This window comes from Dryobates pubescens, chromosome 1 (genome assembly GCF_014839835.1).
Source record: "Dryobates pubescens isolate bDryPub1 chromosome 1, bDryPub1.pri, whole genome shotgun sequence".
In the NCBI taxonomy this organism is placed as follows: Eukaryota; Metazoa; Chordata; class Aves; order Piciformes; family Picidae; genus Dryobates; species Dryobates pubescens.
Window position 1 is genome coordinate 30,985,978 of NC_071612.1, and position 70,182 is coordinate 31,056,159.

The 70,182-nt window shown below is 49.7% G+C and overlaps 2 protein-coding genes across 2 annotated transcripts; both read right to left on the bottom strand.

The window, feature by feature from the left end:
- Positions 1-774: 774 nt before the first annotated feature.
- On the bottom strand, positions 775-14,299 carry TMEM165 (transmembrane protein 165). Its single transcript, XM_054163394.1, has 6 exons — positions 14,014-14,299; positions 11,824-12,049; positions 8,359-8,534; positions 5,424-5,606; positions 2,751-2,856; positions 775-1,083 (listed from the first exon to the last, which is right to left on the bottom strand). The coding sequence occupies exons 1-6, from the start codon at positions 14,170-14,172 to the stop codon at positions 1,007-1,009; spliced, it is 927 nt and encodes a 308-aa protein (XP_054019369.1). The 5' UTR covers positions 14,173-14,299; the 3' UTR covers positions 775-1,006.
- Positions 14,300-16,598: 2,299 nt separating this feature from the next.
- Positions 16,599-20,571, bottom strand: SRD5A3 (steroid 5 alpha-reductase 3). Its single transcript, XM_009899311.2, has 5 exons — positions 20,345-20,571; positions 19,539-19,690; positions 18,588-18,782; positions 17,586-17,708; positions 16,599-16,974 (listed from the first exon to the last, which is right to left on the bottom strand). Exons 1-5 carry the CDS (start codon positions 20,554-20,556, stop codon positions 16,715-16,717), a joined length of 942 nt encoding a protein of 313 aa, XP_009897613.2. The 5' UTR covers positions 20,557-20,571; the 3' UTR covers positions 16,599-16,714.
- Between the last annotated feature and the right edge of the window lie 49,611 nt (positions 20,572-70,182).

Genomic DNA, 70,182 nt, shown 5'->3' on the forward strand with positions numbered 1-70,182 from the left:
GCTGAGAGGTGTCCCTGGGCATGATGGGGAGGTCGGAGGAGAGGAGCTCTGAGCTCCTTTCCATCCTGAGCCATTCTGGGATTCTGTGATTCCAAGTCTTTGTGCTGCTGACATTTATCAGTATCCAGAGTACTTTTCCTCACCCGAAGGACATCATCACAGAGCAAACCTTTGCAGTAGGAATTAGGGGCCCCATCAGAAAGCACTGCTGAGGATAACCCCCATGGAGACACTGTTTTATTGATACTCTTCCCGATTACATTTCTACTCCTAAAAAAGAAAACCAGGAGCACATCTGAATCTAAGAATTCCATTATTGTTCAAACCTGGCACTCTTGGACCATTTTACCACTGCAGGTCAAATGACAGCAGCTGCAGCCACTGCCTCTGGGGCAGGGGGGTTGGTGATCACCACACATCCATTGCCTGATAAAAATCCCTGATTAGAAGCTTCCCCTCCCAGTTAAGCTGCTAACACTGTGGGTAGCTCAAGTGGTGCAGGAGCTGCTCCCAGGTTTCTTGTTGCTTCAATGATCCAGCCTCAGGCACACCCTGGAACTGAAGTCCTTGGAGGTGAAGGGCAGCAGCTTTCTCTTGAACACCTTCTGCTGAGCAACACAGAGGCAAGCCAGGGGCTGCTTTGAGAACCCTTCAGAATCAGCTTTTGAGGAAAGAGGAAAGGTGGCCATGGGTGACAGAGGAAGAAGAGCGCAATCCTCAATACTTCCAAGAACAGATCTTCAAAACTGAGCTGAACCAGGTGCTGCAAGAGGACCACACAGATCCCACCAAGGCAGCAGGCACCAAGGAATAAACCAAGCAGGCCAGAAGCAGCTCTGAGGGCAGCAGCTGTCCAGCGCTGTGCCAGTCCCATCGGTCACGGCTAGGAACAGTTCAGTGTCTCAGCTTCAGTGCTCCTCTCACTACAGTTCTGTACATTATATACAAAAATCCACAAGGACAGCTGCTGCTGGAGGCTTCCAATCCTTGCTTCTTATGCAAAATGTTAAAACCCAGAGTCTGGACTTATAAATAGTGCAGAAAATGCAAAGGCTAGGAAGACAATGCCTCCTATGATTGTCACTGCAAAGAAAGCACAAACCAGGAGGAGATTAGACACTGGCAGTTCAAACAGCTTCCATGGCACAGGACAGATGGTTTTAGGGATTTCTTTTTAGTGTCTGGTTCCTAAATCACCTCCCTGGGAATTGCTGCTGCAAACAGGTTGCCCAAGGAGGTGCTGGAAGCCTCATCCCTGGAGGCTTTAAAGGCCTGGCTGGATGTGGCTCTGGGCAACCTGCTCTAGTGTGAGGTGTCCCTGCCCATGGCAGGGGGGTTGGATGGAGCTGGATGATCCTTGGGGTCCCTTCTAACCCTGTAGCTCAGTGTCAGGATACCCATCCTGCTGTCCAACTGCATCCACAAGAATATATTCTGGTCCTCAGAAGGAAGCTTTCTGTCTCTTAGTACTTTAGCTTGCAAACAAACCTGAGACTGGCACCTGCTGAGTATTTGGCTCAGAGCACAGAGTGGCTCAGGTTGGAAGGGAACTCAGAGCTCATCTCCTCCAACCTCCCCACCATGCCCAGGGACACCTCTCAACTAGACTCAGCTGCTCAAGGCCTCATCCAGCCTGGGAGGAGGCCTTCACACCCTCCCTGGGCAGCCCATTCCAAAGCCATCAGATGTGAGTGGCAAACTAATTAGTATTTATGGCAGAGTTTAAGGAACTGCATTGAAAGAGACAGCACCAAACCCACCCAGCTCCTTGCAATGGCTACAGTCTGCTGGAGTCTGGGACAGCACTCCAAGAAAGCAGCACTCTAGGAGCTCTCCTGCTCTGCTCTAAACAAGCTAGATGGATCCTTGGACTAACCTGGGAAGGCTGCTCCTGTGGCCAGAGCCCTGCACTGAGCTTATTAGGAGCACATACAATCATTGTTCATGAGCATCCTGCCACCAACCTGCCTGGCCAACACACCCAACAGAATGCACATCTCACTTGCTGTGCTGAAGGTTGGGTTGGTTTTTCCACTCCCCCCCACCCCCCCAGCTTCTGCAACCACAGAACAAATGTTCTGAGTGAATGTTTGCAGGCAGTGGCTGCAGAGAATCCTTCTGGGAGCAGGAAATATCTTTCCATCACAGGGCTGAGAGCTGACCCAAGCTGCAACCTCACCTAAGGCAAAACAAGCAGCCCAGAGTAACCTCTCTGCTCCTTCCTGTTACTGATAGCAGGGATGATTAAAACCCAAACCAACCCATAAAATGATGCCACTCAGAGCAGCTTTTAAAGCTTCTGGGTGGCTGCCGTAACTTGCCAGTCTGCAGTCCTCTTGGTCACCTGCAGGCCTGCACTCAGAACTGTGACAGTTTCTCTTCTCCACTATTCAGCCTGCTGCACTGCCTTCCTCTGCTCTCCTTCAAGCCAGCTAAAATGTGCTTCACCCATGTCCAGCTTTCCACCTGGAGCTACAAACACCTATTAAAGCAGGCAGTACATTAAGCTGAATTAAGGCCAGGCCCCACCCTGAAGAGAATGGTGGCAGGAGGGACACACAGCCCTGGGAGCAGCCTGGCTTCAGCCCCTGACTACAGGGTGGTGGTTAGGGATGGAAGACCCCAAAACCAGACCCCCAAAGTTCTGGGGGTCCCCAGATGTTTTTAGAAAAGCTGTTCCCAAGGACATTTGCACCACAGCTGTTCCCAGCACTGCTGCAGTGTTTTGGCTGCAGGGAGTTTTCACTTACCAGTCCTAACTGAAATTTTTTGTGCTATCATCCTCCCTCCAATAACTGCTAAGCCAGTGCATAGGCAGTGCCCCACTGTGCCTCCTACTGCCACTCCATAGGGGTCCTGAGGGGGAAAAAAAACACAGAAGGGAAACATCAGAAGAGTTGAAAACCCACCAGGTCCTATGGTAACCTCCTGCTGTGGAGGAGCAAGGAGCAAGGCCTGGATTCCCTGGCTGCACACTGTCAAGCACGGGGGATACTCCCTGGTGTCTCCCCAGCTCTGCTTATCCACCACTGCCTTCAAGAGCAGTACCAGTGTACAGCAGGCAGTGCTCAGAGCTAAACCTGACTAAGAGCACAGGGCATGTTCCAACCAAGAAGCAGCTCCAAGTCCTTCAATACAGATCCAGGAATTGCTTTGCTGTACTTGAACTACTAAGCAAGCTCTCGAGGAAAGGTGGCAGCTGTTGAGGAACACAATATGCAGCAGCTGAAAGGACACCAACAGAATTAGAGAGATTAAAAATAGATCCATGAACTGCAAATGAAGGCTTGCAGCAGCCAGACCCTCCTGACTCTCCTGGCCAGCATCAGAGTGTAGGCTCTACACTCTGCCCCCGACCCCCTCAATCATCCAAAGAGGGAAGAGTGAAACAGTGTGCAGAGGATAATAAACTGTGCAGGATTTGAGTGCAGAGGACGATAAGCAATCCCACAGCAAGGCAGGAGCTGTATAAAGATGAATGAGGGAAAGGGGAGTTGAATCCTCTGCACACCTCAGAGTTTTAAGAGCTAAAACTCTCAGAGATGCACAGAGGAGGGGAAAAAAACAAAGGAGGGAGAGGAGAGGGGGAAAAGCTGCTGCCACCACACGAGGAATGCATGAAATCTCCAACAGGCAAACAGCAAAACTGTCTGAGAAATTATACAGCAGGAAGGAAAGACAACAGTGCCTGGCCAAAAGAACCAAAGCCACAAGCCAGTGAGGAAAAGTGGCAAGCACCAAGCAGAGGCCAGGCAGGAAACCACCAAGCTGGGAAGCAGGGCTGAGCCAGCAGAACACACTGCCCCAGGACCCAAAGCTCCTGCACCTCCCCTGTGCTCAGCAGTTACCTGCACAGCCTCTACTGGCAGAGTGGGGACTTTGCTTCCACCCCGTTCCCCAGAAGCTAACAAGTTCCAGTGGCTTCCCTTAGCATGCTGTGTCTCCAGGAGCTGGCAGCAGCTGAGGCAAAGCCAATCCAGGACACTCCTGAGCTTCCTTTTCCCTGTCCCTAAACAGACGGACAATTCCTACACAGAGAAAACTACTGAGGTGTAAATTCAGGCTCTTCAGGACTGCTGTCAGGCCTAGGTTCATGAAGACAGACTGAACTCATTCTGCAGGCAGTGAGAGCCTTTCTCCCCTGCCAAGGAGGCCTGCTTGTTTGTTGTGGCAGGATGGACACCACTCACCCAGTGTACAGGCACGTAGGGGGTTGTTTTCTTTGCTGTGAAGAATGCATGGCCACAGCTGCCTTACACTGCTCCAATCTCCACACAAAGGCAATTTCTTTCCTCAGAAGCATTTCTGTAATGCTCCTGCCATGTATCAGTACTTTACAGAGGAGGATTTATCTGTGTTGTGCAACAAAGGAGCATCAGAAGTACCCCTCAGATGAAATGAAAGAAGATCCAGGCTGTAACCCCTCCCTGACTTTGAAAACCAGAGCAAGGGATCGCCAACTCATTTTTGGTAGTCTCTGTTTGTGTAGCACTTAGACAAACACTTCATGTACTAAAGACAACATCCCACTGCCTTCAGCTGCCCAGTACTTCACAAACCAGGCCATAGAGTCTGATGGCAACTTCCTAATGGGACACAGCAAATGCAAACCACCAGGGAGAAGCTGGCCTTAAGTCCTACCACCAGATGAGAGCTTGGGAAGAGGCAGTAATGATTGATTCCTCCTTTTCCAAACCAGCATGCAGCTGCCTGAACAATGAGATCATCCTCTCCTCCTGCTGCTCTCTGCCTTGTTAGCTCTAAAAACCTTCCCCTGCACTGTCAGACAAGAGGTTCCTACAGGTTATAGCCTCACACAGCATCGATTTACTCCCAGGGCAGGTCTGAAAGTGCACTGAAAGAAGAAGGGGGGAATGTGAATTACCTCAGAGCATGACACAGCACAGACAAGCTACTGATGTTTATTAAAGGCTGACTATAAGCCTTAATTGGCCTTTAAATATAGCAGTTGTAGAGACTCCAGTCATGCTGATGAGCACTTCATTTACCTGATGTCTTACTGCAAAGCAGTTCAGAGGTGCTTTTAGTTTCCTACACTTTGAGGCACCTTCTTAACAGCTTCAAGTCTGCTGGGATGAAGATCTCCTTTTCAAGTGTTAAGACTATGACCACACAGATCAAAGGATCACCTGTTCTGTAACAGCTCTGAGCACTCCCAACAAAAACCCAGTGGTGTTCAGCTGCCTGACAGAAAAATCTCTACTTGCAGAAATGCCTCTGGACTCCCAAACACGGAGCAACAGTTTTAGCACCACGCAGAGCTTCGCTGTGTTTGTATTTGGGTTTTGGCACTCCGAGGCAGAGCAAGGCAGCAGCTGTGAAACTGATATATCCTGCAAGAGTGTTCTGTCTCTGCTGCTTCCTTGTGGGCAAGAGAGGAGCAGGCAGTGTGCAGCACTCACCTCTCTGGCAGCCAGGACGATGGTGGTTAGCTGGGAGCGGTCGCCCCACTCTGCTAAAAACGTTAAGGTGAAAGCCTGAACAAAGATGGGGGATATAAAATGCAGCCACTTCTTCTGAGGTATTGTGGTGCCTGGTCCTGATTCCACATCTCCTGGCCCATTTAACAGTTTGGTTCTCTGAAGCTGTGAAGGAGAAGGAAGAAAAAAAGCAACAAAACAACCAACCCTAAGATGAGTAAATGACAGCTAAACAAACTGAACAGAACAGTTCCAGCTTCTACTGCCTGCAATGTTATCTGCTGCATGGACAATGCTTTCCTCCTGGTTTTCAAGCAGAGATCCCTCTCCTCCCAGGGGCTGGCTCTCAAATTAGGATTTGATTAGAATAGAACAGTATAGAATAGAATGGAATAGAATTAAACAGGTTGGAAAAGACCTTCGAGATCACCGAGTTCAACCTATCACCCAGCACCATCTGATCAACTAAACCATGGCACCAAGTGCCTCAGCCAGGCTCTTCCTAAACACCTCCAGGGATGGTGACTCCACCAGCTCCCAGGACAGCACATTCCAATGGCCAATCTCTTTTGCTGGGAAGAATTTCTTCCTAACATTCAGCCTGAACCTCCCCTGGTGCAGCCTGAGACTCTGTCCTCTTGTTCTGGTGCTGCTTGCCTGGGAGCCACCTGGCTACAACCTCCCTTCAGGGAACATTGTAACAAAGGATGAGGAAAAGACAGAGGTACTTAACACCTTCTTTTCCTCAATTTTTACTAGCAGGACAGAATGTCTTCCAGACAGCTGGCCTGCAGAGCTGGCAGAAGGAGCCAGGGAGCTGCATGGTTTCCCTGTGTTCCATGAGCAAGTGATTGGAGCTCTCCTCAGCCACTTGGAGCCCGACAAGTCCATGGGACCGGATGGGATCCATCCTAGGGTGCTGAGAGAGCTGGCAGATGTGCTGGCCAAGCAGCTCTCCATCATTTTTCATCAGTCCTGGCTCACTGGAGAGATCCCAGAGGACTGGAAGCTGGCCAGCGTGGTACCCATCCACAAGAAGGGCCGGTTGGATGAGCCAGGGAATTACAGGCCTGTCAGCCTGACCTCAGTGCCAGGAAAGATTATGGAGCAGGTCATCCTGAGTGCAATCACACAACACTTAGAGGATAGCCAAGGGATCAGGCCCAGCCAGCATGGGTTTAGGAAGGGCAGGTCCTGCCTGACCAACCTGATCTCCTTCTATGCCCAGGTGGCTGCCTGGTGGATGTGGGAAGGCCTGTCAATGTGGTCTACCTGGACCTCAGCAAGGCCTTTGACACCGTCCCCCACAGCAAACTCCTGGCCAAGCTGTCAGCCCATGGCTTGGATGGGAGCACACTGCGATGGGTTAGGAACTGGCTGGAGGCTGAGCCCAGAGTGGTGGTGAATGGTGCCACATCCAGCTGGCAGCCAGGCACCAGTGGTGTGCCCCAGGGATCAGTGCTGGGCCCCTTGCTCTTTAACATCTTTATTGATGATCTGGACGAGGGCATCGAGTCCATCATCAGTAAATTTGCTGACGACACCAAGCTGGGGGCAGGAGTTGATCTGCTGGAGGGTAGAGAGGCTCTGCAGAGGGACCTCGACAGGCTGGGCAGATGGGCAGAGTCCAGCGGCATGAGATTTAACACATCCAAGTGCCAGGTTCTGCACATTGGCCACAGCAACCCCATGCAGAGCTACAGGCTGGGGTCAGAGTGGCTGGAGAGCAGCCAGGTAGAGAGGGACCTGGGGGTACTGGTTGAGGGTAGGCTGAACATGAGCCTGCAGTGTGCCCAGGCAGCCAAGAGGGCCAATGGCATCCTGGCCTGCATTAGGAACAGTGTGGCCAGCAGGAGCAGGGAGGTCATTCTGCCCCTGTACACTGCACTGGTTAGGCCACACCTTGAGTCCTGTGTCCAGTTCTGGGCCCCTCAGTTTAGGAAGGAGGTTGACTTGCTGGAATGTGTCCAGAGAAGGGCAATGAAGTTGGTGAGGGGCTTGGAACACAGCCCTATGAGGAGAGGCTGAGGGAGCTGGGGTTGCTTAGCCTGGAGAAGAGGAGGCTCAGGGGTGACCTTATTGCTCTCTACAACTACCTGAAGGGAGGTTGTAGACAGGCAGAGATTGGTCTCTTGTCCCAGGCAGCCAGCACCAGAACAAGAGGACACAGTCTCAAGCTGTGCCAGGGGAGGTTTAGGCTGGAGGTTAGGAAGAAGTTCTACACAGAGAGAGTGATTGCCCATTGGAATGTGCTGCCCAGGGAGGTGGTGGAGTCACCATCACTGGAGGTGTTCAGGAGGAGACTTGATGGGGTGCTTGGTGCCGTGGTTTAGTTGATTAGGTGGTGTTGGATTGGTTGATGGGTTGGACGTGATGATCTTGAAGGTCTCTTCCAAGCTGGTGTATTCTATGTATTCTATTCTAATACTTCACACACCATTGCTTAGAAAGGGATCAGCACCTTTAGGAAGTTATTGTTACAAGGATCTTTGCTGCAGGACTCCAAATCTCAGCATCAGTCAGCTGCAAAAGCAGAGGCCAGGCTGTTGTTGCAAGGGAGAAAACAACACACATCCCCACAAAAAAAAAGGGGGGAGAGGGGGAAATACCTCAGCAAATAAAAAACAACAACAACAAAAACCCAACCACAGGAAAAAAAACCAAACAACAAAATCAAACAAGAAGTGGCAGCAGCCTCTGGAGAAAGTCCCTTTTCTCTTGAGAAGCCAAGGCTGCCATGGAATTGGGAGTCACCTGCTTTAAAAAGCCTCCAGGGGCCACTTCTGTCCCATTTCCCACACCTGTGTGTGTCCCAGACCCAGCTGAACACCCCACAGGTGACACGTGCCACCCTGCAGCTTCCTGCCCCTGCCTCAGAGCTTCAGCAGCCAGGCTGTCTGGAAAGTTTATCACTTACTTCCTCATCCTTTTTTTTGATCTCTGCTTGAACTTCCTCCAGCTCTTCCTGGCCCTCATCTGGACTCATTTTCAAGCCTTCCCTCAGCATCCTGATGCCAAAGATGGCAAAGAGAGCTGTTGACACATAGTACGTGTAGACACGAGGGATCACAGTGGTGGCATAGCCAAACAGCACTGAAATGGAAAGCAAAGGGCTCAGTTAGAGACATAAACAGGAGGATCAGGACTGGTTGCTTTCCCCCCCCCCCCCCATCTAAGAAATGCTTGGTAGCAAAGTCTGCAATTCACCTATCCACTGATAAACACAGAAATGTTTTGCCATTGGTTTTACATATACCCACACACCAGCCAGATGTGTGTGAATCCATGTCACAGAAAGGCTCAGGTGGGAAGGGAGCTCAGAGCTCATCTCCTCCAACCTCCCCACCATGCCCAGGGACACCTCTCAACTACACTCAGCTGCTCAAGGCCTCATCCAGCCTGGCCTGAAACACCCCCAGGCAGGAGGCAGCCACAGCAGCCTCCTACTGAATAACTTCTTCCTCAGCTCCACTCTAACTCTGCTCTGCCTCAGCTTCAAACCATTCCCCCTTGGGAAACGGCCACATCTGTCTCCAGACTCCCTGATGAGAAGTCCCTCTGCAGCCTTCCTGCAGGATCCCTTCAGGTCCTGGCAGGCAGCTCTCAGGTCCCCCCAGAGTCTTCTCCTCTCCAGGCTGAACACCCCCAGCTCCCTCAGGCTGTGCTCACAGCAGAGCTGCTCCAGCCCTTGAAGCATCTTTGTGGCCTCCTCTGGACTCTCTCCAGCAGCTCTGTGTCCTTATTCTGCTGGGGACACCAGACCTGGAGGCAGGATTGGAGGTGAGGTCTCAGCAGAGCAGAGCCAAGGGGCAGAATCTTGCCCTGCTGCCCACACTCCTCTGGCTGCAGCCCAGCACAGGATTTGCCTGCTGGGCTGCATGAGGGCACTGCTGGCTCCTGGGGAGCTGCTCAGCAATCACTCTTCTCTCACCAAGTACAAATACCTGCACTTTACTCTTGCCCTCTCCCCCACGCTCCCCACAAGCACGTGTGACCAACTCTGATCCTTCAGTTTCAAAGCACTAATCCTACTCAAAGACCAAAAAGCTACCTCTATAGTGCAGCCACTTTTATGGGCATCTAGACAATCAAAATAAGCCAAAACTAGTTCTGAAATGAGAAATACTAAGTACCAGGAGAAAGTACTTCCTTTGTAAGTAAGACAAGCTGGTGGGTTTGGACCAAAAAATGGCCTGTGGAAATGAGAGGAAATTAAAACTCCACACCTAACCCTCAAGGCTGCTTGGGACCCACTCACAAGTGCCTGTAGGTTTATTTCCCATGCAACCAGCTAAAAGGAAGCATATTACCACGTGGGCTCTCTTGCACACACTTCCTTAGCTGAAAAATGCACTCAGCACTTACTATCTGGAAATTAATCCCCACTGCCACTACCAAAGGTTAGGCTCAGGCTAACATGAATCAGGCTGTGAACGTGGCACAGCCATGACTAACAGCATTAGGTGCACAGTTAAATCAAGCAAGAGGAGTCAAAAGTTTATGATGGCTGAAAATACTGAAGTGAAGCAATGCAAGCAGCTGCACAAGGGGAAAAAAAAACCCCAAGCAGTAATTATGTGGAGCTACTGAACTGAAGTGAGCATGTTTTCCTGAAACCAAGGTGAGCAGAAAGCCCAGGAATTGCCAGACACAGCCTGTACAGAGCAAGGACAGCAGAGAGAGGCAAGAAAAGGAAAAGAAAAAGCTCCTTTCTGAAAAGGAAGAAGGAATCGGGGAGCTCCAAGCCCAGGGGATAAAGCAGAAAAGAAAGCTCTCATTAAAAAGCATCAAGAAAGGCTGGAAGGGGGACCCAGCAGAGAAAGAGAGAGCCACAGTGGACAGGAGATCACAAGATTTACAGATGGTACTAAACAACATCAAATGAAGCAAGCAGTGCAGAAGACTGTCAAAGATTGTTACATGAAGTGAGCAACAGAAGAAACTTGGACAGTTACAGCAATGGGAACTGCTTTGAGCCTGCCATAACAATTGCAGCAGTGTCTGTACAGCAACAGCTACACCCCCCAAACCCATTCACACCAACTCTTGCTGAGATGCCTACAGCCAGTCCATCAGCTGTCTGCAGCACACACCACCCAACAAACACCATTTCAATTATTCCTGACCTGGGCATGGGTAGAAATGAGCCCAAATACAGCAAAGATTCTGCTGCACCTGATATACCTGAAGGTTGCTGCATTTGAGAGTTGGGGTTGTTCGGTTTGGAGAGGAGAAAGCTCCCAGGAGACCTTATTGTGGCCTTCCAGAATCTGAAGGGGGCCTACAGGAAAGCTGGGGAGGGACTTTTGAGGGTGTCAGGGAGTGATAGGACTGGGGGGGATGGAGCAAAACCAGAAATAGGTAGATTGAGATTGGATGTGAGGAAGAAGTTCTTCCCCATGAGGGTGGTGAGAGCTCCAAGTTTCCTCGAGTGCCACCTCATCTGCCTCCCCCCAGCTGCTGGTTCTGTCAGTACCACCCATCCCAAAGGGCTGTGGCAGAACTGCATTGTTCACTTCTGCAGCTCCCAGCACAAATCCAAGCAGCTGCACATACAGATACAGGTCAGATGAGGGAACTTTGTAATCATGCTAAGAATCTTTTGCCTTAGAGGGCAAACCAGCATTCCCTCCCACATTCCCTTCAGGCACGTAAACTTAAACAAGAGCTAAAAATAAAAAGGAAACCAGTGGCCCAAAAATCAAGGGAAGTGCTGAAGCTCACCACCTCATTCCTCTTCCTTCAACTCTTACTGAGGCCTATGGAGCACAAACACCCCATCAGTGGTAAGAGCCTAACTACTCAATCTTATAGAACCATAGAATTGTCAGGGTTGGAAGGGACCTCAAGGATCAGCCAGTTCCAACTCCCCTGCCATGGGCAGGGACACCTCACACTACAGCAGGTTGCTCACAGCCACATCCAGCCTGGCCTTCAAAACCTCCAGGGATGAGGCTGCCACCACCTCCCTGGGCAACCTGTGCCAGTCTCTCACCACCCTCATGGGGAACAACTTCTTCCTCACATCCAGTCTGGAATCTCCCCACTTCTAGTTTTCCTCCATCCCCCCCAGTCCTATCACTCCCTGACACCCTCAGAAGTCCCTCCCCAGCTTTCCTGTAGGCCCCCTGCAGATTTTGGAAGGCCACAATAAGGTCTCCTGGGAACCTTCTCCTCTCCAAACTGAACAACCCCAACTCTCTCATCCTGTCCTCAATAGGAGAGGAGCTATGATCCCCAGGAAAAAAGCCTTCACTCTCCTCTCCAACCATAAACCTCCACTACCACCTTCATTCCAATTGCAGCTAGGATTTATTGATGAGTAACACACCCAGCACATTTTCAGAGAGGAAACAAAGGATTAAAACCCCAGAGTGCTGACCTGACAAGCACGTCATGAGTCCCAAGGCAAGCATGGCCCCAGCCAGCACCGTCAGCCGGTTGTAGCGCATGGCCATGATGGCTGCGATGAAGAAGGTCTTGTCCCCCAGCTCTGAAACGATGATGACTGAGATAGCAGCCACAAAGGCATGAATGAAGCCCAGATTGGTCTTGTCAGCAGGCTCTTCATTGGCAACGGGAACTGGAGCAACCTGAGAGGACCCCTTCTGCAAAAGGTGAGGGGAACAACAACAACACCGCCCCCTGGGTTAATTAGGCTTGAGCAGTTAGATTAAAGGTGGTTTGGATGTGCTGCTTGGGGATATGGATTAGGGGTGACCCTTGCAGAGTAAGGTTTTGGGCTGGACTTGGTGATCCTGAGGGGCTTTTCCAGCCTGAATGCTTCTGTGGTAACTACTGAGCCTTGTATGCCTCCTGCCACAGCACCATGTGCAGGGTGACACTTGCAGGACACACCTCTCACACAGAGTTAATGATCATTAACTAGTTACTTGCTGCTGCCTACCTCAGAGCACTAGTTAGGCACTTAGCAAGCAGCTCAGATCATGCACTTGTTAGAGCAGGACTTCACCATGCACACTGCTGCCAGAACACGAGAGCCACTGCTGCAACAAAGCAAGAAGGGAAAAGCTGCTTTGTTACTGTCTTCACAATCCCTCTTCTTTAACCTTGATTTTTACCTATTATTTATTATTTGCTTTATTTTTACCTAGTGTTTACTGTTTAATTTTAACCTATTATTTACTTTTTATCTGTTTTCTTTACCATTTAGTTTTACCTTAGTCACTTTCTTATTCCCTTCATTTTTACCTGTTAGTCACTTCATTATTTACTTTATTACTTCATTTTTACCTGTTATTCACTTTATTATTTATTTTTACCTACTGTTTACTTCACAGCCTCGACCAAACAAGCAACTTCCTGACACAAGCATCCAGAATTAAAACTTAAAAGGATAGCTTAGAAGAAACACTTCCAAACACCACCAGGATCCCTTTCTACCCTTGCAAAAACCTTTGCATCAAAATGTTGGGCAAGTTTTTCCACCACTTGTCTTCTTGTTGTTTGTTTTTGCTTTCCTTCCTTTTGGTACCTGCACTTTGTTTGTGGAAAACCAGCCTCAAGCCTTCATTCCAGCGGTCAAACCGGACCAGCGCCCTCCAGACCTCACTCACCGGCGCACCGCAGTGTTTACTTCTGCACAGGTCAAGGTATCGACAGTCAGAAGCAAGACCCAGAAGAAGGAAGCTGACGTGCACCAGACCAGAAAAAGGCTTGAGCAAGCTTGTTTCAGCACATCCACCAGCAGAGAAAACACTTGGAACGTGTTTTAACACTTCCCAGCATTCCACTTCTAACAGTGCTGCAACTTTCTGGGGCTGATACTTTAGTTTCCAACGCTCTGCACGACACCAAGTTCCTCCAGCCTAAATTCTTGTGTTTTCTATGCAAAACTTGGCAGGCTCTATACCCTGCACCAAGCCACACGTTAGTAATTGTTTTTCAGGCCCTATCCCTGGAGGTTTTGAAGGCCAGGCTGGATGTGGCTGTGAGCAACCTGCTGGAGTGTGAGGTGTCCCTGCCCATAGCAGGGGGGTTGGAACTGGCTGAGCCTTGAGGTCCCTTCCAACCCTGACAGTTCTGTGATCCATCCTCCTGTGCGATCACTTGCCACCAGAATCTCCTAACCAGCGGCGCTATTTGAAAAGTTTTAACGCAAAGAAATTAATTCTCAGCACTACGGGGGAAGGGAAAGGGGGGAACGGTAGGCTGTGAGTCGCACCAAAACCTGCTTTCATCTGCTTGTGTGAGAGGAGCTGGAGAGGTCGACGCAAGCATCATGCAAGCAAGACAGGCACAAATATCTGGCGGGGAAAAAAAGCCCAACATGACCACCATCAGCCCATTTTCCCATGGCCGGCCTAAATCCCTGCGTTTCAGCAGAAAAAAAAATAAAATCACGAAAACCGCCGGTCTAGCTAAAGTCTTTTTTCCCTTGCTCTAAAGAGGGGATGTAGGAAGCCGATGGCCTCCCGCAGGCCGTGCCCGGCCCGCCGGATGGGAACGGCCGCGGGGGGCGACCGCGCCGCTTCCGCCCCCGCGGCCCGCCCGAGGGAGGCAGGGAGGGTTGTGCAGGCAGCCGGCGCGGCCCGTCCCCGCCTCGCCTCACCTCAGCCCGCGGGTCGGCTCCCTGAGCTGCCGCCGGCGGTGGCTCCTTCTTCCGGCCGGCCTCTTCCTCCGGTGCGGCTCGCAGCCCCGCCGGGGCCGCCAGCAGCAGCAGCGCCGCCGCCAGCAGCAGCGCGGCGGCCCGCGGGAGCGGCGAGCCCATGGCGGCCGAGCGCGGCGGTGAGGGCGGAGGGGAAGGGGGGAGCGCGCCGCACGAGGCTCCTCTTAAAGGCGCCGCGTCAGCGCCCCGGCCCAGCGGCCCCGCAACCGTCTCCCGGCCGCTTCCTGCAACGGGCCGGCCTGCGGGGCGGGGCCGCGCCAAGCCCATTGGCTGCGCCGGCCGCTGACGCCAGCTGCACCGCCCCCTGTCAGCATCGCCCCCTGTCAGCATCGCCCCCTGTCAGCATCGCCCCCTGTCAGCATCGCCCCCTGTCAGCATCGCCCCCTGTCAGCATCGCCCCCTGTCAGCATCGCCCCCTGTCAGCATCGCCCCCTGTCAGCATCGCCCCCTGTCAGCATCGCCCCCTGTCGCCCGGCCCCGCCCCCTGTCAGCCCTGGCCCGTCGCAACTCCGGCGCGCCGCGCTCTCCTGCGGGGCTATTCCCCGCCGCCCCGCAGGACTCGGGGTGAGATCCGGGAGTTGGTGTCGAGCCTCTTCTCCGTCTCCCGGCGTTGAGAAGGGGCGGGCGGGGCGGCTGTCCGGCTTTCCCGGGCGAGTCGAAACGCGTGCCTCCTGCGTTCGGAGTTGCCTGCGGGCAGGGAAAGGGCGGCGAGGGAGAGAAAGCAAAACTGCTGCGTGAGAAGGCAAAAAAAACACCACCAAAAAAATTGCATAGAAATGGCCCAGTCACGTCAAGGGTGCTGAAAGCCAAGTTCAAAGCCGCACTTTGGCTATGCGTGACCCGAGGAGGGGGCCGTGCGCCCCGGTGCCCTCCCCGTTAGTATTGCCTGCTGCACAACGACCCCACTTCCGGGATACCACCCGGGGCAAGGATAGGGATGTGCTGCTCCCTGGGAAGCAATGAACAGGCCAGGAAACAGGACGCCAGTAAGCCAGGAGGTACCTGGAGGCAGGCTCAAGGAGCTTCCCCAGTACCACAAAACCCCACAAATATGGAAAGATGAGGTCCCAGGACAGGGTGGTTCAAGTTCCATGGTGAATTGAAGCTGTGGAAGTGGTGATGGAGAGAGGGCTGCAAGATCCCACAGCAGCACAACGTTTTGTGGGATATAATTAATTCCTGTTAAGCAAATACATAGCTCAATTTTGGGGAAAAGGAATACACACCAAAAGAGAAGAGAAAGTGTAATAAAGTGTTTTAATTAGGTAAGTAGAAAACAGGCTGAAACCACCAGCATCCATATGCTACATCATGCAATCCTTAATCATTCCATTGTCATGAAAAGGACCAAAATATTCCGTGGTTAAGTATTAATAAAACCCACTGCTGAGTAACATCACCTCCCCAGTGAAGACTTGTCTTGCAACACTCATCAGCTACTGGTTTCCGTGTGTTCTCTGCCTTGATGTTCACTGCATGGGCCCTCAACAGGCTATTAAAACCCCAGCGTAGCCCTGGTTACAGGCACCCTGTCTACCTGCCCCCTCCAGCACATGAGGGGTTCCAACTGCCCTCATTACTGGATGACAGATGACTCACCCATAACCAGCATTCATTTTCTGCAAAGGTTCTTCTGCTATCCCCCTGGACACAGAACCTTCCATGACTTCCCACTTCTAGGGATAAGCAATGAGGTGTTCACCAATGAATGAAAACCACTTCAGTGCAAAAGAGATAATGCAGAGAATGGTTCTGTTTATCTCCACTGCTGAGCATGAGTCATTCCCTCCACCACAGCTTTCTCCACCAGTGTTCATGCTTGCACTTCTAAAGCAGTAGCTGGTTTGAATTCTCAACAGGGATGCACAGAAATTTGCCTCCCTCTGAAGTGATTTAAAGAAGAGAGACTAGAGGGATAAAAAATCCAACAAAACCCTCACTCACCCTTAAATATTAGGACAAGGTATGAAATACTGCAGTGCAAATTATTCCCTGCACACTATTTCACATGTGTGCATTTGAACTTGCTGCACAACAGCAAGTGCCTCATGCAGAAGATGTAAATAAACAGAAAAGAGCCAATTAGCAGCTCTTCAGTTTGAATTAAGGTCTCCAGGAAACCCTTTTTTAGCTTGTACGGTATCACAGAATCATCAGGGTTGGAAGGGACCTCAAGGATCATCCCCCTGCCATGGGCAGGGACACCTCACACTACAGCAGGTTGCTCACAGCCACATCCAGTCTGGCCTTCAAAACCTCCAGGGATGAGGCTTCCACCACCTCCCTGGGCAACCTGTGCCAGTGTCTCACCACCCCCATGGGGAAGAACTTCTTTCTAACATCCAAGCTGAATCTCTCCTCCTCTAGCTTGGATCCATTCCCCCCAGTCCTATCACTACCCAACACCCTAAAAGGTCCCTCCCCAGCTTTCTTGTAGCCCCCTTCCTTCAGCTATTGGAAGGCCACAATAAGGTCTCCCTAGAGAGACCTTATTTCCCCACAGGGGTAATGTGGATGGGATTACAATGATGAGCTTTAAAGCTAGAATCAGAGAGCCTGAGTGAGTTTTACCTTGGCTTTACCAGAGTGCAGATCTCTTATTCCTTTATAGAAAGCATTTCCTGGTTGGCAGTAAAGAACTGTTCTAGAAAACCAAGGGTATAAATGCTTTCCGATGCTTCGGGTAGGAGCTGAAGTGCTCCTGGTAGAACTCCTGGCACAAAGCAGCAGCCAGTGCCTGGTTAAAAAGAACACAGAGCACTACACACCACCAGGTCACGTTGTGGAATCCCAGCACGATGGCCAGGGACACATAGATGAGGAGCTCTGCAAAGTAATGAGGGCAAGAAACTCTCTCAAACCAGTCTCCAAAGGGTACACTGTGGCTCAGGCTTACAATGTCTCCTGCAAGGAAACAGAAATCATTCAGATGAGAATCACAGAATTGTTAGGGTTGGAAGCGACACCTCACACTACATCAGGGTGCTCACAGCCACATCCAGCATCAAACATTTTCACCCCCAATGACTGAACAACACGCTCCTTACAGTTGCCACCTCTCATTCACCTCTACCTGAGCTGGCAGCTTTGCACTTCTGAATGAAATAAAACAGAACTTCAGGAAAACAACTTCTATTTTATTTCATTCACTTCTGAATGGAGTAAGATGCCACCTGTGGCTGGTGGTGCAAACACAGAGCAAGAAAACCTATTTTTAGCCCACAAGGAGACAGAAGTGAGGTCCCCAGGGAGTGGCACAGGTTCTAAGCATTAGCATATAGCTGTCCTTGGGATGCTAGAGGCCAGACCTTCATTTTAAGTTCTATAAAGCCATTTATATATATATATAGAGAGAGACAGAATCCCTGTTTAATCATCTGGTCTCTTTTCAAGCAGCTTCATTTAATCTACTGAAAGTCTTACAGGAGCTGAAGATCATGTTCTGAGGTACTAGAAGCTATAGGAGCCTATAGAAACAAGCAGGAAAAAAAAATACTTCACTAAATTGCTGTTACCTGATTTACTTTTTCTAAGCTTAGCTAGAATCACAAGACATCTGTGCTGGTGAAGAGAGGCCCAAATGTACATCACAACTCCTACAATGTGGTACCAGCAGACATGGACAAGAAGCTCTTTTCCTGAAAAAAAAAAAAAGGTTTCATTAACATAGAAAATAACCATTAACATAGGAAATAATTTCCCAAGCATCACCCCAAATCCTTCTACACCTTTTTTAAACCTTGCTGTCTTACAAAATTCCTGTAGTGAGCCTCTAATTCCAGATGCTTTTATCTGTGGGGCAGCAGGGCAAGAGAGGGGATTCTGACCCTTGGCTCTGCTCTGCCCAGACCTCACCTCCAATCCTGCCTCCAGTTCTGGTGTCCCCAGCAGAAAAGGAGAGAGAGCTGCTGGAGAGAGTCCAGAGGAGGCCACAAAGATGCTCCAAGGGCTGGAGCAGCTCTGCTGTGATCACAGGCTGAGGGAGCTGGGGGTGTTCAGCCTGGAAAAGAGAAGGCTCCAGAGGGACCTGAGAGCTGCCTGCCAGGACCTGAAGGGATCCTGCAGGAAGGCTGCAGAGGGACTTCTCATCAGGGTGTCTGGAGACAGGCCAAGGGGGAATGGTTTGAAGCTGAGGCAGAGCAGGGTCAGAGTGGAGCTGAGGAAGAAGTTCTTCAGCAGGAGGCTGGTGAGACTCTGGCCAGGGAGGCTGTGGCTGCCTCCTGCCTGGGGGTGTTTCCGGCCAGGCTGGATGAGGCCTTGAGCAGCTGAGTCTAGCTGAGAGGTGTCCCTGGGCATGGTGGGGAGGTTGGAGAAGATGAGCTCTGAGCTCCCTTCCAACCTGAGCCATCCTAGGATTCTATGATTCTGTGATACACTTCAAACCATGCCAGTCAGTCCTTTCACAGCTCCTCAGTTAACACACCTCTCACACAAGCACCTTGCTACCAAACCCCTTGCCGTGATGGAAACAAATAGGAGCAAAACTGCATCTTTGGCTATAAATAGCAGACACTCACCTTTCCTGCTGTCGGTAGGCACTTGGCAGAGCAGAGTTGAGCCAAGGACAATGTAGTAGCCAAGCCCAAAGCAGTACTGCACGCCGTGAATGACGCCGTTGGAGAACACGCTGGTCCAGAGGCACTCTGCCAGCCTCCGACAGCTGTGCAGCCAAAGCAGCAGGAGAGCAAGGAGCACAGAGAAGTGCTCACTGTCTGCTTGCAGATAAAAAACAGGAACTTTGAGACAGGCAGCAGCAATTAAACCCCCTTCAAGAAGGTTATTTTTTTTTCCCCTCCTCATTTTAAGTTCACTGAGCGTATCTGTGGGGAAATATTTGTGCATGTGAGGCACTGCTGACCACAGCAAGATTGGGAGACCTCACTGCTCTCTACAACTACCTGAAAGGACGTGGTAGAGAGGCTGCTGTTGGTCTCTTCTCACAGGTAATTAGTGATAGAACAAAAGGGAATAGCCTCAAGCTGCAGCAGGGTAGGTTTAGACTGGACATTAGGAAACGTTTTTCCAAGCAAGAGCGGTCAGGGATTGGAATGTGCTGCCCAGGGCGGGTGGTGGAGTCACCAAGCCCGGATGTGTTTGAAGGTGGTTTGGATGTGGTGCTTGGGGCTATGGTTTAGGGGTGAGCCTTGTAGAGTAGGGTTAATGGTTGGACTTGATGATCCTAAGGGTCTGTTCCAACCTGAATGTTTCTGAGATGCTGTGAAGATTACTTCTGGAAGGTTCTAATGGCACTTTCTGCTAAAGGACTGCTGAAAGCCACCATATCCATAAAGCAGAATGATTTCTACCTTGAATAATGACAAAAGGACTTGATATTCCAGCAAAGTCACTTGGAGTCTAGTTTAGAAGCAGCTAGGGAATTTGCATGTGAAGAAGACAAATTCAGCGCAGGATGGTAGTGCAGCTTTCTGATATTTATATGGCTGCATCACTATAACCACAACACTTGCCTGTGTCCTCACTCTGAGAATCCCTGCCAAGAGCATGCTGCATGCGCTGGATCCACGACGGGAGCGACCTTCCGAGACACTCAGCTTGGAAAAGCCTGGCCAGCAGAAAGCCATTCCAGAGCACAGAAACCACATAGAAGTGAGTAAACCACCTGAGGGAACAAAAAGGGTCTTCATTAATGTGCTCATTGATCCTTACTTGGAAGGGTAGCTGCAGGACAGGTGTGCCTGATGGTGAGTACATTCCCTTTTGCTCCCCGTATCAGTAAGGACTCCAATGGGACCAACCTTACCTTACTAAGAGAACAAAGTGTAAAGCACACGTTGCAAAGGTATTTCTCAATACTTACAACAACCATGACTGTTGCAAAGGTATTTCTCAATACTTACAACAACCATGACTTTTTTACACCACTGAAAAGCACGTTCAGATTATTTGTCTTGGCATTTCCAGACTGCTGCACCTAGCAGCACTTCCAGTTTCCTCAGTTCTAGTGCCTCTTAAAGTTCATCAATGGGAGCCTCATCCCTTTCCCCTGCCCTGCACAGGGGAACTGCTACTCTGCATACCCTGCCTATGCTATTTATTTCCCACATCCTTCACTGCATTAATTGCAATCGCAGGGTAGTTACAGCTGCTAACTGCGATGCCAGTGTAGTTAGTTACAGCTGCTAATTGCGATGCCAGCGTAGTTAGTTACAGCTGCATAAGCTCCGGTGGCACAAGGCAGGCAGCCTCCCGAGCCCGGCATGGCGACCAGGACCCGCCCGGCAGGGCGATGCGCAGCCTCCAGCCGCCCCCTCACCTCTTGGGCACCTGCAGGCGGTGCAGCCAGGCCGGCTGCCTCCCCCCGCCGCGCTTCGTCTTCCCGTAGCGGATCAGATCCTGGAAGAAGCCGGAGACGACGTCGCCGTCACCACCGCCACCGGGCCGCCGCGCCGGGGCCCGAGACAGCAGCAGCGCCGCCAAGAAGGCGACAGCCAGCACGGCCCAGGCGGCGGCCAGCAGCGCCGGCATGGCCCTGGTCCCCGCCCGCTCCGCCCACTGCCGCGAAGGGCGGCCGGCACCCGGCGGCAGCGGCCACTGCGCTTCCTCTTCCCGTTCTCGGCCTTGGCGGGCTGGCGAGGCGCCGGGCTGCGAAGGGAGCCGGGTGAGGCCGGAGCTGTGGTGGGAGGGGGCCTCTGCAGCCGTGCCGGAGCAGTGTTTGTAAGGTTTACCTTCCCAGCTCCCAGCAGCCGCTCCGCTCCCTCGTGGCTTTTCGTTCAGACCCAGGGGCGGTGAGGAAGCTGCTGCAGGGTTAACAGCGCTGGAGAGAGACACAGAGGCGCTGCATCTGCCGCGGTCTCCTCCGGTAACCCAGAAGTACTTCAGCTGCGGCTGCCCGGGGTCGCACCGAGTTCCCGTCTCGGGCGCGGCTCAGTTCCGTGCTTATCGGCCAGCCACCTCCAGGCGCTGTTACACCTGTGTGAGGTCCCGAGTTCGGAGTTCTGCTCCGATCATGCTACAGGTTTTGTCATGGCGGGAAAGGAAAACCTTCCTTTGCCTTTCCTTTTCCACCGAGAAATCAGGAAGCCAATCCCACTCGGCACATAAAAGGGGGATGAAAAATGTCCTGTCCTCATTCCTCTTCAGGTGCATGCAGGGATGCAGCTCAAGCCCTTCCTTCATCAGAGAAACCAGAGTGTTGCTTGGCAGCTCTTGGTTTATCTGACCAAATATCATGCAGTCAGTTATCTGACTCTGCCTCCAAGGAGATACTGAAAGATATTTCAAACGTTTCACAATATAGGTAAGGAAACTAATGATGCTTAGCCTGGGCGTAGTTATGCTAGAACTTAGTAACCTGTGGTGGCTTGACCCTGGTTGGACACCAGGTGCCCACCAAAGGTGCTCTGTCACTCCCCTCCTCAGCTGGGCAGTGGTGGAGAAAATACAACAAAAAGCTGATGGGTCAAGACAAGGACAGGGAGAGATCACTCCCCAGGTACTGTCATGGGCAACACAGACTCTGACTTAGTTTCATTACCAGTCAAAAGCAAAATAAAATAATGAGAAGCAAACCAAAGTCTTGCAGACATCTTTCTCCTCCTTTCTTCCCAGGCTTAGTTCTCCTTCCCATTTCTTTACTTCTTGCCCCACAGCAGCTCAGGGGGAGAGGGAATGGAGGTTGTGGTCAATTTGGCACAGGTTGTCCCTGCTGCCTGAGGAGGAAAAGTTGTCCTCACTCTTCCCCTGTCCAGTATGGGGTCTCTCCCACGACAGACAATCCTCTGTGAACACCTCCAACATGAGTCCTTCTCATGGGCTACAGTTGTAATGAACTGCTCCAGTGTGGGGTGCAGTCCTTCAGGAAAAGACTGCTCCAGGAGGGCCAGAAGTCCTTCCAACAAACCTGTTCCAGCGTAGGCTTCTCTCTCCCTCAGGTCCTGCCAGGAGCCCACTCCAGCAGAGCCTTCCTTCATGGCCACAGCTTCCTTCAGGCATTAACCTTCTTTGGCATAGATGAGGTCCTCCGTGGGCTGCAGGTGGATGTCTGCTCCACCATTAACCTCCACAGGCTGCAGCTGAATAGCCTGCCTCACCAAGGTCTTCACCACAGGCTGCAGAAGAAATAGTTTCTCACGTCCAGCCTGAACCTCCTCTGGTGCAGCTTGAAACCATCTCCTCTGGTCCTGTCTCTTGCCACCAAGGAGCAGAGGCTGCCCCCTCCTCACTCCAATCTCCCTTCAGGGAGCTACAGAAAACAATGAGGTCTCCCTCAGCCTCTTCTCCAACCTGAACACGCCCAGCTCCCTCAGACATCCCTCCTTGTAGCCCAGGTGTTCCAGGCCCTTCTCCAGCCTCATTACCCTTCTCTGGACAGGCTTCACCCCCTCAATGTCCTTCCTGGTGTGAGGGGCCCAGAGCTGAGCACAGCACTCGAGGTGTGGCCTCAGCACATTCTTAAAGAACCTCACCACCACTCTTAAAGACATTGATGACTTTGTCCCATGTGGTACTGAATTGTGTCAAGTACTTTAGCTGCATCTCTACCAATTACCAAACCCACACAGTGCCTCCATCAGGCTTGACTGAAAGAAAATGTTTGATATTTACCAATTAGGGAGGGTACAGACCTCCTCTAAATTATTTTGACACATGTGGCAGGGCTAATCTCTCCTTTGAGTGAGCCCTGCAAAGCACACGTGCTGAGCTGAAGCACTCAGGACATCAAGAACATTGCTCTAGGGGGAAAAAAAACCCAAACATTGGAGTTCACATCTTCTGCTACAGTATCTGTTGATAGTTCTCCACTTGTGACTGCATAATGGATTCTAACACATATTTTAAAGTCAATGTAATGAACATCAAGTTTTGGAGCTCAGCCTAACTCTCCTGTCAGTTCTGTATAACTGAATCCTAACTCTGGCTCTGGGCTTTCATGGCTAATTGTTTTGGGTAGTTAGCAGGAGGTGAAGGTAGCAGGCAGGTGAGCGGACATGTGGGGAGGGTGGGAGGGAGGAACAGGTGATGTGCAGGTGACTGCACATCTGACTCTGACCCTGACCCTATCCCTGACCCTAACTAAATGCCTAACCTAACCCCTAACCCCAACTCTGATCCTGACCCTCACCTAATTACTAACCCTAACTCTGATCCTGACCCTAACCTAACCCTTGACCCTAACCCTAACTCTGATCCTGACTCTAACCTAGCCCTTGACCCTAACCCTAACTCTGATCTTGACCCTAACCTAACCCTTAATCCTAACCCTGACCTTAACCCGAACCTTGAGGTGGGTCTCAGTCTCTTTTCCCTAGTAAGAAGTGATAGAATGAGAGGAAATGGCCTCAAGTTGCACCGTGGGAGGTTTAGATTTGGAGATCTGAAGAAACTTCCCTGAAAGGGCTCTCAAACACTGGCACAGGCTGCCCGGGGAGGTGATTGAATCTCCATCCATGGAGGTGTCTAGAAGATGCAGAGATGTGGTACTGAGGGATATGGCTTAGCACCAGCCTCGGTAAAGCTGGAGAATGGTTGGACTCGATGATCTGAAGGATCCTGGAGCACATGACCTACAAGGAGGGGCTGAGGGAGCTGGGGGTGTTCAGGCTGGAGAAGATGAGGCTGAGGGAGACCTCATTGCTCTTTACAGCTCCCCGGAGGGAGGTTGAAGCTAGGAGGGGGCAGCCTTCTAGAGGGCAAGAGACAGGACCATAGAAAATGGTTCCAAGCTGCAGCAGGGTAGATTCAGGCTGAATGCTAGGAAATAGTTCTTCACAGAGAGGACTCTCAAACATTGGAATGGTCTACCCAGGGCAGTGCTGAAGTCACCATCACTGGGGTGTGGAGCTGGTGCTTGGGGTCATGGTTTAATGCTGACCCTTTAGTGCTGGGTCGAGGGTTGGACTGAGTGAGCTTGGAGGTCTCTTGCGACCGGGTGTTTTCTGTGATTCTGTGTAATTAGCGCAGACCATCTGTGGCACATCACACCCCGCACCTTGGGCAACCCTTTTCCTCCTGTTCAGGCAACCTCTCCCACTAGGTGGCGCCAGCGCTCTTCGGGTCCCTTCAGCCGCCCGCCCTGCGCCCAGCTCGGGCGCTGCTGCCCGGCAGAGCCTGGGGGCGATTCGGAGCATCCTGCCAGCATCCCTCCACCAGCAGCTCACTGTCTCTCCTGGCGTGAGCTGTTGGCACCAGCCGATAGCCGATCGCATTTGTAGGCTTTGACTACAATGTGACAGTTGCAGCGTTGGTGGCCGCCTGTTAGCCTTGGACGGCAAATACTTTTTCTCGTCCCTGTGACATTTCTTCCACCACGACGGGTTGAGTTCAGCTATCTGAACAATTAGGTAGCTAGTAGAAACTATTAGGTGGCTTCCTAAAATAGGTGCTTCCAGAGTGCCAGGTTTTTCCATCTCAGCCACAGATGTCTGAGCCGTTGAGCTGAAATGTCTTCCCTGGTGAGGACCTACCTGATGGAAAGAGAATCTTAGGGGATCCAGAATTAAAATGGGTATCAATTATTTATGCTTCTTTGTACTGCCTACAAGAAAGCTGGGGAGGATCTTTTTAGGGTGTTGGATAGTGATAGGACTGGGGAAGATGGATCCAAGCTAGAGGAGGGGATGATATGATTCTGTGAATACAGGAACTTCTTTAGCCTCCCATACCAAGGGACTGGTAGTCACTGTGGATGATGCCCAGCTGAGAAGGTGTTACAGCTGCTAGGTAACAGCATTGTCATAGCCCACAATAAATGTGGGTGATGTTCTTCAAGTGGCCTGGTATGGGATTTCAGGTGTATGAAGACTGGGTGTTTAAAATGAAATTGCAAGCACAGTTCTGTATGTTAACAATACTGCAATTCAACACAGATTCATAGGTTCACCGAGTGGTTTGGGTTGGAAGGGACCTTGAAGATTGTCTAGTTCCAAACCCCCTGCCAAGGACAGGCATACCTTCCACTAGCTCAGCTTGCTCAAGGCTCCATCCACCTTGGCCTTGAACACCCCCAGGGAGGGGACATCCACAGCCTCCCTGAGCAGCCTGGGCCAGAGTCTCACCACCCTCCTACTGAGGAACTTCTTCCTCAGCTCCACTCTATCCCTGCTCTGCCTCAGCTTCAAACTACTCCCCCTTGTCCTTCTCTAGACACCCTGATGAGAAGTCCCCCTGCAGCCTTCCTGCAGGATCCCTTCAGGTCCTGGCAGGCAGCTCTGAGGTAGATCAAGTATTTATCTTCAGAAAAAAAAATAAAATAAAAAATTAAGCAACTTGTATCCTCCTGGAATAACTTCTGGAGCCCCAGAGAACAGCAGTTGTCATCCAAAGTCCTTTCTGTTCTCCAGCTGACTCTTATGAGCCAGCTCTCAGCATTCAAATGCTCTCTGTTCACAGTCGCAGAGGCTGCAGGAAAGGGGCCGCCAATGCCAGCCCTTTCCACGGAGTGCACGAAGCAGCGTGCACATGGTCTTTGTTTCCTTGAGGAAATGTTGATCTTTCCCAGTTGTGAACTACAAATGTTGCTCTTACCTTTCTCACTGCCTGCCAAGTTCACTTAGAGCTTTCCCTCTGCAGCTGATAGCCCTGTTCAAACTAAGTGCCCTCCGTGGCTTTTATCAGCGTTGCTCTTTCTCCTCTGGCAGGCAGCCGGTGCCCCTGAACTCTTAATTCTCGTAGTTGAGTCTGAAAGCTTCAAGAGGGATCCCAGGGAAAAGCCTTTGTTTTTGAGCCCATGTCTGATTGCAGCCTGACTCTTCCAGGAAAGAAAAAACAAAACCCGACCCAATCCTTTTTGCAAGCAAATATCTTCTGGCATAGTTCTAAACTAACATAAAACAATCTCTGGAAAGCAGAGGCAGGTGAGCAAGCCCTCTGAGGATTCTGGCACAGAGTCAGACAATTATTTGCTACTATTAAGGGTCTGAGTTCTGCTTCTGCCAAGCCCTGGGGTTGTATCATGGACTGGTGCCCTTTGACAAAGAAAGCTTTTAACAGTTCACCCCTGAGAATTTCAAGTCATCTTCCCTGCTCTCATTTCTAACCATAACTTGCCTATAGTCTCAAGTGAAGGTGCATTTGGTTTTTCACTTAGCTATCCAGCAAATTGAAATAATTCAAGTGATAATTAGGGGCTTTAGGTAGTTTTCTCCCTTACAAATTTCCTTAGATAATGAGAGGGGAGGTTTATTTCCTTTGATTTTTCTTTTTTAATCCAAATGCAGGTTCACCTAGTAAACAGTTTGCTGTGCCCTGCAGTGAATGCCCTATCACACAAGCCCTCAGTTCAGGAAAGATGTTGAGATGCTGGAAGGTGTCCAGAGAAGGACAACAAAGCTGAGGAGGGGTCTGGAGCACAGCCCTGTGAGGAGAGGCTGAGGGAGCTGGGGTTGCTTAGCCTGGAGAAGAGGAGGCTCAGGGGAGACCTTCTTGCTCTCTACAACTCCCTGAAGGGAGGTTGTAGCCAGGTGGGGGTTGGTCTCTTCTCCCAGGCACCCAGCACCAGAACAAGAGGACACAGTCTGAAGCTGTGCCAGGGGAGGTTCAGGCTGGATGTTAGGAAGAAGTTCTTCCCAGCAAGAGAGATTTACCATTGGGATGTGCTGCCCAGGGAGGTGGTGGAGTCACCATCACTGGAGGTGTTTAGGAAGAGCCTGGATGAGGCACTTGGTGCCATGGTTTAGTTGATCAGATGGTGTTGGGTGGTAGGTTGGACTTGATGATCTCTGAGGTCTTTTCCAACCTGGTTAATTCTGTATTCTGTAAAGAAAGCTGCTTTTATTCCCAAGGTGAAACTCCAAACTCTCTCAGATTCCAAGTCAAGTGCATTGGCAAGATACTTCCTGGCTGTGATCAGTGGAAACTCAGGGAATAGTGCAGCTGAGCAGTGACTAAATCAAATATCTTAGCACCAAGGCTTCCAAGAGATGCAGAAGTCCCATCCTGAAGTCTGTGGATTCGTGTTTATGAGTTCTGCGCACACATGAGCTGTGCACACATAACCAAGTGTTTAGCCCAGGAGCACAGCCCCAGCCCTCCACAGGAGCTCTGCTCTCATCTTATCAGGGAGTCACTCCTGCTTTCCGTCAGTGACTTGGGAACGCTCACATTTGCTAATTGGAAAGCCAAGGGCAGGCAGTGATCCTTGAGTGGTGGGGACCTGCACTTCAGCAGGAGTTTCTCACATCCCTAAGCACTCCTTTTTGTCTGCTCTGTGATTTATGCTTTCTAGGCCCCAGTGTCTCAGGATTATCTTCCAGTGATTAAAACCAGTGCAGCACAGCTTTGTATTTCAGCCTTTCAAAAGGTAGCCTTCTGTTGGCTTTCTTGGTTTATTTTCCCACCAGTTCTGGAACTGGGTGGTTTTACCCCAAGAGGCTAATTGCCTGACTCAAGGAATGCTTTCACAATTAAATGTTTTAGCACAAGATCCACCTTGAAAGTACAAACAGACACCACAACCTTTCAGACCTTCATGAACATGCTTAAAGCCAGTGGGAGTGAGGACTCTAAAATCAGAGTCATAGAACTGTTAGGGTTGGAAGGGACCTCAAGCTTCATCCAGTTCCAACCCCACTGCCATGGGCAGGGACACCTCACACTACAGCAGGTTGCTCACAGCCACATCCAGCCTGGCTGCAAAAACCTCCAGGCATGAGGCTGCCACCACCTCCCTGGGCAACCTGTGCCAGTCTCTCACCACCCTCATCGGGAAGAACTTCTTCCTAATGTCTGACTGAAATCTCCCCTCCTCTAGCTTGGATCCATCCCCCCCAGTCCTATCACTCCCTGACCCCCTCAAAAGTCCCTCCCCAGCTTTCTTGTAGCCCTCTTCAGATACTGGAAGGCCACAATTAGGTTTCCTCAGAGTCTTCTCTTCTCCAGACTGAACAATCCCAGCTCCCTCAGTCTGTCCTCAGAGCAGAGCAGCTCCAGCCCTCTGCTCATCCCAATGGCTCTGCTCTGGAAGGTGTTCCAGAGATGCTGTCTGCTTCAGGACAAAAGCTAGGTTTGAACATGATAGGTTCCAGAGTGCAGAAGTGTCTTCCCCGACCCACCATGTTATCAGCGTTGTGCTGAGTTGTGCCATAACACCAAGACACAGGCTTCATTCATCTGTCTGCCCATCCTCACAGTGATCCTGCCTTGGGAAACATATAGCAGCTCAATGAACCCTTATTGCCCCTGACCTGTGACTAGGAAAGAAATTCAGGTTTTCAACTCCCAAGTACAGCCAACAGCTGTGAAAACAGCTGTAGAAAATAATCTGTATTGCTAAACTTAAGCATGTCTGGGGGGAAATGAGAGCTGTTTGTGAATATTCCATTGTTTTTCCATTTATCCTGATTGTATAAATGTTATTCTGGCAAATAAACTCTTCCTGATTAACTCAAGACAATATCAGAAAGGGCATGTAACAGCTTTGGGTTTTTCATTAGTAGAAGTATTCACACATTGCTGTGAGGGGGGCAAATGGAGGTGAAGGTTTGTGCTAGTAGAGTTTGTGCTTGTGGAGTGCTGGGGGACAGCAAATTTCCCATGGGACAGCAATGTGCCCTTGGGGCCAAGAGAACCAATGGCATGCTGGGGTGCAGCAAGAAAAATGTGGCCAGCAGGGCTGGGGAGGTTCTGCTCCCCCTCTGCCGTGCCCCATTGAGGCCACAGCTGCAATCCTGTGTCCAGTTCTGGGCTGCCCAGTTCAAGAGAGACAGAGACCTGCTGGAGAGAGTCCAAGGGAGAGCCAGGAGGATGCTTAGGGCACTTGTGCATCTCCCCTGGGAAGAGAGACTGAGAGCCCTGGGGCTGTTTAGTCTGGAGCAGAGAAGGCTGAGAGGGATCTGATCAATGTCTATCAATAGCTGAGGGCTGGGGGGCAAGTGGAGGGGGCCAAGCTCTTTTCAGAGGTGCACAGGAATAAGACAGGGAACAACAGGTTCCAGCTTGACCAGAGAAGGTTTCAGCTCAACATGAGGAGAAACTTCTTTAGAGTGAGAGTGCCAGGGCCCTGGAGCAGGCTGCCCAGAGAGGTTGTGGAGTCTCCTTCTCTGGAGCCTTTCCAACCCCACCTGGATGCATTCCTGTGCAGACTACCCTGGGTGATGCTGCTCTGGCAGGGGGGCTTGGACCCAATTAGTTCTTGAGGTCCCTTCCAACCTCTCATGTTCTGTGGTACTGTGATAAATACAGCCAAACTCAAGCTTTCAACTGATGTTGAAAAGTCATTTTACTACTCTTTTTTTTGTTGTTGTTGTTGCTTGTTTGGTGTTCAGTATTTCCAAAGGAAGGTAGAAGAAAATGTGCTTTAATTTAATTTAATAAATTTGAACTGCAGCTTTTGGTCACAAATCCCAGATCCCAGCCTAGTTCTGAATGACACCCGGAGTGGGAATGGTGTCAGCTCCACTTCAGCTCACACATCTTTTGTTCTGGCAAAGGCTTGCTGTGTTCTTCTCCCCTTGCTGGCATAAGCTTAATTTTCTACACTCCTTTTTGCCAGCTGTTTGATTAGTTTTGGTCTTGGCTTGCTTTTCTGACTGTTTTTTTTTTTTTGGTAGTAACAGATTGTTAAACGAAAATTCCCTCCCTGTGTACTTCCTGACCGAAAATCTCCCATAAGTATGGATCAGGAAAGGGCTGTAGTAGACATTTTCACCAATAAATCTTTATTAGAGGCTCTGCACTCCCAAACCCAGGAGAATTGTGATAAATATTGTGATCAATATTAAGAGAGAAAGAGTTCAGAGCATGTTCAGCTGCAGCTAATCAGTGATGAAGATTTGGTGAGGTCTAGGTTGGAGAGTTGAGCTTTGCTTACCTACCAGGCTGCCTTGTGCATAGAATCATAGAACTGCTAGGGTTGGAAGGGACCTCAAGGCTCAGCCAGTTCCAACCCCACTGCCATGGGCAGGGACACAGTATCACAGTATCACAGTATCACAGTAACTAAGGTTGGAAGAGACCCCAAGGATCATCAAGTCCAACCTGTTCCAACAGACCTCACAACTAGATCATAGCACCAAGCGCCACGTCCAATCTCCCCTTGAACACCTCCAGGGACGGCGACTCCACCACCTCCCTGGGCAGCACATTCCAATGACGAATGACTCGCTCAGTGAAGAACTTTTTCCTCACCTCGAGTCTAAACCTCCCCTGACACAACTTGAGACTGTGTCCCCTTGTTCTGGTGCTGGTTGCCTGGGAGAAGAGACCAACCCCCACCTGGCTACAACCACCCTTCAGGTAGTTGTAGAGGGCAATGAGGTCGCCTCTGATCCTTCTCTTCTCCAGGCTAAACAATCCCAGCTCCCTCAGCCTCTCCTCATAGGGCTTGTGCTCAAGGCCTCTCACCAGCCTTGTTGCCCTTCTCTGGACACGTTCAAGTGTCTCGATGTCCTTCCTAAACTGAGGGGCCCAGAACTGGACACAGTACTCAAGGTGTGGCCTAACCAATGCAGAGTACAGGGACACAATGACCTCCCTGCTCCTGCTGGCCACACTATTCCTAATACAGCCCAGGATGCCATTGGCCTTCTTGGCCACCTGGGCACACTGCTGGCTCATGTTTAGGCGGGTGTCAATCAGCACCCCCAGGTCCCTCTCCGTTTGGCAGCTCTCCAGCCACTCTGACCCCAGCCTGTAGCTCTGCATGGGGTTGCCGTGGCCAAAGTGCAGCACCCGGCACTTAGACTTATTAAATGCCATCCCATTGGACTCTGCCCATCTGTCCAGTCGGTCAAGGTCCCTCTGCAGAGCCTTTCTACCCTCTAACTGACTAACATCTGCTCCCAACTTGGTGTCATCTGCAAACTTGCTGATGACTGACTCAACCCCCTCATCCATATCATCAATGAAGATGTTAAAGAGGATGGGGCCCAGCACTGATCCCTGGGGGACGCCACTGGTGACTGGCCGCCAGCCGGATGTGGCACCATTCACCACCACTCTCTGGGCTCGGCCCTCCAGCCAGTTCCTAACCCAGCACAGAGTGTTGTGGTCCAAACCACGAGCTGACAGCTTAGCCAGCAGTTTACTGTGGGGGACGGTGTCAAAGGCCTTGCTGAAGTCCAGATAGACTACATCCACAGGCCTCCCCACATCCACCAGACGGGTCACCTGATCATAGAAGGAGATCAGGTTGGAGAGGCAGGACCTGCCCTTCCTAAATCCATGTTGGCTGGACCTGAGCCCTTGGCCATCCTTCAGGTGCGCAGTTATTGCCACCAGGATAATCTGCTCCATCACTTTCCCTGGCACTGAGGTCAGGCTGACTGGTCTGTAGTTTCCAGGTTCCTCCATCCGTCCCTTCTTGTGGATGGGGACCACATTGGCCAGTTTCCAGTCACCTGGGACCTCTCCAGTGAGCCAGGACTGGAGGAAAATGATGGAGAGCGGCTTGGCCAGCTCATCTGCCAGCTCTCTCAGCACCCTAGGATGGATCCCATCCGGTCCCACGGACTTATGGGTGTCCAAGTGGCTCAGCAGGTCCCGGACTAATTCCTCATGGATTTCTGGGGCATTACACTGCTCCTCACACTCCAGCAGGTTGCTCACAGCCACATACAGCCTGGCTGCAAAAACCTCCAGGGATGAGGCTGCCACCACCTCCCTGGGCAACCTGTGTCAGTCTCTCACCACCCTCATGGGGAACAACTTCTTCCTAATGTCTGACCGAAATCTCCCCTCCTCTAGCTTGGATCCATTCCCCCAAGTCCTATCACTCCCTGAGCCCCTCAAAACTCCCTCCCCAGCTTTCTTGTAGCTCTCTTCAGATACTGGAAGGCCACAATTAGGTCTCCTGGGAGCCTTTTCTTCTCCAGACTGAACAACCCCAGCTCCCTCAGTCTGTCCTCATAGCAGAGCAGCTCCAGCCCTCTACTCATCCTCCTGGCCCTTCTCTGCATACCTTCCAGCACCTCCAGATCCTTCCTGGAACAGAGGCTCCAGAACTGGACACAGAGCTCCAGGGGAGGTCTCAGCAGAGTGGAGCAGAGGGGGAGAATCACCTCCCTTGACCTGCTGGCCACACTTCTCTTGCTGCAGCCCAGGCTCTGCTTGGCTATCTGGGCTGCCTGTTGAGCTTCTCATCCACCAGCACCTTTCCTTCAGGGCTGCTCTCAAGCCAGTCCCTGCCCAGCCTGTGTCGGTGCCTGATGGCACAGGATTAACTCCTGAGTTGGGGTGGGGGGGGGGGGGGGGGGGGCACAGAATTGAGAGGCAAATATTTAATTTTTTATTAAATGTCAGGAAAGTAACTTAGGTTTAAAGCACTTTTAAAACTACCCAGCATCTTCTCCCAGTGGAAACATCCTTCTTTAGCTTTGGTAGACACCTGGGAAGCCAGAAGGGCTTGTTGTGCCACAGCTGGGCAAGCAGGCAGGTACCCACTTCACTGGCATCTGTCTGCATGCCTGGGCAAAATAAAAACCATTTGAAAAGGCTGGAAGTGGTAACAGCAAAGCCAACAAAAGGTCATCCACAAGTTAATTACTTGTAGTGCCTCACCTACAGCTTTGCACTGCCATGGGCTGCTCTGCTGCTGCCTGATCCAGAGGCTAGAAAAATAAACGGTTATGAGTGGGTAGATATGATTGAGGTGTGTGGGGGGTCCCTGGCAGTAAATAATCCCAGCCCTTGTGCTCAGGCACTGCAAGCTGCTTGGGCTAACGTCACAACTTGCTCACCAGATTCATTGTGTGCCATTCAGCAGCAGAGACAGCAGTTAATAAATGTCCTCATTGTCTGGGATCAAAACAAAGCTGAGGTCACGCAGGGCTGGCACTGTGACCTAGGAGGAGATGCAGCCTCTGCTCTCCAGACTGCTGACTTCTGGGCTCTTTTTATGCAGTCTTGCCCTCTTGGGCTTCAGAACTCTTGGGGTGAGAGCAACAGGGTGGCTGTTAGAGCAATAGGGATGTGTTGCTCTGCCCTTTGTGCCAGGAGCGTAGAGCAGTGTGCTGGATCTGAGATCCCCACAGCTCTGCTGTGCTTTCAGAGATTCATAGAGTGATTTGACTTGGAAGGGACCTTGAAGATCATCCAGTTCCAACCCCCCTGCATGGGCAGGAACACCTTCCACCAGCCCAGCTTGCTCAAAGCCTCATCTCACCTGGCCTTCAGCACTTCCAGGGAGGGGGCATCCACAAGCTATTTGGGCAGCCTGTTCCAGTGCCTCCCCACCCTCACTCTAATAAATTTCTTCCTCATCTGCAGTCTCAGTCTGCTTTACACATAGAATGTTTCTCCCACAGAAATAACTCACAGTCCTGAAGCAGTTAAAGAAAGAAAAAAGAAGAGATGAAAACGACAGCAACTTGGACTGGTGTGTAAACAACTTAGGTTTTTCTTTCCAACCACAAAGCCTGTAAGTTCAAAAGGAAATACAGCCAAAGTAGGATCACTAAACCTTCCAGGCTGGCTTGTCCAAGCCAATGATCAGTGTAGTAAGTGATAAACACTTCTCCTGGACTGCTATTTACCTCTTTTCAGAAGGACCTGAGTGGCCCTGCCTCCTGCTCTCATTGCCAGGGACGCAGGGAGAGAAGCCCTGGGCATCCTGAATGATGAGCTGCCAGGTGGGCTGGCTGGGTCAGGTGCATGAATGCCACTGGCCAAGCAGCAGAGCATGGCACAGCAGAGCTCTCACCCTCCCCGACCCTTCAGGTTTACTTATCTTGCAGCTAACTTAGCTCTTATTTCATGAGCTGCCCCCTATTCAGCAAAGGCTTAAACCCAAGCTTAAGTGGCTTTGCTGAGAGGAGATGAAGTTAAGCTCAGGACTTTCACACAGTCACAGAAACACTCAGGTTGGAAAAGCGCCTCAGGATCACCAAGTCCAGCTATTAACCCTACTCTACAAGGCTCACCCCTAAACCAGAGCCCCAAGTATCACATCCAAACCACCTTCAAACACAGCCAGGCTTGGGGATGCCACCACCTCCCTGCCCAGCACATTCCAATCCCTGACCACTCTTGCTGGGATAAACTTCTTCCTACTCTCCAGGCTAAACCTACCCAGTCACAGCTTGAGGCCATTCCCTCTTGTTCTGTCACTAATTACCTGGGAGAAGAGACCAGCAGCAGCCTCTCCACAAGGTCCTTTCAGGCAGTTGTAGACAGCCAGGAGGTCTCCCCTCAGCCTCCTCTTCTCCAAACTAACCATCCCCAGCTCCTTCAGTTGCTCTTCATCAGATTTCTTCTCCAGGCCCTTCCCAGCTTCCTTGCCCTCCTCTGCCCTGGCTCCAGCACCTCCACATCTCTCTTGTGTTGAGTTGCCCAGAACTGGACACAGCACTCCAGGTGTGGCCTGAGCAGAGCTGAGTGCCAGGAGACAATCCCCTCCTGCTCCTGCTGGACATAGCATTGCTGATCCCAGCCATGGGCAGGGACACCTCACACTACAGCAGGTTGCTCACAGCCACATCCAGCCTGGCTGAAAAAACCTCCAGGGATGAGGCTGCCACCACCTCCCTGGGCAACCTGTGCCAGTCTCTCACCACCCTCATGGGGAACAACTTCTTCCTGACATCCAATCTCAATCTCCCCATTTCTAGTTTTGCTCCATCCCCCCCAGTCCTATCACTCCCTGACACCCTCAGAAGTCCCTCCCCAGCTTTCTTGGAGCCCCCTTCAGATATTGGAAAGCCACAATTAGATCTCCTTGGAGCCTTCTCTTCTCCAGACTGAACAGCCCCAACTCCCTCAGTCTGTCCTCACAGCAGAGCAGCTCCAGCCCTCTGCTCATCCTCGTGGCCCTTCTCTGGACACCTTCCAGCACCTCCAGATCCTTCCTGTACTAGGGACTCCAGAACTGGACACAATGCTCCAGGTGTGGTCTCAGCAGAGTGGAGCAGATGGGGAGAATCACCTCCCTTGCCCTGCTGGCCACACTTCTCTTGCTGCAGCCCAGGCTCTGCTTGGTTCTCTGGGCTTCAAGTGCTCACTGCTGGCTCCTGTTGAGCTTCTCCTCCACCAGCCTCCCCAGGTCCTTTTGTTCAGGGCTGCTCCCAAGCCAGTTGCTGCCCAGCCTGTATTGGTGCCTGGGATTGCCCTGACCCAGCTGCAGGACCTTGCACTCCTCACAACTCCTGCTTGCTCCCAGAGAAATCAAAGAGAATTCTTTGTCCTTTCCACGTTGGGCTGGCATAAATCTGTGGCACTTCTTACTGTCCTCCATTCTTTCTGCTCTGGAAATAAAATGTAGTTGGTGGGTCCTGGCAGTGGGACTAGTCCAAACATGCTACTGCTGAGGATTCAATCAGCTCTGCTCTAAGGCTTTTAAAAGAAAAAATTAATTTGATTTTGTGTCTTTCCTGGACAAAAATCTCTCCCTCCTCCCTCTCTCTTTTTTTTTTCCCTCTTCAAACCATGGAGGAAATGTTTTGGAAGGGAGAGTCAAAAGACTTAAGTCTGGAATTTTTATGTACACCAGAAACTTCAATGTGTGGCTCAAGCTGATAAACTTACCACACCTCCTTCTGTTTTCTTTATAGACTTATTCCAAGTATCTGGCTTGGAACCTAGATTTATGGTGTGAACAAAAGAAATATAGGCCACAGAGACACAAAAGAGAAATCTCAGACAGAAAAAAAAGGGGTTGCTCAACTTTTAAACTGCTTCTGAATGACACAGAACAACAAAACACAATAGTGTTCCCTCTTGTTCTGTCACTAATTACCTGGGAGAAGAGACCAGCAGCAGCCTCTCCACAACCTCCTTTCAGATAGCTGTAGACAGCCAGGAGGTCTCCCCTCAGCCTCCTCTGTTTCACACCAACCATCCCCAGCTCCTTCAGTTGCTCTTCATCAGATTTATTCTCCAGGCCCTTCCCAGATTCCTTGCCCTCCTCTGCCCTGGCTCCAACACCTCCACATCTCTCTTGTGTTGAGGTGCCCAAAACTGGACACAGCACTCCAGGTGTGGCCTGAGCAGAGCTGAGTGCCAGGGGACAATCCCCACCCTGCTGCTGCTGGCCACAGCATTGCTGATCCCAGCCAGGATGCCTTTGGCTTTCTTGGCCACCTGGGCACACTGCTGGCTGCTCATCAGCTGCTTGTCCATCAGCACCCCCAGGGCCCTTTCAGCCAGACAGCTTTCCAGCCGTGCTGCCCCATTATGTAATGCTCAAGGCTGACCGCCACTCAGTGCAAACCCTCAGGAGCAGCCTCATCTTTATGGGGATTTACTCCCAGCTTGAAAGCAGCTATGGCTCTGTGGTTTTGTCATGAGCACATAGTAAATGTGTCTAAACACAGCTACTGCAAGTGTCTGGAAGCTACCATGGAAGGCAGAAGCAGCTAATTGGATACAGCACCAGGAAGGGTAATAAGCCTGCAGGGATTTTTAATGTCAATCTGGGAAGGTTTGATATTCCACTGAGGGGATTTGCTATGAATTGCTTTGTTCATTGGGAAAAGGCAAAGCATCCACAACTGCTCAAGCCTGGGGGTTAAGTCATAGAATCACTGAATGGTCAGGGTTGGAAGGGACCTCAAGGATCATCCAGTTCCAACCCCCCTGCCATGGGCAGGAACACCTCACACTACAGCAGGTTGCTCACAGCCACATTCAGCCTGGCTGCAAAAACCTCCAGGCATGAGGTTTCCACCACCTCCCTGGGCAACCTGTGCCAGTCTCTCACCACCCTCACGGGGAAGAATTCAGCTCTTAGGTGATCTTAGGTGGTGTTGGGTCACAGGCTGGACTTGACTATCTCAGAAGCCTTTCCCAGCCTCAGTAATTCTCTGATCAAAAGCAGGAGGAATCAAATGAAACCAAAACACTGCCAATTTATTTTCTCACTGTTTTATGGGTTGGTTTTGTGGTTGTTTTGGGGTTTTTTTTGAGGGGGCAAACAAGATGACCCTGAGCTCCAACTGGCAAAGCAGCCATGCTAGCGAGGATGTGTCGTGAGCCAAGCAAGCATTTTCCACTGGAACAATTATTTTTCACTTAGCACATTGATGTTGACAGAAAAAGACCAAAGGCACCTCTGTGGCTCTAGCAGCATGTCATAACAAAATGAAGGCTTAACCTGTCTCTGAAGGATTGACTTCCAAGCAGGAAACTGGGCTATTTTGGAACCTGAGCTAATGACACTGTTATTTTTTCTCCTGACTGATAAGGCTGATGGATACAGACCACTTGTATTTGCCTTAATCCTTTTTCTCCCATGCTCAGGACTATCACTTACAGCCCAGTTGTTGATCAATCAATGCATATTGGTATCTAGCTCTACTGACAAATGCTCTTGCTTCATCTTTCGCAGCTGTGAAGTTATTTTGACAGAATTATCTGCCTCACAATATCTTCTTTCTTTCTTTCTTTCCTTCTTTCTTTCTTTCTTTCTTTCTTTCTTTCTTTCTTTCTTTCTTTCTTTCTTCCTTTCTTCCTTTCTTCCTTCCTTTCTTCCTTCCTTTCTTCCTTCCTTTCTTTCTCTCTCTCTTTCTTTCAGAGAAGTGGAAAAACTAAAACTGTCAGAGGGACCTGCCTTTTGCCTTTGGAATAGGGAATTTTAGCAAGCAAAGATTCATCTAAGGCATGGACTCCAGAGAACTTATTTTTCTTTATTTTCTCTTTTTCTTTTCTTTTCTTTTCTTTTCTTTTTTTTTCTTTTCTTTTCTTTCCTCTCCGAACCTCTCCTCTCCTCTCCGAACCTCTCCTCTCCGAACCTCTCCTCTCCTCTCTGAACCTCCCCCCCCCTCCCTTCCCCTTCCCTCCCCTCCCCTTTCCTCCCCTCTCCTCCCCGAACCTCTCCTCTCCAAACCTCTCCTCTCCTCTCCTCTCCTCTCCTACCTTCCCTTCCCAAACCTTCCCAAACATTCCTTCCCAAACCTTCCAAACCTTCCCTCTTCTCTTTCCTTCCCTCCCCTTCCCTTCTCTTCTCCCCTCTTCTCTCTATAATTCAGTCATTTATTTGCAGCTGATACCCAGACGGATCTCTCCATAGCACACCATGGAGGCAACCCTCAGTGTGCTGGGCAGACACAGAGCTCTCCAGGCAGCCTTTGGCCTTTCTCTGTTCCAAGGACTGCTTGGACAGCAGCTGGGGATGGAATCCCATTTACACCTCTTGTACCAGCCAGATCCTCATCACAAGGAGCTTTGGCCCTCAAGAAGAGAAGCAAAGTTCCTTCTCATAGTGAAATGCCAAGAGCACCAAGTACCCATTTGCCCCAGGAGTCCTGAAAGCCCCAGCCAGGGGCTCATTAGGATCTCCCTCCTGTTCCAGAATGATGCCACAGCACACAGTGAGTTTCTATAAAGTGTGGGGATGTAAAGAGCAATAAACAGTCAGGAGCTTTAGAAGGAGCAGCAGCAGGAGTGGCTACCACAGGTGTGCAAACTTCATTTTCCTTCTCACCGAAGGGAGCATTGCCAAGCCAGCTCCCCCCAGATAAATTCTTCCAGTGAGCAGACTGTAAGTGGTGTCATTGGATTCGAGAGCTCTGCAATATCAGTGCTTGGCTTCCTTAGTATAGAATTTAAAGTGCTTTTGAACTGCTGGGGAAGAGTTTGCAGCTGAAGAGAGGGAGAGATGCTCAATAAAAGCCATGATTTTACCATCGCCTGACACTTCTGCAAGGTCAGGAGGGCAGATAAACAACTTCCTGCAGCTGTGGCTACATCTGGCACACGACTGAGGCAAGAGAGCGTGCTTCAGCAAAGATAAACAGATCAGGTTGGATCTCCATAGGGATCCTACACTCCTGCAGAAGGCCTGGGGAACTGAACTTGGCCCTGCGGTGCCCGCAGTAATTCATAGCTGAAAATGCTTTGCCGCTAATGAATCAAAGCAGTCCTGCAGTGAGTTTTAAGCCACCCAGCACCATTCATGTGTGGTGCTGAGCAGGGGTAAGTTGGTGCCACTGCACTGCCCCTGGTGGGTTTTTACACTTGGAGACTACATGCAGAGGAGAAATGGACTGAAAGGGTTCTCAAGCACTGGAATGGTCTGCCCAGGGCAGTACTGGAGTCACCATCCCCAGGGGTGCTCAAGCACTGAGTGCACCTGGAGGAGGGCAAGGAAGCTGGGAAGTGCCTGGAGAATAAATCTGATGAAGAGCAACTGAAGGAGCTGGGGATGGTTAGTGTGAAACAGAGGAGGCTGAGGGGAGACCTCCTGGCTGTCTACAACTGCCTGAAAGGACCTTGTGGAGAGGCTGCTGCTGGTCTCTTCTCCCAGGAAATTAGTGACAGAAGAAGAGGGAATGGCCTCAAGCTGTGACTGGGTAGGTTTAGACTGGACACTAGGAAACATTTTTCCCAGCAAGAGTGGTCAGGGATTGGAATGTGCTGGGCAGCGAGGTGGTGGCATCCCCAAGCCTGGCTGTGTTTGAAGGTGGTTTGGATGTGGTGCTTGGGGCTATGGTTTAGGAGTGACCCTTGTAGAGTAGGGTTATGGTTGGACTTGGTGATCCTGAGGGTCTGTTCCAACCTGTGTGATTCTGTGACCTGGCACTTAAGGACATGGTTCAGTGGTGACCCTTCAGTGCTGGGTTAGGGGTTTGGAAGGGATGATCTTGAAGGTGTCTTCCAACCAGATGTATATTCTGTGATTGTGTGAACTTGCACAAGGTCTGTAGGTAGGTGATGAGTGCTGAGAGCCAGGCTAGCAGACCTGCTGCCAAAATGCTCACAGCAGCACCTGGGCTAGGGAGTGGGGAATGGGCTCCTTGTGGCATGGGGTTAGGGGCTGCCTCTCTGCTCCTAAGACCCATTTGGTTTGCCATTTTGGAAGACAGCCCCTCTGTGGACAGCAGGCTTGGTTGGTGGCTGTTTATGGCATATTGCCACACAGGTGGTTGACTTCACCCTCAGAGGTGTTTGTGGATGCAGGGTGGGGCAGGTTTTCTTTGCTAACTGAGCAAACTGCAATCAAGAAATGATTTTCAGCTGGTCCCAGGTTGAAGGTTGGTTTGGTGTTAGGGTTTTTTTTGACACACAGTGAGACAAGCTGGGTTAGTCTGTGTGAATGGCAACAGCAAAAAGGAATCAAGTACATTTTGCATCACTTTTGTGTTTGGACAACACAATAGCATGGCATAGCTGGAGAGGCAGTTCCCTTGTAGCCCCCTGGGTGATTTGTAGGTGGGTGCCTCTGAATCATAGAACCATAGAATTGTTAAGGTTGGAAGGGACCTCAAAGATCATCCAGGTCCAACCCCCCTGCCATGGCCAGGGACACCTCACACTACAGCAGGTTGCTCACAGCCACATCCAGCCTGGCTGCAAAAACCTCCAGGGATGAGGCTGCCACCAGCTCCCTGGGCAGCCTGTGCCAGTCTCTCACCACCCTCATGGGGAAGGTTCCTGGAAGAAGATCCAGTCCTGAAAAAGTGCCTTCCTCTCTCCTGGACTATCCCAGGAACCCAGTTGCCCCCATAGGGCAACCCAGGCTTTCCTCTGAAGCTAGAGAGGAGCAGACATTCCTCTGCTGAGGTTGGGCACCTTGCAGAGGGGGGAAGGGCATCTGAAAGGGAAGAGCAGGCAGTGCCCAGCATTTGGGTTATCTTATATGTTACATTATCCATTGGATGTCGGTTCAATGGAGATTGTGTTGATCTGGTCAGAACATTTGTCCATAACAGGGAGCTGCAACCCACTGTGCTTGAGGCAGCACCTGAAAAGTGCCCCACAAGCTCTGCACAAGGAGGCCTCAGAGAGGCTGCCTCCCAGCTTATGCCCAGAGAGAGCTTTCATATCACACCACAGAGGCAGCCCTTGGGGGATGTGACATGGTGGAGGTGCTGGGCAGACACAGAGCTCTCCAGGCAGCCTTTGGCCTTTCTCTGTTCCAAGGACTGCTTGGACAGCAGCTGGGGATGGAATCCCGTTTACACCTCTTGTACCAGCCAGATCCTCATCACAAGGAGCTTTGGCCCTCAAGAGGAGAAGCAAAGTTCCTTCTCTGCCCTTAGCTTGGCAGTTTGCACTGAGGAGCAGCTGCCTGGCTGTGTTGTTAGGAGCACTGCTGCTCTGCTTGCTTGTGTGCTGAAAATTTACAGCCCCTGTTTGTTGCCTGCAGATGCCTACAACAACCTTCCATGAGAAAACTCACATTGCTAGGACCTTGGCCCCCAGTCTGTCCTTTCTGGGAACTTTTGACTGAGCTTTATTCAGTCTGGCAAACAAAGAAACACAATTCATGCATTCTAAACCACCTCTTTCCTTCGCAGAAGCCCCAGTTCTGCACCCAGCCCTGGCAGGTAAGGATTTGTCCACACTTCAACACATCACAGGGGGAACCGTTGGGGCTGACAACGCACAAACCATTTGATGTTGTGCTTCTCCCCTGCTTCCTGGCAGACACCTCTCAGAGATGACAGGGGAGTATCATTTTTACATGGCAGTGTTTCTACCAAACTGCTGATAGAGCCCTTCACAAGATCACAGAGAGGTCCATATCATCTGATTAGCATTTAGAGAAGCTGGTCGTCCGGGAGGGAACTGCGGGAGACCAGAGACTGCCACCCTCGAGGGCTGGGAGAGGAAAGACTCAATCAGTGCTTGATAAGGGCTCAGCAATGATAAATCACAAACAAGACTCCAGGCTTAGGAATTCACAGCACAATCTGTCATGAATTTCCTTCCCTTCCCTCCCTCCCCAATATCTGATGAGAATTTGCCTTTTATAATGGTCTCTGGCAGTACCAGAAACGAAGCCAAGGAGAACTGCTGAGCTGTGCCTGGATTGTGTTAGTTTTCCTTATTTCCTTTATTTTGCTCTATTTTCTTTTGTTTTGTAACTAGACCTCTGCATGGATGTATGTCTCTGGGTACATTGAAGCAGAGTTGGCTGCCAGTAGGTGACAGCAGAAGGAATTTTAAGGCTCGAGGATGTTTTGGTAATGTTAAACTGCATAAAACTCACGTGGGAAAAATACTTGGTACCAGACTAGCAGCTCTTTAGAAGATGGAGATTTGAAGCCTGCCTGGGAGTCCCAGCTCCACACTGCAAAAATCCTTAAAAAAAAAAATCACTCTAGAATCGACTTGAAATAAAAAAGACCTCTACAGAAGGTACTTCTGCCACGAAGAGTGCTCTCCACAGCACATTTCCCACTGCTTCTGAGAGGCTGTGACACCTTAGCCTGCTAGCTGCAGGCATGAACAGTGTGTAGAATGAGCACAGAATCACAGAAGCATTCAGGTTGGGAAAGCCCCTCAGGATCACCAAGTCCAACCATGAACCCTACTCTACAAGGCTCACCCCTAAACCAGAGCCCCAAGCACCAAATCCAAACCACCTTCAAACACATCCAGGCTTGGGGGGAACTCCACCACCTCCCTGCCCAGCACATCCCAATCCCTGGCCACTCTTGCTGGGAAAAATGTTTCGAAGTGTCCAGTCTAAACCTACCCAGTCACAGCTTGAGGCCATTCCCTGTTGTTCTGTCACTAATTGCCAGCAGCAGCCTCTCCACAACCTCCTTTCAGGGAGCTGTAGACAGCCAGGAGGTCTCCCCTCAGCCTCCTCTTCTCCAAACTAACCATCCCCAGCTCCTTCAGTTGCTCTTCATCAGATTTCTTCTCCAGGCCCTTCCCAGCTTCCTTGCCCTCCTCTGCCCTGGCTCCAGCACCTCAACATCTCTCTTGTGTTGAGGTGCCCAGAACTGGACACAGCACTCCAGGTGTGGCCTGAGCAGAGCTGAGTGCCAGGGGACGATCCCCTCCCTCCTTCTGCTGGATGCTGCAGGCCAGGGCATGGGCTGGAGATGCATCTTCCCATGCTGTGGCGATGGAGGAGAAGGAGCACTGTGGTGCTGGGGTGCTGGGACCACACCTTGGCACTCAGCTGCTGTGAATGATGGCATTGCTACAGGTCTGCCCAGGACACTTCTATTTTTTTCCCCTCTTCCCCTTGTTAATTAATTAATTGATGCAATGACAAGATGCAGAGATCTTTAGGTCTCCCTTTGCCTAAGAATGGTATAAAGAGGACTCAGCAGAGTGTTTCCCCTCATTATAGCACTTACAGTCATATGTGCGCATTCTCTCTCACTTTCACCACGCAGCGAGGAGGAGTGGAAGCAGGTCCTGGTTCCATCTGGGCACAGGAGCACCCCTGTGGGCTGTGAATGCCCTGCCCAGCACCTTTTCCATGCTACCTCTTAGCTGAGGGATGGAGGCAGGTGAGTGCTCTTAGCCACCTTTCATACAAACCATGAGGGTACAAGCTGGAACCCAGGAGGTTCCACCTCAACATGAGAAGACACTTCTCTGTGGTGAGGGTGGCAGAGCCCTGGAGGAGTCTCCTTCTGTGGAGTCTCCTTCTGTGGAGGCTTTCCAAACCCACCTGGATGTGTTCCTGTGTGACCTGCCCTGCCTCTGGTGGGGGAGTTGGACTGGATGAACTCTGGAGGTCCCCTCCAGCCCCTAACATTCTGTGATTCTGTGAAACCTGTTCCCTCCATCTCTTCAGAGAGATGCTGCATGAGCCAAGCATGCAGGAGCTAGGTGGCTCCCAGCTGCATCTCCACTGCCCCTCTCTTCTCAGAGACATGCACATCTGGGCTCAGAATGGGGTTAAACACTCCACACCTATCCAGTCAAGCAACTAAAAACAAGGAATAAAAATAGTGTTAGGATAGTCCTACAGTGGAGGGGAAAAAAAAACAAACATGAGGGGGGAGTGGCAAAAGGGACAAGAAAGCAGGAAATAAGGAAAGAAGGATCTTGGAGGGGAATCCGCTGTGCTAATCATACCAAAATTGCACATCACAGGCTCACAGGATGTCAGGGGTTGGAAGGGACCTCCAGAGATCATCCAGTCCAAGCCCCCTGCCAGAGCAGCACCATAGAATCCAGCACAGGTCACACAGGAACACATCCAGATGGGGCTGGAAAGGCTCCAGAGAAGGAGACTCCACAACCTCTCTGGGCAGCCTGCTCCAGGGCTCTGTGACCCTCACAGGGAAGAAGTTCCTCCTCCTGTTGAGGTGGAACCTCCTGTGCTGCAGCTTATATGCACATACACTGCTGCTCAGTTCGAGGGACAGGTGGTACCCACTGCATTGCTCTCACAGAGCTGTGCTTTAAAGACACAATAAAGTATGAGTTTTAACCCAAGCACCCCTCTGCCTCTCCTCTTCCTCGCTGGGCAGCTCCTGGGGCAGTGTTGCACTGCTTTGCTGTAGCAGCCGCTGGGCTGAGCTGAAAGAAAAACGCATGAAGGTTCTTTTTCAGACTAATGTGAGGGAGAAAACTGTTACCAGAGGGGAAGGCTGAGGATGTCTTTGTAATTTTTACCTTGTTACAAGTGTCTGTGTGATGGCCATAGCCTGCTTTTAACATCTGCCCCAGAAGAGCAGCAGGGTTCCTCCAAGGGATGGCCAAGCAGGCAGAAACGCTGAGGCTAGCCTGACACTGGCGCTAACAGCGTGCTCTGCTTGCTCTTATTAGACAATAACACATGCCCTGGGGTGTCCTCTGCCTTTTGATTAAGCTCCCTGGGATGCCAGCTTTGAGGACTGGCCATTGTAGAGGCAGAGGCAGGAGGAAGCTGCCATCGCCTCTGCTCCAAGGGTGGTACCAGCGCCGCTGGCGGCAGGAAGCCTTGGGATGCCCTTGCTGACAGTGGGCAAACAGAGAGTGTTTGTGTTTGCTTTCCTCATAAAGTGCTGATGAACAAATGAAGCAGAGGCATTAAGAAGCTCATGCTGTGAGGAGAGATTGGAGTTTGTCAGCTGCTTCTTGGCAGAGTAAATTTCACATACAGTGAGAACATAAAGTGGTCCCTCCCTGAGGGGTGACACTCCGCAGAGTTTTATGTCATGACTAAGAGGGGAGCAGTGCTTTCCTTGGACATTTGCTCTTTCCTTGAGTCAGGCTTGGGTAATAGCATGTATTTTCTCTGGCCTTTGGTGCAATGTGGTTAGAAAACACATCACAACGAGCTAGCCTGTAGTTGTGGGGCAGGAGATGCCCTATGAGGAGAGGCTGAGAGCCCTGGGGCTGTGCAGTCTGGAGAGGAGAAAACTGAGAGGGGATTTAATAAATTATTATCAATATCAGAGGGCTGGGGGTCAGGAGGGAGGGGACAGGCTCTGCTCAGCTGCACCCTGGGATAGGACAAGGAGCAATGGATAGAAACTCCAGCACAGGAGGTTCCACCTCAACATGAGGAACTTCTGCACTGTGAGGCTCACAGAGCCCTGGAGCAGGCTGCCCAGAGAGGTTGTGGAGTCTCCTTCTCTGGAGCCTTTCCAGCCCCATCTGGATGTGTTCCTGTGTGACCTGTGCTGGATTCTATGGTGCTGCTCTGGCAGGGAGGTTGGACTGGATGATCTCTGGAGGTCCCTTCCAACCCCTAACAACCTGTGAGCCTGTAATATGATGAGAGGAAGTGTCTATGGATAAAGCACAGCCTGGGAAGTACTGAGGAAGATCTAACAGGCTAACCTCTGCTATTCATTTGCTGGTCTAAGCCCTATGATAGCAGGTGGTGTTCAAAACTTTAGGCTGGCCTCTGGTCTCACTGAAGTTGTCCCAAATGCCTCTAAATACTATTTACAGAGCTCCTTGCCCACTGAAAAGAGGCAATAATGACCCTGAGCTATCACAGAGACCACATGCAGAGCTCAGTTCTGCCAAGTGGGGAGGGCTGAAGGTCCTGAACCTCATGGCTAACAAAAAGGTCTTCTTCTGCTACCCTTACCTAGGACACCTTTAGTTATTTCAGCAGAGACCTCGGAGCACATGGCAGATTTGGAAAACACTTTGGAGTTTAGGTTGTGGAACAAAGTGGGATCTTCCCTCCAGAGCATGCAGAGGCCACTGACAATGTCCACATGATCTCTTGTAAAGGAGGTGATGCCATATGGCAGGAAGCCATTTATCTGCCTTCATTGCGGTGGGGAGTGAGAATTGACAGGACAATGCTATCTACAGGGCTCATGGGGGGGCTGGGTCAAATCCTGCTTACCTTACTTATGTAAATAATTCCCCCCTGCTCCATAGCTCTGTGTTGTTACCGACTGTCCTGATTTGCACTTTGCAAACTGAGAGCAGGAATTGCTTCCAAACCTTCCACATGGAAGGGGTTTGGGTGGTTTTTGTTCCTCCCCTCAGACAGAATAAAAGCTTTGTCCTGCTCAACCCAGTGGTCTGCATGACCCAGGAGCCTTTCACAGGGGGGTTTGCTTTTGAAGTTTGGTTGTGTAAGATGGGAGGAAAAATTCCCCTTCCCTCCCTGCCCAAGCATAACCCTGTAGTTTAAAAACCTGTTTGTTTATTTTGACATTCAAGCCACTCTTTCTGCTGCATATGTATAAGCTCCTGGGGATTTAGGTCTTCATTGCTTGGTGACTGGTGCCCTGTACCTGGGACACTCCACAGCCTTGGCTTTGCTATCCCTTTAGAACTGTTGGGAAGGGAAGGGTGGGGGTGGGGTAGGCAGGGGGGGGCATTCAAACAGAATGTTCAAGGATGGATTTACAGACTCAGTTGACTACCTGACAAGGAACTCAAACATATCACAGTATCACAGTATAACTAAGGTTGGAAGAGACCCCAAGGATCATCAAGTCTAACCTGTCTCAACAGACCTCATGACTAGACCATGGCACCAAGTGCCACGTCCAACCTCCTCTTGAACACCTCCAGGGACGGTGACTCCACCACCTCCCTGGGCAGCACATCCCAATGATGAATGACTCTCAGTGAAGAACTTTCTCCTCACCTCGAGTCTAAACCTCCCCTGGCACAGCTTGAGACTGTGTCCCCTTGTTCTTGAATTATTGCCAAGTCCTCCTCTCAGATCCATCTGAAATGGAGGAGAAGCTCAACAGGAGCCAGCAGTGAGCACTTGAAGCCCAGAGAGCCAAGCAGAGCCTGGGCTGCAGCAAGAGAAGTGTGGCCAGCAGGGCCAGGGAGGTGATTCTCCCCCTCTGCTCCACTCTGCTGAGACCACAGCTGGAGCTCTGTGTGCAGTGCTGGAGCCTCTGTTCCAGGAAGGATCTGGAGGTGCTGGAAGGTGTCCAGAGAAGGGCCACGAGGATGAGCAGAGGGCTGGAGCTGCTCTGCTGTGAGGACAGACTGAGGGAGTTGGGGCTGTTCAAACTGGAGAAGAGAAGGCTTCAAGGAGACCTAATTGTGGCTTTCCAGTATCTGAAGGGGGCTCCAAGAAAGCTGGGGAGGGACTTTTGAGGGTGTCAGAGAGTGATAGGACCGGGGGGGGGATGGAGCAAAACTAGAAATGTGTAGATTCAGATTGGATGTGAGGAAGAAGTTGTTCCCCATGAGGGTGGTGAGACACTGGCCCAGGTTGCCCAGGGAGGTGGTGGCAGCCTCATCTCTGGAGGTTTTTTCAGCCAGGCTGGATGTGGCTGTGAGCAACCTGCTGTAGTGTGAGGTGTCCCTGCCCATGGCAGAGGGGTTGGGACTGGCTGATCCTTGAGGTCCCTTCCAACCCTAACAATTCTATGATTCTATGAAATGACTTAGGGCTGATGCAGGTCAGGTCTGAGCTTCAGCAAGAGCCATCCTGTGTTGCCCCTGGGGAGATCTCACCATGCTGCGCCTGCCTTTGAAAAATAGAAGTTCTGCATGGTGAAAAAGCACTAAAAGCAATAAAGGAGGTGCAATGTTTAGGAAGTCATCCTTGAGGACAGGCTGCATGTGTGCAATAACCTTCTCTGCTTCAGCCTTGCTGTGCAGCTGTGGCCAAGCCCCTGGGTCAGCAGTCCATAAATGATGGCAGCCTCCCTGACTTCATGGGCTCACCAGCCCCAGTGCTCCAGGGTGCCATGCTCAGCCCCTGCACCCCTGCACTTCCACTGATGCCTATGGCTGGAAGTGGCTGGAGGGGTCCCAGTCCTGGCAGCATTGTGATGCCTGCATCTCACCCATGAGTGACCTGCAGTCACTTTCTTCCACTTTCTGATGCTGTTGGAGACCACAGGCTCACAGGATGTCAGGGGTTGGAAGGGACCTCCAAAGATCATCCAGTCCAACATCCCTGCCAGAGCAGCACCATAGAATCCAGCACAGGTCACACAGGAACACATCCAGATGAGACTGGAAAGTCTCCATAGGAGACTCCACAACCTCTCTGGGTAGCCTGCTCCAGGGCTCTGAGAGCCTCACGGTGAAGAAGTTCCTCCTCATGTTGAGCTGGAACCTCTTGTGCTGGAGTTTCCATCCATTGCCCCTTGTCCTATCCCAGGGTGCAGCTGAGCAGAGCCTGTCCCCTCCCTCTTGAACCCCAGCTCTCACATATTGGCAGACATTGATAGATCCCCTCTCAGTCTTCTCCTCTCCAGACTGCACAGCCCCAGGGCTCTCAGCCTCTCCTCACTAGGCAGTGCTGCAGTTTCTTCAGCATACTCGTACCTCTCCCTTGGTCTGTCTCAACTAGATCCCTGTCCCCAGTTCATTATTTTCCCCTTCTACCCAGCAACATTGCCTGGGGAGAGAGGGAGAGGCCTGATGCATAGTCTTGTGAGCTAGGAACTGATTTTGAAATGTTTTTGCTTAGCTGTTTAAATATGCAAGCATTTCTTCTGAAGAAGATGCAAAATATTATCCTAAGATGGAGCAATTCAGATGTGCTCATCTGGAATTGAATGCAATCTTGATTTGTTAATTTTGGCATCTGTAAGCATGTGTGAAGCTGGAAGGAGAGGGATTCCTGCAGATCTGTGTACTGGCCTGGCAGGAGACTAAAGAATTCAAAACAGCACAAAGTCTGGGATAGGATTTGGTCTGCCTAAATCCCACAGGGATTATAGAATCACAGAATTGTTAGGGCTGGAAGGGCCCTCAAGGATCAGCCAGTTCCAACCCCCCTGCCATGGGCAGGGACACCTCACACTACATCATCTTGCTCAGAGCCACATCCAGCCTGGCCTTAAACACCTCCAAGGATGAGGCTTCCACCACTCTCCATGGCAACCTGTGCCAGTCTCTCACCACCCTCATGGGGAACAATTTCTCCCTGACATCCAATCTGAATCTACCCACTTCTAGTTTTGCTCCATTCTCACCAGTCCTATTGTTCCCTGACACCCTCTAAAGTCCCTCCCCAGTTTCCTTGATCCTACTTTCTTCATCTGATTAATCTCTCTGCTGAAGCCAGAGATTGTAAGCATAGTGTCAGCAGCCCACAGCCACACTTTCAGCCTGTGTCCCTTTCTGCAATAATCAAATTGCTAGAGAATCTCCCAGAATGGACTCTGTGTTTGGCTCAGCCTGAAGGAATTCCTCTGCCTGCATCTGACCAGGACATGCTGCCATCCATTTGCCTGCTGAGCAGCTGGTGCAGCCCATAGCAGCCCTTAAGGCCAGGTCCTCTTCCTCTGGGCAGGGGAATCCCCTGGCTCATGCTTCATGTTCCTCTGCAACAACCCAGCAGAGGAATGGAGACACCAAAGGTGGCCTGAGAAAGGTCACAGCTTGAGCTAGCATGCTCTCCCTGTACAAGTGAGGGGTCCAGTGCACTGAGCAAGATCTGCTTCAGGGGGGGTTTCAAAGACACCTTCCTCCTTCCATGGTCTTCTTAGGGAGACTCTGGAATAGGCTCCTCTGGTCCAGACTAACCACCCCCAGCTCCTTCAGTCACAGTGTCACAGTATCACAGTATAACTAAGGTTGGAAGAGACCCCAAGGATCATCAAGTCCAACCTGTCTCCACAGACCCCATGACTAAACCATGGCACCAAGTGCCATGTCCAGTCTCCTCTTGAACACCTCCAGGGACAGTGACTCCACCACCTCCCTGGGCAGCACATTCCAATGGCGAATGACTCTCAGTGAAGAACTTTCTCCTCACTTCGAGTCTAAACCTCCCCTGGCGCAGCTTGAGACTGTGTCCTGTTGTTCTGGTGCTGGTTCGCTCTGCATCAGATGTATTCTCCCAAGAATGAAGGCAAAATGCCCTCAGGAGGATGAAATTTCCAAGTGATAATTCATGTCATTTCCATGATGCTTTGCAACTGTCTGAAAGAAAAAAAAAACCAAGAGAAGAAGTCCCATTGTTTGGTGTTATCAGGAACTCCAGTGGGAACTCCCTGGAGAAAGGTGCAGTTGGCTGGCTAAAAAGCTTTTCATTTATAGCCCTGCTGTTGATGGGCCTGGACATGAGATAAGGAGGAGGGGGCAGTTAAGAGGAAACAATAAACCATGCCAAAATGTTCTGAACTGATGCTGCTGAGCTGATATTAGTTTTCATTTCCTTTTTATTCCCCCTCCTCCCCCATTTCCCCCCCCCCCCCCGGCTTCATTGTCACATGAAGAGCAGAGCTCATATTTTTTAGCACTTTCATCAAGAGGACGATGCAGCTTCAAAGCCCTGGAAGGAAAAGGAAGCTTTGCTTCCCAGCTTTTCAAAACCTATCATCTGCAGCATGAGCAAATCACAGAATCCTCTTGATTTGCTCTTGCTGCAGATGATAGGGTTTGAAATGTAGGAAGAGTTTAGAGTAGGGTGGGGGGTGGAAATTTTAGTCGCTGCAGAGGCTTGCATTTCACTGGCTTGCTGTTTGGATCCTGGAGCCTGCAGAGCAATAAGAGGTTTATCAGACTGGCAGAGAAAAAAAACAGGGAAATTATTTATTATATCTACAGCATCTGTATCAACATCTTCTACATCTATATCTGCATCATCTTCTGCATCTGCATCATCTTCTGCATCTGTATCATCTTCTGTATCTGCATCATCTTCTGTATCTGCATCTCTTCTGCATCTGCATCTTCTTCTGCAACTGCATCATCTTCTGCAACTGCATCATCTTCTGCAACTGCATCATCTTCTGCAACTGCATCATCTTCTGCAACTGCATCTTCTACACCTGCATCTTCTTCTACACCTGCATCTTCTTCTACACCTGCATCTTCTTCTGCAACTGCATCATCTGCATCAGTATCATGTACATTTATCTAATCTGTGTCTATCTATATCTCTCTGTCATCATCTCTCTCTCTCTCTTTGTCTGTATTTATATTGTTAATATTGTATAAATAAAAATAATCTAGAAATGGGTAGATTGAGATTGGATGTGAGGAAGAAGCTGTTCCCCATGAGGGTGGTGAGAGACTGGCACAGGTTGCCCGGGGAGGTGGTGGCAGCCTCATCCCTGGAGGTGTTTAAGGCCAGGCTGGATGTGGCTCTGAGCAAGATGATGTAGTGTGAGGTGTCCCTGGCCATGGCAGGGGGATTGGGACTGGCTGATCCTTGAGGTCCCTTCCAACCCTGGCAATTCTGTGATTCTATGGTAATATATGTATAATATAATCATCTCTCTCTCTGTCTTTTCTACATCTCCTACATACAAATAAAAAATATATAAATAAAATATATAAACCACATAATATGTATTTAAAATATGACAGTACAGTTAAATATTATAGATAATAATCATACCTATAAAAATAATATATATTTGTACATAAAGTATGTATTGATACATAATAAATAATTGTATGTATATATAAAGAAAGAGATATAAACAATATAGTTTATTATTGTATATTGAATAATGTACTTTATAAAATAAAGACTATTTTATATGAAATAAATACTGTATTATATGAAATTAATCCTATATTTTATATATATATAGGATTGATAATTATTAGAAAAACTACTGGAATAGAATCATCAAACTTCCTCTGACCTAAACTATTGGTCTGTGTTGTGATGGCTCTGCTCAGTTCCTCCTTTCTACCACTGCTTTATCTTTTGAGGCTTTCATTCAGACATAAGCAGCCCACCTCCACTGCTCCAAACAAAACTAAACCAACCCAACCCCAACCCAACCCCAAACCAAGCAAACCCAAACCAAAATCCAAACCTAAAACAAAGCAAAGCAAAAAAAATCTCAGCATTTCCCTGCTCCATTGTCGGCTGCCAGTCCCAGCCTGTAACCATGCAGCTCAGTCCCAGGCCTTGCAGACAACTCATCTTTCAAGGGAAGGTCTTAAGCTGAAGCAGGGAGAATAAAAAGAGCTCTTTTATCAAGTCCTGCCAGGATCCTCAGCACAGCAGAGACAGGCAGCTCTTGGGATGGGGCCAGAGGGGACCACAGCAATGATGGGAGAGTTGGGCTTGTTCAGCCTGGAGAAGAGAAGGCTTCAGGGGGATCTTCTGGTGGCCTTTTGGTGCTTAAAAAGGCTGATCAAGAAGCTGGGGACTGAATTCTTATCAGGACCTGTTGTGATAGGACAACATGGAATGGTTTGAAGCTAAAGCAGATACTCAGTCTAGAGAGAGGGAAGACACTTTTTGCCTTGAGTATGGTGAGAGCCTGGCCCAGGTTGCCCAGAGAAATGGGAGGTGCCCCATCCCCAGAACCTTTTCAGGTCAGGTTGCCTGGGACTCTGAGCAACCTGTTCTAGTTGCAGATGTCCCTGTCCATGGCAAGGGGGCTGGACTAGATGACCTTTAAGAGGTCCCTTCCAACCCAAACCAGTCTGTGCTTCTCTGCTGTTTCTTTTTAATCCATCCTGTTCCTTCAAGAGCCTGAATATTTGGTGCATTTACCCTGTGTAAAGGAGAGTGGATCTTATGAACCCCCATTTTCAGTTTGATTCCACCCAAATCTCAGCACAGCTGTAGGTCACAGAGCTGAAGGGATAAAAAGAACTTGGGTTATAAATTCCTTTTTTAATCTACTCTTCAGCATCCTCACTTATTTTTTTGCATTGAGGTTGTCAGATCTTGGTATCTGTTCAAGAAATTCTGCTCTTCCCCCTTGCTGCCTGAGAAAAATGAAGGTTGAATGCAGTGATAGAGAGGGGATTCTGACCCTTGGCTCTGCTCTGATGAGACCCCACCTAGAATACTGTCTCCAGTTCTGGTGTCCCCAGCACAAGAAGGACACAGAGCTGCTGAAGTGAGTCCAGAGGAGGCCATAAAGATGACCCAAGGGCTGGAGCAGCTCTGCTGTGAGCACAGCCTGAGGGTGCTGGGGGTGTTCAGCCTGGAGAGGAGAAGACTCTGGGGGGACCTCAGAGCTGCCTGCCAGGACCTGAAGGGATCCTGCAGGGAGGCTGCAGAGGGACTTCTCATCAGGGTGTCTGGAGACAGGCCAAGGGGGAATGGTTTGAAGCTGAGGCAGAGCAGGGTTAGGCTGGAGCTGAGGAAGAAGTTGTTCAGTAGGAGGGTGCTGAGACTCTGGCCCAGGCTGCCCAGGGAGGCTGTGGCTGCCTCCTGCCTGGGGGTGTTTCAGGCCAGGCTGGATGAGGCCCTGAGCAGCTGAGTGTAGTTGAGAGTTGTCCCTGGGCATGGTGTGGAGGTTGGAGGAGGTGAGCTCTGAGCTCCCTTCCAGCCTGAGCCACTCTAGGATTCTATGAAACAGCTCTCACCTGCATCACAGGCAGCTTCCTTGGGTCTTGCTCCTGAGAAAAGTCAGAATATTTCTATTGCAATTTCTTGGATTCAAAATCAGTGGGAGAGATAGAAAATGCCCAGTGAGAGGGAGAAAGCTGGCACTCAGGCAGAGTAGATGCCACAGTCTAACAATGGTCAGCCAGTGGGGGCAGGTAGGAAAAACAGGAAGGGAAACAAATTCACTTTCATTAGGAGAGCTGCAGGATTTCACCTGTAACACTATCTTCCTCCCCTCTGTTTGTGTAACTAACAGGCTCCATGTGAGCAAACAGCCCAGCTGATACCTCTCTTGTGGGGTGTTTGCAGCAAGGGCTTCTCCCTAAGCACACATCTGATGTGGTAATTGATTCCACCTTCCCTGGACGCCGGACTGCACCACGCAGCGTCGGCAGTGCGTGTCCGTGGGGCTCACGAGTGGCAGGGAGGGAAGGTTTAGAGTGCATCTCATGGCTTTTGCTTGCTATTAAGCTGATCTGTGTAAAAATCACTCTCCACAGACCTCCTGTGGCACTTGGTGGTTGTCATGTGGTACTTCTGTAAGGTAGTCATCCTTGCATCGTGTCCCTGCCTGAGCAGCTAAGATGCAAGGCAGATTCTCTGCTCCATGCCTTTGTGTGAGAGGAGGGTTCCATGGTGCCAGAGGGTAATGCTCTGTCTGAGCCTATTTATGTGCTTGTATTCACATAATCACAGAATGTTAGGGGCTGAAGGGGACCTCCAGAGATCAACCAGTCCAACCTCCCTGCCAGAGCAGGAGCACCCAGGGCAAGGCACGCAGAAGCACATCCAGGCAGATCTTGAATATCTCCAGAGAAGGAGACTCCACAACCCCCTGGGCAGCCTCTTACAGGGCTCTGTCACCCTCACAGGGAAATAATTCTTTCTCCTGTTCCCATGGAACTTCCTATGGCTCAATTCCACCCCTGCTCCTTGTGCTGGCATTGGGCATCACCCAGCAGAGCCTGGCTCCAGCCTGTGGGCACTCACCCTGCACATCTTTATCAACAGCAATGAGGTCACCTCTCAAGCTCCTCCTCTCCAAGCTGAAGAGCCCCACAACACAGGCTCTGGAGATACTAAATAGTGACAACTGGAAAAGTGAATTTGAGCCAAGAGTAAAGGAATGAGCAAATCTGCTGCTTATGATAAAGAGGCAGTTCCAATGCCCTGATTTCATGGGGCATTGAGCATGCTTTTACTGGGATGAAGATAGTGATCCCTCATGTCCTTCTTCTGCCTGAACTTTAATGTCAGTCCATCAACTCTCCTATACTGAAATTGGCTTTGTGACTTGATTGCAGTAATGCTAAGACAAACTGTTTCAGTCTCCATCTGGCAGCAAGTATCATACTGAATATGGAGCATGGGGTTAGGCTAGGATGGTCCTAGCAGCCTGTGGTGAGAGTGCTGGAGATCCAAGCAGCATAAGTTGCTAAGGTCCAAAGGAAAGCTGATTTGACCTTGGATTCTGTCCTGTTGCCTCTTTAAAATGAGAAAGAGGAAAGCAGGTGGAGAACAAGGTATGGACAGAAGTAGCAGGCTGATGCAGTAAATGCATTGCTGTTTACTTGAAGGTTCATTCTCTCAGCTTTATTCCATCACTGGAGCTTTTCACTCAAGAGGTGACATCACTTACAGCACAGATGGAGTCATGCTGGCCAGACTTACAGTTACTTTTCTCTGAGAGATGCCCCAAGCAGCTCCAGTTCAGGCAGGACAAAGTATCACAGTACCACAGCATCACAGAACCACAGCATCACAGAATATGAGAGGTTGGAAGAGACCTCCAGAGATCATCCAGTCCAACCCCCCCTGCCAGAGCAGCATCACCCAGGGCAGTCTGCACAGGAATGCATCCAGGTGGGTTTGGAAAGTCTCCAGAGAAGGAGACTCCACAACCTCTCTGGGCAGCCTGCTCCAGGGCTCTGGCACCCTCACTGTCAAGAAGTTTCTCCTCATGTTGAGCTGAAACCTTTGATGTTCAAGCTGGAACCTGTTGTTCCTTGACTTATTCCTGTGTACCACCCAACAGAGCTTGGCCCCCTCCACTTGCCCCCCAGCCCTCAGCTATTGATAGACATTGATCAGATCCCCTCTCAGCCTTCTCTTCTCCACACTTAACAGCCCCAGGGCGCTCAGGCTCTCTTCCCAGGGGAGATGCTCAAGTGCCCTAAGCATCCTCCTGGCTCTCCCTTGGACTCTGTGTCAAGGTAGGTGACATCCACTGTTCTTCCCTCATCTACCCATTTGGTCATGGTGTCATAGAAGGCTATCAGATTACTCAGGCGGGATCGCCCCTTGGAAAATCCGTGTTGACTACTCCTGATAACCTTTTTGTCTTCCATGTGCCAGTATGGGGGCATGATCTGAAGAGAAGGGGCAGGCCTGTGGTGCCTGGGGAGTCAGTGTGGTGAGGACTGAGCAAAGAGTGAGGAAGGAGTTGGGAAGCTGTAAGCACTCACACCATGCTCTCAGGGCTGAGTGCTCCTGGGCTTATTCCTTGCTCACAGGCAAATATCTCCTTTTTAAAAAGGCTTTGGAATTTTTCCTTCCTTTCTGCAGTAACACCCAAGAGTTTAACGGAAGGGAACTTGATTGTGCTGTCTTTGTTCTGAAACAACCCCCTTGTCTCCAATCTTTTTCTGAATGACTTGCATGCCATGCTGTGTGCCTCTCCACGCTATTTTTTGTGCGTGCAGTACCTCTTCTCCCTGGACTATCAGTCAGTCATGCCACAACCTAATATGATTTTAGATCCTTTTTAAATGATGGTTGCATTATAAATGATCAACTGCTCCTTTGCATCTCGCTTGCCAGCACTCTTTTTCCTCTTAGGTGGCAGCTTCCAGATGTCTCACAGAATCCAGCTAACACCAAATGCTGATTCCCTGGTTATTAACCCAGAAAACGTGGCCACCCTCAGCTGTAAATGATCCTGTTATTGGCAATGCACTGCTCGAGGTGGGGAGCTCAGGAGGGGGATTTTCTTTCTGTTATTTGTTTGCACAGCACCTAGCTGAAGGAGGATTTAATCCCTGCTTGGACCCTTTCTACACTATCACATGTAGCAGCAGCAGTGCCATTGCTTACTCAGCCCAGACTCATTCAGACATTGTTCAGTGTCTTATTAACTACGCCCATTAAGTCTGTATTTAATTAGCATATCTGCTCTCTAACATAATTGCAGTCGTGCTAAGATCAGCTGCTTCTCCATCCAGCAGTGTACAGAGCATGGAGCTGGGTGTTGACTCCTGACAGCTGGAGGCAACCTGCAGTTAGCTGCCCTGTGGTTGCCAGCGTCCCATGCACTGTGCACATCTGTTTGCCCATCAGGCCTTTGCTTCTCAAATCCTGAACTTTACAGGCAAATCCAACCAGGCCTGGCCTGCATGCTGCTACTCATCCACTCTTCAACCTGTGTCTGCTACGTGAGGATTTTTCTTTGCTCAGCAATAGGAGGATTTGATTGCTTTTCATGGCACTTTCCCTTCCTAAAGCGTCATTCAAGAGGGGATTGGACATGGCACTTGGTGCCGTGGTTCAGTCATGAGGTCTGTGGTGACAGGTTGGACTTGATGATCTTTGAGGTCTCTTCCAACCTTGGTGATTCTGTGATTTCTTAAAATCATAGAATGCTAGAAGGGCTCAGGTCAGAAGGGAACTTAAAGATATCTACTTCAACCTCCCTGCCATGGGCACAGACACCTCTCAACCAGGCCTGCCTGGATGTGCTCCTGCATGCCCTGCCCTGGGTGCTCCTGCTCTGGCAGGGGAGCTGGACTGGATGATGTCTGGAGGTCCTTTCCAGCCCCTAACATCTTGTGATTCTGTGGTTTCAATCAGCCCTTCTCTGTTTTACTAAGTTGAAGCAATTTTGCACTTTTTCACTCCATGCTTAACCGGGCACTTGCGCAAGTCGGGCGGCAAGTCCAAGTCATGTCTGCCCTCCCACTGCAAACTGGGCTAGACAAGGCCTGATCTGCATTAGATGTGGCTTAGGAGCTGAGCCTAGGAACACAGAGAATCACAAAATGTTAGGGGCTGGAAGAGACCTCCAGAGGCCATCCACTCCAACCCCCCTGCCAGAGCAGGAGCACCCAGAGCAGGTCACACAGGAACACATCCAGGTGGGTCGTGAATATCTCCACAGAAGGAGACTCCACAACCCCCCGGGGCAGCCTGCTCCATGGCTCTGTCACCCTCACAGGGAAATAATTCTTCCTCCTGTTTCCATGGAACTTCCTCAGCCTCAGCTTCCACCACTGCCTCTTGTGCTGGCATTGGGCATCACCCAGCAGAGCCTGGCTCCAGCCTCTGGGCACTCACCCTGCACAGCTTTATCAACAGCAATGAAGTCACCCTCAGGCTTCTCCTCTCCAAGCTAGAACCTCAGCTCCCTTAGGCTCTCCTCATAAGGAAGATCTTCCACTGCCTTAATTATCTTTGTGGCTCTGCACTGAACTCTCTCATGCAGTTCCCTGAAGTCCTTCTTGACCTGAGGGGCCCAGAACTGGACACAATATTCCAGATGTGGCCTCAGAAGGGCAGAGTAGAGGGGGAGGAGAACCTCCCTTGACCTACTGACCACAGCCCTTCTAACATACCTCAGATCTCCAGAGGTCTCTTCTAAATCTCATTTTGTGATGGTTTTGTGCTTCCATGGGCTAGCGTTAACACTCACAGAATCACAGAACGTTAGAGGTTGGAAGGGACCTCCAGAGATCATCCAGTCCAACCCCCCTGCCAGAGCAGCATCACCCAGGGCAGGTCACACAGAACACATCCAGGTGGGTGAGAGTGCTGGAGATCCAAGCAGCATAAGTTGCTAAGGTCTAAAGGAAAGCCGATTTGACCTTGGATTCTGTCCTGTTGCCTCTTTAAAATGAGAAAGAGGAAAGCAGGTGGAGAACAAGGTATGGACAGAAGTAGCAGGCTGATGGAGTAAATGCATTGCTGTTTACTTGAAGGTTCATTCTCTCAGCTTTATTCCATCACTGGAGCTTTTCACTCAAGAGGTGACATCACTTACAGCACAGATGGAGTTGTGCTGGCCAGACTTACAGTTACTTTTCTCTGAGAGATGCCCCAAGCAGCTCCAGTTCAGGCAGGACAAAGTATCACAGTACCACAGCACCACAGCATCACAGAACCACAGCATCACAGAATATGAGAGGTTGGAAGAGACCTCCAGAGATCATCCAGTCCAACCCCCCCTGCCAGAGCAGCATCACCCAGGGCAGTCTGCACAGGAATGCATCCAGGTGGGTTTGGAAAGTCTTCAGAGAAGGAGACTCCACAACCTCTCTGGGCAGCCTGCTCCAGGACTCTGCCACCCTCACTGTCAAGAAGTTTCTCCTCGTGTTGAGATGGAACCTTCCATGTCCAGGTTTGTATCCATTGTTCCTTGACTTATTGCTGTGCACCACCAAGAAGAGCTCGACCCCCTCCACTTGACTCCCACCCCTCAGGTATTTATAAACAGAACAACAGCTGTGCTGTCAGAGGAAGGAAGAGACTTCCTCCTAAGCTTGGTGATCACTGCAGCTGATGATGATGATTTTCTTGCCTGCCTTCAGCCTCTGGAGTGGCTTTCAAGGTGGGATATGCTATGTAGCTGTTCACAGCCTGATGGACACTGGAGGGCTCTGGAAATACACTCATCTGCCCAGAGAAGGAAAATATTCTATATATAGACTCTTCCATAGTTAAGCTCTTCCTGCTGGACTGGAATTAACCTTGTTTTAAGGAGAAGGATCCTGTACACTTCCCATCAGCCGATGCAAGCAGAAGCACAGTTACATAAAACGCAAAGGAGCAGAAATCCCACTGGAGGTTGGGGCACGTTCTTCAGCAAACTTTGCCAGTTTCTGTTGCACGCTGAGCAGGACACAGAGATCAAACTGTGTTGTTCAGCAGCCAGCTTAGCAGCAGCCTCGATGGCTGCCAAAGTGAGCACCTGGGAAGGAAAACAAATAGGCACTTCTTGGGGGGGTGTGTGCTTCGACATCAGCCTAGGTGCTGGAGCCAGCAAACAGCCCCTCCATGGAGCCTCAGCAGCCAGCAGCCAGCAAGTGGGACAGGAAGATGAGTTGCAGACGCAAAGGAAAGCGAGACCTCTCCTTAGTTTTAAACTCTCCTCATATTTTAAAAATTATTTTATATTTTTAATGGTTTTTTTAAAATTTTATCTTATTTCATTTCATGCCATTTAATTTTTTAAATTTAATTTAATTCAATTAAAAATCTATTTTATTTTGCATTTAATTTCATTTGAATTTAGTTTGGTTTATTTCTTTTATTTTAATTTCTTTTTTAACTCAACCGACTGTAATTCAATTAAAAGTCAATTTTATTTTATTTGCATTTAATGTCATTTTAGTTTGTTTTATTTCTTTTATTTTAATTTAATTTTAACTCAATTGAATCTAATTGAATTCAATTAAAAATCGATTTGATTTTATTTTTATTTAATTTCATTTTAGTTTAGTTTGCTTTATTTTATTTTCAATTGGTTTTTAATTCAATTGAGTCTAATTCAATTAAAATTCGGTTTTAGTTTATATTTAATTTAATTTAATTTTAGTTTGCTTTATTTCTTTTACTTTAATTTCTATTTTAATTTCTATTTTCATTTAATTTAATTTTAGTTTGCTTTATGTATTTAATTTTAATTTCTATTTTAATTTCTATTTTAATTTAATTTCAGTGTGCTTTATTTCTTTTATTTTAATTTATATTTTAATTTCTATTTTCATTTAATTTAATTTTAGTTTGCTTTATTATTTTATTTTAATCTCTATTTTCATTTAATTTAATTTTAGTTTGCTTTATTATTTTATTTTAATCTCTATTTTCATTTAATTTTAGTTTGCTTTATGTATTCTATTTTAATTTATATTTTAATTTCTATTTTAATTTAATTTAATTTCAGTGTGCTTTATTTCTTTTATTTTAATTTCTATTTTAATTTCTATTTTCATTTAATTTAATTTTAGTTTGCTTTATTATTTTATTTTAATTTCTATTTTTATTTAATTTAAATTTCGTTTGCTTTATTTCTTTTATTTTAATTTCTATTTTAAAATTTATTTCTATTTTATTTTACTATTTCATTTTAGTTTAATTTGTTTTATTAATTTTCTTTAAATTCATTTTTTCAAATAATGTTATTTAATTCAATTTCATTCTATTTTAATTTATTTCATTTAATTCCATTGCATTTTTGCTTGTCTTATTTATTTTATTCTAATTTTTTTAATACATAATTTAACCTAATTCAATTTTATTATTTTATTTTATTATTTTTTTTATTTTATATATTATTTTATTTTCATAGAATCACAGAATGGCTTAAGTTGGAAAGCCCTTTAGATATTATCTCCTCCAGCCTCCTCACCATGGGCAGGGACATCTAGGGACTAGACTTGGCTGCTCAAGGCCTCATCCAACATCTACTATAATAATGTTCAATTAAATTAATTGATTTATTTAATTAGTTAAATTTGTTTCTTTAATAATACTATTTTATTTTGGTTTGGTTTGGTTTTACTTTGTTTTGTTTTGTTTTATTATTTTATTTTATTTTGCTTTGGTTTTGCTTTATTTTGATTCATTTTATTTTACTCTATTTTATTATTTTATTTTGGTTTAGTTTGGTTTATTTCATTGTGGTTTGTTTTATTATTTTATTTTATTCTGTTTTGCTTTATTTTATTCTGTTTTGCTTTATTTTATTCTGTTTAGCTTTATTTTATTCTGTTTTGCTTTATTTTATTCTGTTTAGCTTTATTTTATTTTATTCTGTTTTGCTTTATTTTATTTTGCTTTATTTTATTTTGTTTTATTTTATTTTGCCTTATTTTATTTTATTTTATTATCTCATTTATTCTATTTTATTCTATTCTATCTCATCTTATTCTATTTTATTCTAATCTATTCCATTTCATGCTTATGCCGTGGAAGTACCTAACGCTGAGTGCTTCTGCTGCCTGTGCGGAGCCGCACAGTCCGTCTCCCCCTCCGCCGCCGCAGGAGGGTTAAGGCTGTGCGTCCCCCAAGGGCCCCCCCTGTCGCCGCGCTCTGACACCTAGCGGCCGCCACATAGAGGATCTGAGGCTGTCCTGAGCTTCGCAGCGCCTGCGGAACCAGGCAGCGAGCTCAGCAAGTTGCTCCTCTAAGAAGGGCATAAAGCCTTCACTGCATGAGGTGCAGAGTGCGGCTGGGCAGCCCCATGGGGAGCGTCTGAGGGGGCTGGTGGTGCTCAGGCTGGAGAAGAGACCTCCTTGCTCTCAACAGCTCCCTGAAGGGAGGTCGGAGTGAGGAGGAGGCAGCCTCTGCTCCTTGGTGGCAAGAGACGGGAGCAGAGGAAGTGGTTCCAAGTTGCCCCAGGGGAGGATCAGGCTGGATGCTAGGAGATAATTTTTCACAGAGAGGGTTTTGAGATACTGGAATGCGCTGCCCAGGGCAGTGCTGGAGTCACCATCCCTGGGGCTGTTCAAGCAGGGTGTGCAGCTGGTGCTTAGGGACATGGTTTGGTATTGACCCTGCAGTGCTGTATTAACAGTTGGACTTGATGACATCAAAGGTCTCTTCCAAACAAAACAATTCTATGATTCTATGATTCCCTAACTGAGGAAACCCTCCTGTTGATTGTCTTCCCCTACCCAAAGCCATGCTGGGGCAGAAATCCTTACACCTTGAGGAGCCTCCTGCTAATTCTGTCTTCTCCTACCCAATGCCATGCTGGGGCAGAAATCCTTACACCTTCTGGAGCCTCCTCTTGATTCTGTCTTCTCCTACCCAATGCCATGCTGGGGCAGAAATCCTTACACCTTCTGGAGCCACCTCTTGATTCTGTCTTCTCCTACCCAATGCCATGCTGGGGCAGAAATCCTTACACCTTGAGGAGCCTCCTGCTAATTCTGTCTTCCCCTACCCAATGTCATGCTGGGGCAGAAATCCTTACACCTTCTGGAGCCTCCTGCTAATTCTGTCTTCCCCTACCCAATGTCATGCTGGGGCAGAAATCCTTACACCTTCTGGAGCCTCCTGCTAATTCTGTCTTCCCCTACCCAATGTCATGCTGGGGCAGAAATCCTTATACCTTCTGGAGCCTCCTGCTAATTCTGTCTTCTCCTACCAATGCCATGCTGGGGCACATCTTGAGGCACATTTAGCACATGGAGAAGCTTGTGCTTGGAAACTGGGCATTAGGAAAAGTTTCTTCAGACACTGGGGAAAAGCTTCTTCACTGAAAGGATTGTCAAGCACTGGAACAGGCTGCCCAGGTAAGTGGTGTGTGGGGAGGTGTTTAGAAGACGTGTAGACATGGTGCTTAAGGACATAGTTTAGCAGTGGGCATGGTAGTGTTGGGTTAATGGTTGGACTCGGTGATCTTAAAGGCTTTTTCCAACCTAAATGATCCTATGTGGATTGAAACATCCCTCTCCAGCTCTGCTGCCATCCCATCTCATTGTAGGAGGAAGCAGGTAAGAACATTCTCCTTCCCTGTTGTCTTTTTGCATTCCCAGGCACTTTGCACGTGAAGCTACTTCTTCAGATATATAGCTCAGTCTCCTCTGCTCTCTAGGCTGAAAAGGGATCTGCCTCTGCATTGTAAGCTTCCAACCAATTCACACCCGGGCTCTGCCTCTGCATTGTAAGCTTCCAACCAATCCACATCTGGGATCTGCAAATTATGACAAGCTAATGAGTTTTCAGTGCAGCAGAAGCTCTTTCCAGCTGCACTGACTCTAGTCTTGCCCAAGTCTTCCCCAGCTTGAAGTCCTTTGCTCCACACAGCTCTAGCACTGGCCTGCAAATCTGCCTGGCTCTCTACCAACCTGCTCCAGGGGTGCCTCTTTCCAAAGCCAGCTGATCCAGACTCTGCTGATCTAACATCACCCCGAGTGCACAGCCAGCAGCGGCTCCAGGGACCTATGTAGGCTGGTTTGTGTCTGCATGCATGCTTGTGTGTGTACTCTGCATGGGTTATCAGTTAAATATGTATTGACATACAGCACAGGCAATAAAAGCTAAGGCCAGAGCTTAAATCTTGTCCTTGAATTTCACTTTCCCCTCCTGTGTTCTGGTCTCTATTGGCAGTTTACTGCAGGAAGCTGTACGCTAATCAGCCTGTAAAATGCTGCTCTGGGGGAGACAGTGATCCCAGTCAAAGGCTGGGGGGAGATAATAGGCTTGCCTCACTTGACAAAAAGATAAACCAGGGCATTTTGTTCCTCATTATTTCTCTGGGTCTGGGGGGAGGCTTCTCTCCCTCTCTTGTTTAAACGACGTAACACCAAGAGTCATGACAGGAGTGGGAGCCTCTTAAGGCAGCCCTATAATTAGAACACTTCCATGCATGAGGCAAAAGGGGTGTCTTCAGGCCACTTCCTGGCCCGCTCATCCATAGATCAAAAACCTGAGCAAGGTATAGATAAGAAAATGCCCAGGAAATGAAACATGCTCCCCACTGCTAATCCAGACAGCCTGATTTGTTCCTGTGGCCAGGGGGGCTGCCTGGAGTGGCACTTCTGGCTAGGTGCCTCCTAGCATCCCTGAATTTGAAAGGGTGGCGAGGCACAAGGTTGCTCTCCTGCTGGGGCCAAGCATTTTGCCTTCTTCCCTTTGGTCTTCTTTCTTACCCAGAAAGTAACAACATGGGTGCAGTGTGGGAGATGACAGCCTTGGATCTGTACTGCCAAGCCCAGAATGTGCCCTCCCTCTCCCTCTCCCTCTCCCTCTCCCTCTCCCTCTCCCTCTCCCTCTCCCTCTCCCTCTCCCTCTCCCTCTCCCTCTCCCTCTCCCTCTCCCTCTCCCTCTCCCTCTCCCTCTCCCCCTCCCCCTCCCCCTCCCCCTCCCCCTCCCCTTCCCCTCAAATTAACAGCAGCACAAAGCTCTGCCAGCCAGCCCAATGAGATGTTTTCTGTGTTTAATTTTCATGCTCAGCTGCTTGCTTGCTGGCACAATCCTCTCAGGCGAGCACCTTGCTGCTTGCAAATGACTCTGCTGGACTCCCCAGCTTGTCTCCACGTGGTGCAGATGCAGAACACGCAAGCTCAGCCAGCAGTATCCATCCTGTGGCCACCTTTCAGTATTGAAGGCAAATTAATGCCAGACTGCAGCCCAGCTGCTCGGGGCTGGGATGAAGCAGAATGGTTCACTGCAGCTGTTTAGAGCTATCCAGGGAGGATAGGGCAGGAGGGGTTTGATGGCATTGGCATCTGATCTGATCAATGGGCCTGGCATCTTCATTCTTGTGCAAAGCAATTTGGGCTCTTCAGCAGCAACGTGAGGCCAAGACCTTGGCCCCGCAGCTTGGCTGAGCATGTGTACAAACTTCACCCAAGTGAGAGAGCCCAGAGCGTCTGTCAACGGCTCCATCCCATAATGTGCTGAGAAAGCTGGCCCAGCTCCAAGGCTAATTTTAAGCATATGAGCAGCTTCATTTATGTCAGTGAGAGCAGGAGGGTGAGCTGCTAGCTCCAGGAGGGTGATGCTTGGGCACTGGTACTGCTGCACCCCAAGGAGGCAGGGGCAGTGCCACCCTCAATATGAGCTCAAGGGCTTGGCCAGCCAGGCTCAGCCCTCCCCTGGTTAGCTGGTGCCAGGCTTTCTGGGCTGCCTGTATTGCATAGGATTTCCTGTACTGTGTCCAAATCCCATGAACCATATGGACAAGCATATGGGAAGTGTCTTTTCCTGTATTTCTGTAGTCACCAGCAACTCTTCTGGGTGCTTGGGAGTCCAGGCTGCTTGGTGGCTGTTGGGGAAAACAACTACTGCACACCCACAGATCACGCACAAGCTTTGCTCTGCTCCTTTTCTGGCTGTGCTGTAAACACCCCTTGAGAAGCACCTTCCGGACGCTGATGTGGGGCTGAGGATCTTTCAAAGCTGAAGGGTCCTTTGGGCAGCCTCCTGCTTCCTTTTGTTTTGGTGCTTTAATTCTTGTGAGGTGCACCAGGATCATAGAATCACAGAATTGTCAGGGTTGGAAGGGACCTCAAGGATCAGTCAGCTCCAACCCCCCTGCCATGGGCAGGGACACCTCACACTACAGCAGGTTGCTCACAGCCACATCCAGCCTGGCCTTAAACACCTCCAAGGATGAGGCTTCTACCTTCAGGGATCCTTCCCAAAGAGGTTTGCTTCAATTCTCTGCTTGCTGCTGCCGCTTTGGAGGCTATGAATTAAACAAACAAAAAATCAAAGCAGTCCACATGGATTGCAGTCAGAAAATGAATCAGGGCCAAATGCTTTCTTCAGAGGTGCTTAATTTACAACAAGTAGGAATTCAGGAACTTCTGCTATCGAGGAGGAAGCCCAGGAACAATGGCTCCTTCCTGTAACTATCAGTAAAGTGATGACTAAACAGGCACTCCATAGCCAGGCAGCAAGCAAGGCTGCCTCCAGCAAGCTCTGGAGCTAAGGAAGGCTGCAGAGAAAGATGCTGAAACTGGATCCTACTTATTAACATTTTCTGCCTCATTCCAAGGAGAGAAAAGTGGCTGCAAAGCCAGACAAGAGGCAGTGACTGCTGGTGAGGTGCAGCAAGGTCATTTGGTAGTAACAAGTCACCCCAGTGTCGACCAAGCCTCCCATGCAGCTGCATCACAGCTGCACTTCAAATTATGGTTGGGAAAAACAACTGTCCCCTTCTGGACTGGTCTTGTGGACTGGACACCACCCAGACCTTTTCTTGACCTCATCACATTGTCCCTCCAGCCATGCCCTTGTTCCAGGCTTCAAGGACACACAGTGCCAGCCTCCCTGCCCCACACAATGAGTGTGAAAGCATCAGTTGCTTTCACTTAGCAAAATGAAGGCAAGATTACAAGGGCTGCATCTGGAGAGTATCAGCTTGCTAAGTGCTTAATGGGACCATGCTGACTCTTGAAGGCCTCCTCCTCTCCAGGCAGGAGCAGATATGGGTTGTTACCACAGCATGGAGACAACAGCATTGTGTCGTTCGTGAGGGAAGCACACCTCGAGGCCCAGAGAGCTGCTCATTGGGGATGCAGTTAGCTCAAGAAGGAAAGCAGGACCTCCAGGCTCCACTGGGGATGGTGTTTCTCAGGAGCAACATGAGGTGAGTTCGGGCAAGCCTGTGCTTGTGTACTGCTGGGAAGGATCAGAATAACTACAGCTGCTTCAGTGAGGGGCACAGAATCACTACATCAATGTTAGAGGTTGGAAGGGACCTCTAGGGATCATCCAGTCCAAAACCCCTGCCCGAAGCAGGATCATCCAAGGTAGTTCACCCTGGAATGCACCCAGGTGCATCCAGATCAGTTGAATAACACACTCTCTTGATGTCACAAAGGATGAGGTAGTTAAAGAACCCCCAGATTTGCCTCATCCTTCTGAGTCTTGCCTTCTCCTCATGGATTTTCTCAGTTCTTGATGTTTTGAATGATGATTAAATCTTTCCTCTGATTCTGAAGATCTCCTTCTGATCCAGCCCCTGCTTCTGGTTATAGTCTGAATGCAGATGTGTGCACCTGCTCTGGGCACTGGTCTGATGTTCCCAGCACAATAGCAAACAGCTTTGATTCAGAAACAAAGCTACAGGAATGCATTGTGTCCAGCTCTGGTGTCCCCAGCAGAAGGACACAGAGCTGCTGGAGTGAGGCCAGAGGAGGCCACAAAGATGATCCAAGGGCTGGAGCAGCTCTGCTGTGAGCACAGCCTGAGGGAGCTGGGGGTGTTCAGCCTGGAGAAGAAAATACTCTGGGGGGACCTCAGAGCTGCCTGCCAGGACCTGAAGGGATCCTGCAGGGAGGCTGCAGAGGGACTTCTCATCAGGGTGTCTGGAGACAGGCCAAGGGGGAATGGTTTGAAGCTGAGGCAGAGCAGGGTTAGAGTGGAGCTGAGGAAGAAGTTCTTCAGCAGGAGGGTGGTGAGACTGCCAGGCTGCCCAGGGAGGCTGTGGCTGCCTCCTGCCTGGGGGTGTTTCAGGCCAGGCTGGATGAGGCCTTGAGCAGCTGAGTGTAGTTGAGAGTTGTCCCTGGGCATGGTGGGGAGGTTGGAGGAGATGAGCTCTGAGCTCCCTTCCAGCTTGAACCATTCTGCAGTTCTATGACTCTCTTGGCAGAGTTTTTGCTCTTGGCCCATTATTTCTCAGAGAAACAACTGCTGAAGAGATTTATTTGTCACAGATTTTTTTTTTTATCTAGGTAATTTCTGCAGATAACTTTTGGCTGCAGCCCAGTTGCAAATAGTTTACATTTAATAGTGGAGATCTGAGAAGCTTTGCTATATGTTGAATGAGAAATTCCTGCTCTCTGGACTGGGTGAACAGAACCCTCAGAATTAGGTTTCTTGCAGGAATCCTTGTGGGTATGAAATCTGTATTTGCTTTCTGCAGATTCTTTGTGGTGTGTGGTTGATCCTGCCAGGGGCTTAGCACACACCTTCTGCTCCAAAACCCCCTACTTATACCTCTGCTTCACTTTGAGGACAAGATTAGTTCCCCAGGAGTCAAGCCAAAGTTAATTTGAGCACGAACAGGAGAAAAAGCAGGAAAGTTAGTTTAAGATGGTAAGATTGCAAAAGAATAATAATGTGAGAGTCCCTTCTTTGTCTTGCAAATGCTGCCACAGTGCTTGTTTTGTCCTGACCTGGGACCTCTACCTCTGCCCAGCCTCCCCCTCCCTGCTTCACTTTCCTGCTCAGCATCAAGCCCACAGTGGTTCTTAGGAGGGTTGTGCTCCCTGAGCCCTGAGGCTTCTTCACCTTCACCATTACTGACCTCCACCTCCAGCCCTGGTCAGCATGAGGCAAGCATCCTCCTGGTTGGGACCAAGGAGAGTGATAGAACACAGTGATAGGGCAAGAGGGAACAGCCTCCAGCTGCCTCAAGGCAGGGTTAGACTGGACATTAGGAAAAAGAGTGGTCAGGGATTGGAATGTGCTGCCCAGGGAGGTGGTGGAGTCCCCAGGCCTGGAGATGTTTGAAGGTGGTTTGGATGTGGTGCTTGGGGCTCTGGTTTAGGGGTGACCCGTGTGAAGTAGGGTTCATGGTTGGCCTTGGTGATCCTGGGGGTCTGTGTCTGTGATGCTGTGCTTGAGACACAACTTCATTGCCAGACCAAGCTAGAGGAAAGGGCACACCACAGGGATAAAAGCTCTGTGTGCTTGGGATAGCCTTTTCCAGCGGTGTTTCTCCCCCTGGTGCAGGCTCACACCGTGCAGCAGGTGTTTGTGTTCACAGCATGAAATATGACTTGTATTTTTTTCTGGAGCTGGTAGCAGAAATCCCCAAAGCAAGAACCTCTTCTGAAGGGGGCTGTGCTTTGTCTTCTGGACAGTGACATCAGGGAGGTCTGAGGCACTCAGAGAGCCAAGCTGTTCCGTCTGAGGTGCCAGATGTCTCCAAGCCAGCAATGCCAGCTTCTGCAGCTCCCTGCAATGACCCAGCCATACCTTCCAGAAATGCTTCTTGCTTTCTGTCCTGTAGAAGAAAGGAGCCTCTGGTGAGTTGGCAGAGCTCTCCCAGACACTTGCTTTGCAGCTTAAACCCCAGGCTGGGCTTCTCTCTGCATTAATTAATAGCATGGTTGGGGCCACCTCTGCCTCCTAATTCCAGAGCTCTAAGCACTTGCATCATGTTACAGCAACTTCACTTTCTACCTGTATGCAAAACTCATTGCTCCAGTGAGTCACCCTCCAGCCCCTCTGTGTAGGAATGAGAGTCACACATGCTGATGCCATGAGCTCATGCATCAGATCTGCTTCCCATTACAGCAGGTTAGAAGCCCCAGAATTCTGCTGTGATGCAGCAAGAGACCCTGTTGGTCCCTTTTGTCTAAGCCTGTGGGACCCAAGGTCCTGTGCTGGTTGAGATGTGGAGGAACATTCCCAGCCCTTCAGCAAAAGGCTTTGCACTCCTGTCTCGTCTCCACCATTCACAGGGATCCAGTGCTTTCCACCATTCACAGGGATTCAGTACTTTCTATCATTTACAGGGATCCAGTCTTTTCCTGGTCTCTCCCTTTTGAGCTGCAGCCCTGGGAGCTCATCACTCCTCAGGCTGCTGCGGGAAGCTGGGGAGCAGGGGCTGCCCAGCTCCTGCCTGGTGCAGTGGGGTGGAACAGCCCAGCAGGGGCATGGCTTCGTGCAGAAGAGATTCCCCATTTCCTGTTTGTCCTCTTTTCAAAAGAAACCTAATCCCCCAGCAAATAAAACCCTGCTTGCTAAGTCCTTTAGACTTAGGACTGACTTAACACTGAAGCAGAACTTAATCTTCCCTTTCCAGATGTGGTCGTTTGGATGGTGTCTGAAAGTGCTGCTCTTGCAGCAGAGAGAGGCTGCCCTGGCTATTTGGGGTTAATTTTTTTTTCTCTATTAGCAACCAGAGGGCTTCAGGCTTCAAACTTCAAGAGTCTGCAAAAGCTATTTCTGTTCATAAATACATTAAAAATATATGAAGGGAGAGCTGGAGGTTCTATCATTCCAGCTCAACGTGGAACAGCAGCTGTGGGCAAGCCCCAGGTGGGAAGTCAGTCCTCACAGCTGCTCTCTCCTCTTAACTTTAGCTATTTTGTTATGTTGGCTAAGCTGTCAAAACGTTCATTTCCTGGGGTCTGGGAAAGTGGCTGAGCAGCATCTACAGTGCTGGGCTCTGCTGCTTGCTCCTGAGATAGGAGGGAGGCTGGGTATGAGAGTGCAGGACTTCAGCAAGCCATAGTGCAAAGCTCTCTTTCAGTTCCTCGGCAGCAATTTTATCTTATCTGTGCACATTGCTTTTTTTTCCCCCCCAAACCAAGACCAGCCTTACCATTGTTATAAACAACTGGAGAGTGGGAAAATACTCCCTGGGGCAAGCAGCA

Excerpts from the sequence above, each read along its gene's own strand:
- TMEM165 (XM_054163394.1), bottom strand. The coding sequence starts at position 14,172 with ATGGGCTCGCCGCTCCCGCGGGCCGCCGCGCTGCTGCTGGCGGCGGCG. Across the intron at positions 12,050-14,013 it reads GAGCCGACCCGCGGGCTGAG|AAGGGGTCCTCTCAGGTTGC; the intron begins GTGAGGCGAGGC and ends CACCTTTTGCAG. Across the intron at positions 5,607-8,358 it reads TCAAAAAAAAGGATGAGGAA|CTTCAGAGAACCAAACTGTT; the intron begins GTAAGTGATAAA and ends TCTCCTTCACAG.
- SRD5A3 (XM_009899311.2), bottom strand. The coding sequence starts at position 20,556 with ATGCCGGCGCTGCTGGCCGCCGCCTGGGCCGTGCTGGCTGTCGCCTTC. Across the intron at positions 19,691-20,344 it reads CGCCTGCAGGTGCCCAAGAG|GTGGTTTACTCACTTCTATG; the intron begins GTGAGGGGGCGG and ends TTGTTCCCTCAG. Across the intron at positions 16,975-17,585 it reads GCTTAGAAAAAGTAAATCAG|GAGACATTGTAAGCCTGAGC; the intron begins GTAACAGCAATT and ends GTTTCCTTGCAG.